Source organism: Leopardus geoffroyi, chromosome B4, assembly GCF_018350155.1.
Source record: "Leopardus geoffroyi isolate Oge1 chromosome B4, O.geoffroyi_Oge1_pat1.0, whole genome shotgun sequence".
Classification (NCBI taxonomy): Eukaryota; Metazoa; Chordata; class Mammalia; order Carnivora; family Felidae; genus Leopardus; species Leopardus geoffroyi.
This window is the reverse complement of record NC_059341.1, coordinates 78,860,839-78,918,909: the sequence shown is the minus strand read 5'-3', so window position 1 is coordinate 78,918,909 and position 58,071 is coordinate 78,860,839. Positions and strand designations below refer to the sequence as shown.

At 52.5% G+C, this 58,071-nt stretch overlaps 2 protein-coding genes across 10 annotated transcripts; both read right to left on the bottom strand.

Annotated features, from left to right (window-relative positions):
- Nucleotides 1-8,000: 8,000 nt before the first annotated feature.
- Nucleotides 8,001-23,943, bottom strand: ACVRL1 (activin A receptor like type 1). Of its 3 annotated transcripts, XM_045463008.1 has the most exons (11): nt 23,456-23,943; nt 22,755-22,938; nt 17,640-17,708; nt 16,829-17,080; nt 16,407-16,621; nt 16,044-16,143; nt 15,539-15,685; nt 14,996-15,271; nt 14,195-14,392; nt 11,538-11,668; nt 8,001-10,334 (listed from the first exon to the last, which is right to left on the bottom strand). In XM_045463008.1, exons 3-11 carry the CDS (start codon nt 17,701-17,703, stop codon nt 10,200-10,202), a joined length of 1,518 nt encoding a protein of 505 aa, XP_045318964.1. In that variant the 5' UTR covers nt 17,704-17,708; nt 22,755-22,938; nt 23,456-23,943; the 3' UTR covers nt 8,001-10,199. The 3 variants fall into 3 exon arrangements, with proteins under 3 accessions (XP_045318964.1, XP_045318963.1, XP_045318962.1); XM_045463007.1 differs by lacking the exons at nt 22,755-22,938; nt 23,456-23,943 and having other exon boundaries at nt 17,640-17,959; XM_045463006.1 differs by lacking the exons at nt 8,001-10,334; nt 11,538-11,668; nt 14,195-14,392; nt 23,456-23,943 and adding an exon at nt 14,399-14,859.
- A 10,125-nt stretch (nt 23,944-34,068) lies between these two features.
- ANKRD33 (ankyrin repeat domain 33) lies at nt 34,069-55,560 on the bottom strand. 7 transcript variants are annotated; one of them, XR_006708882.1, is made up of 7 exons: nt 55,498-55,560; nt 50,542-50,711; nt 37,943-38,195; nt 37,598-37,727; nt 37,272-37,412; nt 34,386-35,625; nt 34,069-34,148 (listed from the first exon to the last, which is right to left on the bottom strand). XR_006708882.1 is itself a non-coding variant. In XM_045464031.1 (5 exons), the coding sequence occupies exons 2-5, from the start codon at nt 38,105-38,107 to the stop codon at nt 34,895-34,897; spliced, it is 1,167 nt and encodes a 388-aa protein (XP_045319987.1). In that variant the 5' UTR covers nt 38,108-38,195; nt 38,379-38,703; the 3' UTR covers nt 34,381-34,894. The 7 variants fall into 7 exon arrangements, 1 of the variants encoding a protein (XP_045319987.1); XR_006708881.1 differs by lacking the exon at nt 55,498-55,560 and adding an exon at nt 54,892-54,991; XR_006708883.1 differs by lacking the exons at nt 50,542-50,711; nt 55,498-55,560 and adding an exon at nt 38,379-38,704 and having other exon boundaries at nt 37,961-38,195.
- Nucleotides 55,561-58,071: the final 2,511 nt, after the last annotated feature.

The following is a 58,071-nucleotide window of genomic DNA, read 5'->3' as shown; positions in this document are numbered from 1 at the left end:
GAGAGAGGAGAGAATCCCAAGCAGGCTCTGTACCATGAGCACAGACCCCGATCCCGACGTGGGGCTCAAACTCACAAAACCAGGAGATCGTGACCTGCGCAGAAACCAAGAGTCACTTAACCGAATGAGCCACCCAGGCGCCCCTCGTCTTTTTTTTTTTTAGGAGAGTTTATTTTAAAGTAATCTCTACACACAATGTGGGGCTTGAACTTACAACTCCAAGATCAAGAGTCGCATGCTCCACCAGCTGAGTCAGCCAGGCGCCCCAATATACCACATGTTCTTTATCCATTTGTCTGTCGATGGACAGCTGGGTTGCTTCATGGTCTTGGCTATCATGAATAATGCTGCAATGTACATGGGAGTGCAGAAATATCTTTGGGATCCTGATTTCAGTTCCTTTAGGTATATACCCAGAAGTCGGATTGCTGGATCATCTGGTGGTTCTCTTACTCATTCTAAATTTATATGAAAGGCATTGTGCTATGACTTTCATTCTCTTTTTGCCCGTCAGTTCTGTGTTTTCTAGATCTATCCATGTAGCAGGGTGCCTGGGGGCTCAGTTGAGCAGCCGACTCTTGATTTCAGCTCAGGTCATGATCTCATGGTTCGTGAGTTTGAGCCCTGCATTGGGCTCCATGCTATCACAGCATGGAGTCCGCTTGGGATTCTCTCTCTCTGCCCCTCCCATGCCCTCTCTCTCTCTCTCTCAAAATAAATAAATAAACTTGAAAAAAATTTTTAAAAGATCTATCCATGTTACTGTATGTATATTTGGTTCATTGGATGACATAATATTCTGAGATATTCATTTATAACATTTTACTTAGCCATTCCCCCAGGGATGGACACCAAGGTTGGCTCTAGCTCCCTGCTACCACAAACAACACTGGGTTGAACTCCCTCACGCGTGTCCCCTCTTGGACTTGTATGAGTACTTTACTGACGTATGGGTGCAGACATGGTATCACAAAGCCAAATGGGACAGACACACCCATTTTCAGTAATGCTAAAAAGGCTATACCAATTTACGTTTCTATAAGAATTACACAAGAGTTTCTATTTCCCCACATCGTTGCCAACACTGGGCATTATTCACTTTTTTAAATTTTGCCATTTTGATAGATGTCAGTTGTTGTGTCATTTAAGTATGCATTTCTTGCCTCACTAGTGAGTTTGAGTTGTATTGTTAGTCTTTTGGGCTTCTTTTTTGGCGAACTGACTCTTCACATCTTTGCCCACTTTTTATTGGGTCTTGCTGATTTCCAGGAATTTCTCACGTATTATAGACAATAATGCCTTAAAGTTTTAGGGATTGCAAATATCTCCTTTCAGTCCGCCATCTTTTTTTTTCAATTAGAGAGAGAGAGAGAGAGAGAGAGAGAGAGAGAGTGGGGGAGAAAGGCAGAGGGAGAGAGAGAGAGAATCTTAAGCAGGATCCATGCTCAGAGTAGAGACTGACTTGGGGCTTGATCCCACGAACCATGAGATCATGACCTGAGCCGAAATCAAGAGTCTGACACTCAACTGACTGAGCCACCCAGGTGCCCCTCATTAATTTTTGATGTCACCTTTATTAGGTATTAGTTCTTAGGTGTCTATGATTCTGTTTCTGAGCTCTTTATTGTGTTCCACTGGTCCATTTGTCTATCTGTCCACTTGTCTGGTCTTATTCTACTTCTCTTACTATGGCTTATCATCTGCTAGAGCAAGTCTATTCTCTTCTCACTTCATCAGAATTGACTTGGCCAGATTCACATATCCTTTGATCTAGGAATTTCACTTTTTCAAATTTATCCTACACATATACTTGAATGAAGCAAAATGATGTACACACCAGTTTACTCGCTGCAGCATTGTTTGTAACAGCCCCAAATTAGGAACAACCAAACCTCCAAATAGAGGGGACTGGGTCTGGAAAACAGTGTGGAGGTTCCTCAAAAAATTAAAACGAGATCTACCCTATGACCCAGCAACAGCACTGCTAGGAATTTACCCAAAAGACACAGGAGTGCTGATGCATAGGGGCACGTGTACCTCAACGTTTATAGCAGCACTTTCAACAATAGCCAAATTATGGGAAGAGCCCAAATGTCCATCAACGGATGGATGGATAAAGATGTGGTATATATATACAATGGGATACTACAAGGCAATGAGAAAGAACGAAATCATGCCATTTGCAGCAACGTGGATGGAACTGGAAGGTATCATGCTGAGTGAAGTAAGTCAGTCAGAGAAAGACAGATATCATATGTTTTCCCTCATATCTGGAAACTTAGCAGAAGACCATGGGGGAAGGGAGGGGAAAAAAATAGTTACAAACGGAGAGGGAGGGAGGCAAACCATAAGAGACTCTTAAATACAGAGAACAAAGGGTGGATGGGGGCAGGGGAGAGAGGAAAAGGGGTGATGGGCATTGAGGCGTGCACTTGTTGGGATGAGCACTGGGTATTGTATGTAAGCCAATTTGACAATAAATTATATTAAAACATTTTTAATAAATAAAATAAAAAAGAGAGAGGGGACTGGTTTAAATAAGGTGCATTTAAACAGCAGAATAGGGGCGCCTGGGTGGCTCAGTCGGTTGAGTGGCCGACTTCAGCTCAGGTCATGATCTCATGGTCCGTGAGTTCGAGCCCGCCTCGGGCTCTGTGCTGCCAGCTCAGAGCCTGGAGCCTATTTCAGATTCTGTGTCTCCCTCTCTCTGACCCTCCCCCATTCATGCTCTGTCTCAAAAATAAATAAACGTTAAAAAAAATTTTTTTAATAAAAAAATTAAACAGCAGAATAAAATGAATACAGAAAAGGAAAGAAAAAAGGAAAGAAGGAAAGAAAAAAGAAAAGAAAAGAAAAGAGAAAAGAAAAGAAAAGAGAAAAGAAAAGAAAAGAGAAAAGAAAAGAAAAGAAAAGAAAAGAAAAGAAAAGAAAAGAAAAGAAAAGAAAAGAAAAGAAAAGGAAGAAAAGGCAAGGAAGAAAAAGAAAGCTCTCTATCTGCCGATACGGAAAAATTTCCAAGATATATTATTAAGTGAAAAAAATAAGGTGTAGAATAGTGTATATAATATGCTACTTTTGGGGGCGCCTGGGTGGCTCAGTTTGTTAACAGTCCAACTCTTGATCTTGGCTCAGGTCATGATCTCACAGTTCATGGGTTCGAGCCCTGCATCAGGCTCCACGCTGACAGCACAGAGCCTGCTTGGGATTCTCTCTACCTCTCTCTCTGCCTCTCGCCCGCTCGTGCTTTCTCTCTCTCAAAATAAATAAACTTAAAAAAATATATGCTACTTTTGTATAAAAGGTATGGTGGGACAGGCTCCATATTAAATTCACATATATATATCTATATAGATATATATATGTAAATATTAAAAATATAGGGGCGCCTGGGTGGTGCAGTCAGTTGGGCGTTCCACTTCGGCTCAGGTCGTGATCTCGCAGTTTGTGAGTTCGAGCCCCACATCAGGCTCTGTGCTGACAGTTCAGAGCCTGGAACCTGCTTGGGATTTCGTGTCTCCCTCTCTCTCTGCCCCTCCCCGACTCATGCTCGCTCTCTCTCTCTCAAAAAAAAAAATAAACATTAAAAAAAATAAAGTACTCTTTGCTTAATTTAAAAATATATATATATTAAAAATACATACGTTACATATATAAACTCTGAAGGGACAGAAGCATAAAAACCTAAGACTGGTGATTTCTCTGGGGGTCAGGGAATGGGAGACAAGGATGGAAGGGAGATTTTTGGCACTTTTGGTTTTGAACCATGTGAACGTATAAACTATTCCAAAAGTCACCTAAAATAAGGGGGAAATTGATACAGCTTGTTAGGAATTTATATTCTTCCATACAAAATTAAGAATAAATTTGTTGAATTATTAAAAAGAAATCCAGCTGGAATCTTGACTAGGATGAAAACCGTTGCTCCTCGCTACTCTGCTCCTTCCTCAGGTATCAGAAGTGCAACGAAAGATATGAGGGACCGAAGCCAGGGGAAGACCCTGGTCAGGTGGGAACAAGGACCAGAAACGGTCCAGAATTCAGGAGAAAGTCACCAAGTGGCACGTGGCTGTGGTTTTCCTTTTAAACTCATTCAGAGAACCATCCATTCCACTCCTATGTTTGCCTGTTTTATTAAGGAATTACATCTCAGTCGGTTAAGCACCGACTTCGGCTCAAGTCATGATCTCGCGGTCCGTGAGTTCGAGCCCCGCATCGGGCTCTGTGCTGCCGGCTCAGAGCCTGGAGCCTGCTTCGGATTCTGTGTCTCCCTCTCTCTCTGCTCCTTCCCCGCTCAGGCTCCGTCTCTCTCTGTCTCTCAAAAATAAATACACGTAAAAAAAACAACAAAAAAACAAAAAAAAAACTAAAAAAAAAAAAAAAAAGGAATTACATCTCTGGGGAGGAAGAAAAGAGAAGTATTGAACAGAAGTCTTTAGAACACCTCTGTCCGTGAGCAACCCCTACTTGAAGCCTAAGTGGTGGATAAAAACCTCATCACCCACCTGGCGAAAGGTCATCTTAAGTGCGGGCAGGGGCGCTCGAGAAAAACTGCCTTGGTCCAGCTGAGTTTACAAATCCAGACCCAAAGAGGGCAGACTGGCATGCTTTGCAAGCTTGTTTGCTTTCATTTTTCTGAACATCAGTCCGGCTTCTTGTCCTGAAGGATCACAGATTCCAAATTGGTAGAGTCAAAATTAATGAGATTTCCCAGTAATGAGCCTAAGACTAAAATTATGGAAAATCCACTAATTATAGACTATGCAGCCACCTATAACCACTACTTGGAGCCAGGCCTCTGTGGGGAGGAGGGAGAGGAAGGTCACAGATGCAACCTGTGCCTGACCGTCTTTCCTTCCTGCTGCCCCTGCCCTTCTCCCTAGGCTAGGGGGCCTCACAGCACCCAGTGCTTCCTGCCTCTGAGCTCTGACCCTGCCCCCACCCCCACCAGGTCAAGCTAGGTCCTGCTTCTAAGGGCTCTGTAAGGCCAAATTCCTGGAAACTACAAAATAGGGCCCAGAGTGGAGGTGGGGGGCATGTTTTCCCCCTCAGTTCTGGGAAGACAGTGGGGGAGGGAGGCCAGGAGAAGGAATAAGGTAGAAAAGGCAGACGAAATGCCCATTATACCCAAGCCCGTCAATTTCCTTTTTTCATCTCTTTATCAGTGTTTGTGACTGAGCTTCTTATCAACAGGAAACGCCTGCCTAAGGGGACAGGGCAGGTCCAGGGGGACTGGACGCCAGGGATTGGGAATTCTGGGTAATGCACTGCTGCTGTCCAGCCTGACGGAACGGCCTCATGATTGCCAGCACCCAGTAAGGCTCTTGGCCTTGGCATCTGGTGAATCCTTAGGTCTACACAGTAAGACAGCACACCAGACCGGCCTTGAGGCCAAAGGTCTGCAGGAGGGTGGGGCTCCACCTCTAGCCCTCCATGACCAAGGACAAGTCACCAAACAGCTCAAGCCATGAAGTAAGAATTGCCCTTATCCCTAAAACCCACAAACCCCCTCCTTTCTAGCTGAGGAGAGGCCAAATGACCTACCAAGGTCACAGACGACTTAATGACAATCGCCCCAGTTGGCCCTTCTACTGTGTTTGCCTTCAGCCCTCAGAGGATGGCACCTGTGCTGGGCCTCCAGGCCTGGGACAATTAGGTACTTGGCACGACTTCTAGATGAAGGGAGGAGAGGGGCTCAAGCACTGATTAACCTCCTACTATGTGCCAGGGGCTTTAAAAACACAGATCCTCACTCCAGGCTACTGGTTTCCCAGACGGGGCTCCCAGGAGAGGGACAGACTGAGGGTCAGGTTTCACGGGACGCTAAGATCAAATCTTGGTGCTGAAAATAAACGCCCAAGAGGGATATCTGGGCCAAGCAAGGCTTTATGGGTGGCTCAGAGGAACAGGTTTATCTAGACGTCTTTCTTCAGACTGGCAGACGACTGAACCAAGAGTATGAGAACTGGCTGTTCCCCTGGTGAGGAGAGACAGGAAAGGTTTCTGTAGAACAGAGCTTGGGCCACCTTGCTGCCCACTTCCTGGCCCTCTTGCCTACCAGTTGCTCTTGAGAGGCCACACGCTGCTTTTGGAAATTCCAGCGTGCCTCTTGCCCTGTCCTTGTGTCTCCCTGGACAACCCCACTCTTCCCTCTCGCCTCACCACTTGCGCCTCCAGTTGGGATCTAGGTCACTAAGAGTGGGTGGGTGAGAAAGAACAGAGAAGAGACTCATCCAGACGTGACACCCTGCAGGGCAGCAGTGACAACACTTTAACCTGAAATCTGCCTGAAAATAGACTGTGTGTCTATGACATTATGCAAATTATATGCAAAGTCAAGAAGCCCTCTGTCTCTATTTCTAGCAAACTGAATGTGGCCCTGGTGTTAGCAGCTCCTTCCAAGAGTCGCCCACCTAGAGTGACGACGGCAGTTCGCATCAGTCCCCAACCTGGGAGACTGGACTCAGGACGGGCACCCCTCCACTCCAGCCCCAGGCCTGGGTCTTTTACACATGAGGACTGTTATGTCTTGGTCTGTTAATCTTGATGCAAGTGAGGAGTTGGAGAAGCACAGCACCCTCCTTGAAGGTGATGTGGGGTGGGCCTGAGAGAGATTGGTGACTGGGAGGAAAGGAGAATCGTCCTTGAAGGCCTGGGTGCCGCGAGGCCCTGGCAGGGGAAGAAGGTTGGTCCTCAGCCTCAAAGCCCATGCTCTAGAGACCACCTTCACCCCCCGACTTGGGCATGTTACAGGCACTCATCACCCCTAGGGAGGGTCCTTATTACACAGACAATCCTCTCCCTCTTCGCACAGGTAAGGACATTAGAGTTTGGGGTCCCCCAGGAAAGTAGAGCAAAACTGCAAAGAAGTCAATGGGTTTCTTTCTTCCACAGGCAGGCAGGTTCCTTAGGCTCTACATGGCACCTCCCAAGGGCACGGTGACCTCCCAAGGACTCTTCTACCCCTGGAGGGCAATGAGCCAATTCTCCTTTGTCCCACCCCAGCCATAGCCAACGACAGTGTGGCCATCAGGGTGGAGATGTAAGGACCAGGTCGGGTGGCCACAGGGAGGGGAAAGGCTGCCTTCGTGGGACACCAGGAACGCTCCAATTTCCACAAAGCTGGTCTGAGAGGTCCTCTGGGGAGGAGGGCACTGTCTGTTGTGGGGAGCTCCATGGACACAGGCACCGGGAGGCTGTAGCAGGCTCTAGGCATAAGGCCAACTGGGGGGCCGCAGGACATAGGGTCGGTCCTCTGTGATACAATCAGGGCACCCTTTCTGCGGTTCCCTAACAGGGCCTCTGATACAAAGGCACAGATTTTTCTGGGCTGAGAAGTCAGATGGACGAGTCCCTTCTCTACTTCTTGTAGTACCTTTCTCCCACATGGCACGTCCTTGCCCCCACTGTCCCGGGGTTGGGGGTGGTGGGAGGTGTTTTCCAAGCCCAGGACGCCAAGATGGGTCTCCAAGGATGGTGAGGTCCTTACCAGTCCAAGGGTGAGGGCCGACTCCCGGCAAGGTGGGGGCCCCACTTGGGGAGGGACTTGAGAACAGAGAAAAATCGAAGCAGACGGGTCCAAGCTGCCTCTGAGTGAAGACACAAAAGAGCGCCTTCCTAGGTTTTCGGGGGACAGTCCCTGCAGACTGAGACCCGGCGCAGCTCACGCACGTGCACGCCGGACGCGCAGAAGGCGGTCCTGCCCGGGGAAGGGCCCGCGGGTGCCTGCGCAGGGGCGGGGCGGGGCGGGACGGGCGGCGGCAGCCCGGCAGCCTTTGGCCAGCAGAGGGCGATGTGGCGAACGCCTCGATCTGTCTGCTCAGGGGCAGAACTGAGATTTGGGCCGCGGGCGGGCGTGGGGGGAATGATCCTGCGCGAACTTGTGACTTGTGCGTGAAGGGCAAAGACCGGGCATGATACTCAGGGACCCGCTCCTTCCCTGTCCCTTCTGGTTCCCTCTGCGACGAGCCACTGCAGAGGACTTAGCAAGACTCAGCAGGAGCTCGAGATTGGACCATGGTTTATTGAGGACCTACTGTGTGCTGAGCACGAGCTGAGTGCTCCCACAAGCAGGATCTCCAGGTAAGAGGCTGTAATTTGGGCCCTGGCACACCTTCCTGCACTCAGACGGAAGCACCGGGTGCTCTGCTCTCACCAAAGCCTCTTTCCATCCCTGACCACTGGCCGTTAAGCCGGCCCCTGTCACTCCACTTCCCACCTCAGACCTTCACCCCCTCAGGCATTTTCCAGCCTCTGGAGAGCTGCTGCCTTTGGAGTCCCAGGAGGAGCCTCTTTGCTCCCAAATCCAGCAGAGATAAAATCTGTCATGGGGAGGACTGACTCCTGGACTGAGCGGGTTCCAGTAACCAGAAGACGCAAAACTGCCGGGAAGTAAACTGCCCTGTGATCGATCATCTGAGAACCTAACAGGTCCCTCTCACTTTCTGTTTTCACCAGTTTCACTTCCTGGTTCTCCTTCGGGCCTTGCACAACTCAGGGAGCCAGGCCTGGGAAAATGCCACGGTGCACGCAAGCCGCCCCTGGGTGGGGGTGGGGGTGGGGTGGTGCTGGGTCATTTGCAGCGGAAGGGAAGGAAGCTGTGTTTTTGACACCTCCTGTGGAGAATGGTGGGTCCTTCCCTGCCCCAAGGGCTGAGAGGCCAGGTCTTCTGAGCTTGGGACTGTCCTCATCCCTAGCCTGAGCCCTCCCACCCCACAAACCTGAGGCTCTACCTCCCATCCACCAGCCCAGGCTTTGGGGTAACCTCTCCATCACATGGACATACACCCTTGACGTTGCCAAATGCTGAACATTCCACGTGTTTGTCCACAGCCATCAGGTTCTTCTTAGACACACACGGTCTGGGGCCTGGCCAAGACTGTGGGCCTGGGCCAGGGACCAGTGGAGAGCAGGAACCTGGGTGCTGGAGGCTTGCTGGCTGGAGCCAAATTTCTTCTGAGCCTCGGAGGCCCTGCAGGAAGCCGGCCCTCAGCCCTTCTCAGTCCTGGACAGAGAAGGCTAAGCCACAGTGGGGTGAGCGGCCGGCTTGCCTGCCCAAAGGCCCAGGGTTGCCTGGGCCCAAGCATGGTGGCTGGTTTGAGTTAAAGCAGGAACTGGAGCTTGCAGAATTAGTCTAGGAGGCCCTTCAGGCACTCCTGGCCTCAGATAAAATTCTTTTCAAATCCCCATCTGGAGGCAAATTGCCAGGGGCTGGGGGGCAAAAGGAGCAGAAGGGACTGATGAACTGAGCTCTGACACCGGCTGAAATTTCAAAGAAACCTCAGAGGACATCAGGACTGTGGGACAATGAAGGTCCTGGGACAGTGAAGGCCTCATTCTTGTCACATAGAGCAATTACCTAGGACCAGAACCTGAGTCTCCTGACTCCCAGCTGAGTCTTTCCCCAGCTGCGCTGGGCTTCTGAAAGCCAAGCTTTCAGTTAGTCTGAAAGTCCTGGGCCTCACCCGTCTGACCTGCTACCTCTGCACTGTCCTCTGACCCTGCCACACCTGCAGCAGGACTCCCTGGGTGGAACGCCCTAATAAGGCAGCTAGGATGGAGGTGGGGGAGGGGCCCAGGATCCGGGCCCCAGCTCTCCCAGATGGTTGGCGGCTGGTGCTCAGCTGGTGGGGTCTTGTCCCGGAGACAGAGGCCCCAGGCCTCATAGAGCTGAGATAGAAACCCACACAGAGAAAATGACAGGCCCTGGGTGTCTGTCGGGCTTGTGCCAGAGGCTGAGACCTGGCAGGGCAGGATGTCTACTGAAGGCTGGACAAGGCCCTGTGTCACCCGGGCAGGTCTGGTGGGGCAGTGGGGTTAACTGAGGGCAGGGGGTAAAGTGCAGGCCTAGGCTCTGGGCCCGGGGACTGGGATTCCCTGGCCTGGCCACCCTGGCTCTGGGGCCTCTTTTGCATCCTATCCTGGGGGTGGTAGGGGCTGCGCCCCAGGGCGTGAGGGTGGGGAGAGAGCCAGGCGTCAGGGAGCCTGCTGCTCTGCGCGGGCCAGACGGCGGGGGGATCGGGTTTCAGCCCAGCTGTATTTTTGGCTGGATGAGCCGGCAGGCGGGCACAGCGGCCCAGAGAGGGGCACCCTCCTCCCCAGCACACGTACTCACGCCACCTCTACCCAGACAGGGCACCCACCGTCTGCCACCCACCCCACACGCACTGCAGGTACAGGGGAGTCAGGCTTCAGGCCTGTGGCTAGCGAATGACTTTGGGCTTCTCGAGACCGTTGCTGAGTTTCTGTAGTGTCTTCTTGATCCGCAGAGCCGTGAGGCGGGCAGAAGGGTTGGGGTACCAGCACTCCCGCATCATCTGAGCCAGGCCTGAGAGGACCTGTGGGGGGAGGGGGGGCAGGGAGAGGCAGAGGGGAGGAATCAGAGACACAGATCAGGGAAGATGAAAAGGAGGTGGTGAAAAGGGGGTGGCGCCCAAACGGGGGACATTAAGCGGTACAGAAAGGACCGGATGGGGGAGATAAGAGCATCGAGGAAGGGCAGAGGAAAGACAGAGTGGTAAGAAAGGGAACGGAGGGCAGGAGAGGAGAAAGACGAAAGATGGAAGGGGAAGACAGTGGAGTGACGAAGGGTGGAAGGTGGCAGGCGGGACAGAAAGAGAGCTGTAACTCAGCCCTTCGGGGGCACTCAGGCCCCCTTCGGTGAAGAGTGTCTGGGGAACACCTTACCCCCACCCACCCCCCACCTCCGCCAAGATCCGAGGAAGGGGAGACATGCAAGCCTCGGAGCCTCCACGTGCCCCGTGCGGCTGGACTCCAGTGCGGAGGGAGGGACTCCCTGGCAGGGCCCCGTGGATACTGGAGAAGGGTCCAGGAGGAGCCTGTCCCAGGAAGCTGAGTGGTCTGAGACTGAACGAGCAGCACCTCTGCCTCAGAACTCAAGCTGGTTCCCGACAGGGTGTGTATGTGATGTGTGTGTGCACAGCACTGCCTATGCGTGGCTTTTTATGGATACGCATGTTGTGCAGAAACACGTGTCTATGTACATGTATGTATATACATGCATATTCATTCCTTCAATAAACATTTGTTGGGCGTTCTGAGCCAGGCACTGTGATAGATAGCTGGGATACAAGGCAGCGAAGGAGACATGTTCTTTGTCTTCACAGGGCCAACCGTCTGGCATATATGTGCATGCATATGTATCTGTGAGTATATGTTTATGTAGAAGCATGTGCATGCCTGTATGTGTTTACATACACATGTGCCTGTGTCTTATATATGTATGTGGAGTGTTTAGAGAAAAAAACGAAAACAAACAACAACAACAAAAACTCCACAGCAAGAAATGTGGCAGAGAGACTCTGCCTTTGCAGGCAAAATGGAGGGTTCTGAAAATCCAACATTTCAGGGGTCCACAGGCCACAGATGTGGGAGGTCAGAATACCCCCCGGACGGACCCTGGAATCCATCCTCCAGAATCAATCCAGGTGAACAGACACCTGAGGCACAAGTTCCCGGGGCCAGAAGTCCTAGCCGTGAGCCACCGCCCCGTGCCATCCCAGCCCCCGGGGAGGCCTCACCGGGTCTGCGGTCAGCCGGTTGGGGATGGTGGGGGTCTGCTGATCAACACACACCACCTTCTTCATGTCCTCAAAGCTGGGATCATTGGGCACCACGTCATAGAAGGGTGGCCGGTAGTCCTCCACGATGCCTGAGGATGGGGGGGGGGGTGGGACAGTCACTCGGCACCCCAAGAAGGCCCCACGCCACCCTGAGGAGAGGCTTGCCCATCTTCTGTTCCACGGTCTGGAAAACCAGGTGTCTGACCCATGCTACCCCTGAGAGGGATGCTATGACATAATCGATACGTGCACCAATAATGATAATTACTGCTAATTTTGCACTCGCCATGTGCCAGGCATTGTGCTATAAACACTTCAATGCTTCCTTTTGTTAGCCTTCACGACAACCCAACGCGATGGGTATTATCGTTACCCCTATTTTACAGATGAAGAAACCGATGCTCAGAGGCGTTGAGCCCCAGGTGACACAGCTAGTAAGGGTAGAGTCAAGATTTAAACTCACCTTGGGGCACCTGGGTGGCTCACTCAGTTAAGTGTCTGACATCGGCTCGGGTCGCGATCTCATGGTTTGTGAGTTCCAGCCCCCGAATCAGGCTTCACACAGACTGTGGAGCCTGCTTGAGACGGTCTCTCTATCCCTCTCGCTCTCTGCCCCTCCCCCGCTCATGTTTGCCCTCTCTCTCAAAATAAATACATAAACTATATAAAAGTATTTTAAAAAGAAAAAGACTTGAACTCGTCTCATTGGATTGCCAGACCAGACCTTGTTTCAGTCTTTCCGTGGCTGCCTCCTGCCCGGGGTCTGGGCACTGCTCCCAGGCCCCAACCATCACAGATGCCCGATAAAAACATTTACTGGGCACGTTCCCTGTGCCAGGCACGGTCCTAACTGCACTGCATTAAATCTTCACAACAACCCTCTGAGTAAGTCATGCTATTAGCTCCACTTTATGAACGATGTAATTGAGGCCAGAGAGGTTAAGACACTTGTCTGAGATCACACAGGCAGTGAGTGACCGAGCTAAGATTCGAGCCCAGGAAGTCTAACCAAAGCCTGTGCTCTTGACCTCCAAGCTATACTTAAGAGAGAGAAGCTGACCTGCTGCGGGGTGCGGAGGGACGTGGCACAAGGAGAAAGGGATCTTCACCCGGCTCCAAGTAACACCCACCCACTCTCAGACACGGCACAGGCCTCACTGACCCCTTGGTGGGCAGTACTACCTCTCCTCACTGTCCCTGAGGAGGAGCCTTCTGAAAATGATGCCTGTGGAGCTGCAGACAGCGCAGGCAGAAGAGGCCAGACCTAGACAAGGCGCCCCGGGCCCCCCTGCTTCCCAGCCTGAGGCCGCAACCTCAGGAGGGCCCGCGCCAGCTGTTCTCCCCGTGGCGGGCTTCCAGGCCAGCCCCTGCGCCTCTCGAGCCCTAATCAGTGCTGCGCAGAGGCCTGAGCGTGTCTAATGGGCCTTTAATCAGTGCCGGGGCTGACACCAGATTACAGTGTTTATAATGCGCCACGAATCTGTGTGGGGCTGACAGAGCTTCCCTCCGCCCCAGGAGCATGCGGTCAGCCTCCCTTGCGGCCCTGGCCGGTCCAGCCTTCTCGTCCTGCCTGCAGCCTGGCCCAGGGGGTCTCGGCTCCTTCCAGGTGCCCCCTTCCCCAACCCTAGTGTTCAGAGCCTACTCTGGGAGTGTACGTCTGAAGGGGCAGGAATCTGAGCCCCTCCAGAGTCTCCCAGAGGGACTGGCTCCACTCTGGCCTCTCTCTACCAGTCAGCGCTGAGGGTAAAAGAAGGCTGGCATGGGGCTGGCTCCTAGCGGATGCTCAGGAAATGAGAACGTCCCTGTCCCCAAGGAACGGAGCTCCAGTTATATCCTGAGGTTGGCCCCAACCTGTCAGGACCTCCAGCAATCCCTCCCCACAGACAGCCTCCACAAAGATTGACAAGCCTCTCCACCTGGTCCAGGGCTGCAGGGCACCAGCCACAGGTCTGCCCCAGCAAGGCTGAGGTCCCTCCAACTGTTCCTAGCCCCTCCAAAGGCGCCCATGTGTAATAACGAGGCAGCGTTTATTATTATTAGAGAAAGAGTACGTGAGCAGGGGGAGGGGCAGAGAGAGAGAGACTCCCAAGCAGGGCACAGAGCCCGGCTCGGGGCTTGAACTCATGAACCGTGAGATCATGACCTGAGCCGAAAACAAAAGTCGGGCGCCTAACCGACTGAGCCACCCGGGCGCCAATACTAGAAACTATTTTTATTCTCATCTCCAAATGAAATGGAGGCACAGAGAGGTTAAGTAACCTGCCCATGGTCATAATCAGGAACTGAACCCAGGCAGTCTGATTCCCAGCCCATGCCCTTAACCGCTAAGTGATACCACCTCCTGCCAACACACGATGATTAAAGAAGATCATCCGTGCATGTAGCAAGGCACGTGGCACATATTTAAGCTCAATAAAAGTTAGCTGCTATCACTTATCCAAGATTTCACAGCCAGACTCATAGATTTGCAGAGCCACACCTTAAACGGTCACTCAACTCGACCCTCATGCCACGGGGCACCAGCCATGGCAGGAAGCCCCTGTCTCCTGCCTGTCTGCTTGTCTATCCACCTGCCCCATCCCTCTTTCTCCACCCTGTGCGGGGTGGGCCCTCACCATTGACAATGGTCCGACGGGCGATCTCCCACAGCACCAGGCCAAAGGCCCAGATGTCTGTCCACTTGTAGGACTCGAAGCAGTCGGTGCGGATCTGCTCTTCCAGCACCTCGGGGGCCATGTACCGCTTGGTGCCCACTCGTGGGTTGTTTCCGATGTCCAGGTAATCACTACCCTGGGAGTGCATCACAGCCAGGCCTGTGGGTACCAGGCCTGTCACTCCTGCCGCTCGCCCAAGCCCACAGAGTGGCCCCGGAGGCTGGGGTGCGGGGGGCAAGGTGGGGATGGAGAGAGATGGTGAGACATAGAGTAGCAGGCGAATGGAGACCTGCCCTGCGGCGGGCTGGGAGACAGCAGCCTCCGGGAGAACCACCTGCCCCGGTTATATTCTGCTCGTGTAGCTCTCCTAGGTGCCCAAGGACCCAGAGAGACGTGAGTAGGCAAGGCAGGTGTAATTATGCCCATTTCACAGAGCAGAACCCCAAGGCCCGGTGAGGGGAGCCATGCAGTCAGTGAAGCCAGGATGAGAACCCAGGTTCTTGGAGCCCTGCCCCTTTCTCCCAACTCCTGGAGCCAGAGCGGTATGCCGGAAGGAGTCTGGGCTTGCAAAGCGTCAAGGCAGCTTGTGGGGCTCTCGCAGAGGTGAAATGAGACAACACACATGCCTGGAGGGATTAAAGCGCCCATCAGTAGTTGAGTCGTCGCCACACTCAGGAACAGGCAAAGGCAGAGAACCTAGTGAGGGGGAGAGTGCTCGAACCCCGCGCCCCGCGAAGGGCCCGCCCTACCCGGGCGGCTCACCCAGGTCGGCGATGCAGCACTGGAGGTTGCTCTTGACCAACACGTTGCGGCTTTTGAGGTCCCGGTGGGCGATGGCCGGTTTGCCCTGCGTGCCGAAGATCTCCACGTGCAAGTGTGCCAGGCCACAGGCGGCCGATACAGCCAGCCTCAGGGCCAGCTGGGGCTCCAGCGTCTGCCTCTGCAGAAAGTCATAGAGTGACCCATGCTCGTGGTAGTGCGTGATGAGCCACAGCTGCGTGCTCGAATTGCGGGAAGTCATGTCCGAGGCGATAAAGCCTGTGGGCAGAGGGTCGGGTGGCTCAGGCAAGGGGCTAGGGATAAGGGAGGCCAGACTGATCGGGTCAGGGCAAAGCTGGGGCTGGGGCTGGGGTGGAGGCAGGTCTGGCTTAGGTCAGAGAGGAAGCTGAGGTTAGCGGTTGAAGCTGAGGGCTGACAGGAGTCCTTCAGGACTAGGTCGGTTGTCCCGAGGCCCAGGGACTCCAGCCTGGAGTGGGGGGGGTGGGATGCTGAGAACCCCGGCCTGGCTTAGCATTCCCCGCTTGCCTAGAATGTTGTCGTGTCTGAGCAGCACTGTGTTGTAGATCTCTGTCTCCCGGAACCAGGACTGTTCATCCCTTGAAGAGAAGATCTTGATGGCCACGCTCTCACCATGCCACAGGCCGCGCCACACCTCGCCGTAGCGGCCCTTTCCTGATCCGATGGCCAGAGGGGTGGGAGAGGGTCACATCCTGGGCACACACAGCCCCTGGGCATGGGAATCCCCAGAAGAGCCCCCCATCTTCATTCTGCACTGACCCCAATTGCAAAACCTCTAATGTTTATGTTTAACTTAATCCGGGCCCACCCTCGTTAGCCTTGTTCCTGCCAGTACCTACAGAAGGATCTAGCCCTGACCCATCTCCAAGCCACTCCCTGCCCAGCAGAATTCCCATTTGGACCCAGGCCTGGTCCGGCCTCAGAGGTCCAGACTCAGAGGCCAAGAGCTTGCTCACTCCTGTGCGCTCATGGGAGCCCTCGGTCCAATCGCCCAGGCTCACCCACTGCTCACCTACACACTCCACCAGGGCCACCTGCCGTGCCACTGTCCTCTGCACCAGGAAGGGCAGTCCTGAGCCACTGCCCGTGGTGCAGTCACTGTCCAGGAGATCCTGGGGGTACAGAGAGGCCACTGAGAGGCTGCCCCCACCTGGCCCAGCCCATTTCTTCCTCCTTAAGCTGGGCCCCCGCTGCTGTGTCCCTACAGGCTCCTCCCTTGCCCAGCGGCATCTCCCCCCCACCCCCCACCCCGACTCAGATCTCTGAGTGTCTGTGACTGAGTCTTTCTTAGCTCCTGTCTGGCTCCTATCTGATTCTCTGGCTCCCGTCTACCCAACCCCCACCCCCGGGGTCCCAGGCACCCCCAGGCTTGTACCCCCAACATGCTGTCCCCCTGCTCCGACGCCTTCAGGATGAGGCTGGACTCGCCCAGATCGCTGTGCAGACCCCTCTGCTTCTCCCGCCTCCGCCGCCGGACATGCCACAGGCCCAGGGCAGCCAGGGCCACCAGGACCAATAAAGCCAGCACAGGGCCCAGGATCAGAGGCAGCTGGCCGTCTACTTTCGGCTGTTCTGGAGGAGTCTGAGTGGCTGGTGGAGGGGGCGGGGAGGACACTGAGGCCCAGCTTCCACCAAGCCAGATTCCCCCCCATTTTGGCCACTCTGTCAGGTATATCCCAGGGTCCTTCCCCCCACCCACCCCCCCCCGCCCTCCTGGCCAGAGCAGGAGCTGGAGGCAGGGCAGGGAGGACAGGGAATAAGAAGACAGGGAGGGGTTGCTGGGGTGGCCACACGTACCCTCCAGTGCCAGAGACACGTTGTGGTTGCACAGGGGGCTGTAGCAGCAGTAGTGGTTGACGAACTCGGTGGGACGCCCCTTGCATAGCTCCTCGTGCAGGCTCCCACAGCCCCGATGCTCCTGGGGTTGTCCGCCCTCCTCCCGCACCAGCACTACTATGCACCAGGCCCCCTGGCAGGTGGGCCCCCTGCAGGTTGGACTCTCACACGTGCAGGTCACCAGCGGGCCCCGGGAGGGCTTCACAGGGTCTCCTGCGAGATACAGCGGAGGCTCAGCCACTCTGGGCCCAACTCCTAGGCAGAGACTAACAGCCATGCCTGTCCCACTGCCCCTCCCTTCTGACCTCTCAAACACACCCGCTGAGACCTTGGTCCGTCAGTCCCATCCTTAGATTATCCTCCCCTCCAGAACCTGACCCCCCAGACACTAGGAGAACGAGGCTTCTGTCCCCTCCCTGATCCTAAGACCTTCCCTCCCAGTTCTAGGCCCAGCCCTGGCCCCCAGCCCCAACCCTGAGGGGTCTCCCAGGTGCCCCCTGCCAATGTCCTCACCCTCTGCACCCCCAGGTGGAGGTTCCCACCGTGGAGGCTGGTAGAGCACCAACCTGTGGGTTTGGATCAGGAGGACAGCAAAGAAGGGTTGGGGTAGCTGGGCATTTAGTCTAACTGAGCCTGCCTCCCACTCTCCAGCCAAGCTCCTAGGTGCCCCCCTCTCCCCAGCTCCTCAAATTCAGCCCCAGCAAGAGCTGAACCTAGCCAGACCTTTCTCTATCCAGGACCCTGTCCCCTACCTGCTTCCCTAAGTACTTACCCTGGGTCAAGCCCAAGGCCATCAGTAGCATCAGAAAGCCTCTCCTGAGGGAGTCCAAGGTCATGGTCCCTGGAGAAGAGAGGGGGTACAGCAACATCTATGAAATGTGATCCCCTTGGTGTTCTCAGCCACTAACTGTGGGTCCCTCCCACCTAGAGGAAATCACTGGGAGTTTTGGGGGGGGGCGCGGGGAGGCCTCCTCCCTACTCCCTGTGTCTGGCTTTGGGGCGGGGCCTGCAGGGGAAGTCCTGGTTCACTTCCCCATGGAAACCATCCTGTTAGGGGTAAAGGGTAGAGAGCCATATTTAAGTGACAGAGAGCTTGGGGGACTCCTAGCTATTTACCCCTACTCCTGAGTTCAGATGGGAGGGCACAGAGGGCACAGGGCCAGGGTGGAAGGAGAGTGTTTTTAGCAGTACCCCCCACTCCTGTCCTCTGCCTCTTACCCACCCCTTTCCTGGTGCCGCCATCCCCCTAGCCCTGGCTGCCTCAAACATAAACAGGCTCCTGTCTTCACTTCCTGCCATTCAGGGTCCCGCCAAACTGGGAACAGGAATCAAGATTGTTTAGATTGGGGTCTGGATAGAACAGGCAGGAGTCACGCACAGCAGGGAGGGAGCTCAGGGCTATTCTCAGGGCAGGCTGGGGTGGCTACAAGGTCTGGAGGAGCCACACGGGGCTGGGACACCCCGTGACAGAATTCTAGGGGGATACCTTGTGAACCACAAAACCCAGCTCCTTATTTTAGAGAAGATGGAAATTAGGCCTCAGACAGGGCAGGAGACTTGTCCAAGGTCAGACAGGACTCAGTGGCAGCACCAGGAGTGCGACCCAAGTGTCCAGACTCCCAGTCCAGTGCTTTCCCCACTCTGTCTCCCAATCCAGGCGACAGCCGAGGTCTGAGCCCTCAGGGCGGTAACCACCATACAAACTTGGACAGCGCTGGCTCAGGCCAGGTATGAGGAAACCTCTCTACAATTTCACCAGAGCATAAGATGCCCTCTCTGAGCCATTCCCTGTTCGCCTTCCTCCTCTCTCCTTGCTGTCCTGGGAAAGGGTGGGGGTAGGGCCATTGATGTGGGAGGGGAAGTGAAACATACTTAGACACTGAATGTTTGACCTTCCACGGCCAGTTAAGGTTGAACTTTTCCAGAAGTTTGGTAGAGAATGTTAAGGAAGTAATTCTGATTGGGGCGCCTGGGTGGCTCAGTCGGTTAAGTGTCCGACTTCAGCTCAGGTCATGATCTCGCAGTCCATGAGTTCAAGTCCCTCACTGGGCTCTGTGCTGACAGCTCGGAGCCTGAAGCCTGCTTCCGATTCTGTGTCTCCCCTCTCTCTCTCTCTCTCTCTGCCCCTCCCCCACTCACACTCTGTTTCTCTCACGCGCAAAAATGAATAAATGTTAAAAATATTAAAAAAAAAAAAAAAAAAAGGAAGTAATTCTGATCTATGATAGTCCCCAACTCAGGTCCCAAACCAACTTGTGCTTCAGAAGCCACCCCCTTCTTCATTTCTCAAAGGCTTAGAACTAGAAGAGAAGGATGGATGCTGCAGCAAGAAGGACTGAAGTCAGACAGCAAGAAGGACTTCCTGAGTGGTAGAGAGTGTGCAGGTGTGTGCCTGGGAATCCAGTCCCCAGGAGCAGCTACCACCAGGCTGGGGCGGGCGGGGGGTGGCGGGGGGGAGCTGGGGTGGAGGGGGTCTTTTGGCATAACACAGTGAGGCTGGTAGGGCTGGATGTATGGCCACATGGGCTTCGGAAGGGTCATAGTCTAAGAATGGTACCAAATGAAGATCCATGGTACTGAGGCTCCCAGGGCAGGATGGCTGGGGACGGGGGTGGCGGGGGGTGGTTCATGGGCCTCTCTGGCTGGTGGCAGCTCTAGCCTTCCTGCCTGGGCTTCCTCTGCCCCAGAGGCCCAGGGCTGGGGGAGGAAACGGAGCCCTGGGCTGCTGCAGCTGTGTCCCCAGCCTCTGCCTGACCTCCTGTCTCTTGCCCCTCCCGGCAGGCAGTGAGGACTCTGGCAAGCACTCGGCAGGGGGACCGGTGGCTGGAGAAGGACCCCCAGACAAGCTGAATTTGCCCACTGGGGCAGGGGTGGGAAGCCATCTGTGGAAGCCTTTGCTTGCCCAAAAAGCAGCTAAGGACAAGGTACGGGGCAGGAAGGAAAGGGTGGATAGCGATCAGGATAAAATCTCCTCTCCCGAAGCTTCCACTTCTCTGACAGTGCCCCACGGTACCCTCTTACCTACTTGATTACGCATCAGGACCCCCTGGAAGTGCACATTCTTTGGTCACACCCACACTCCAAATTCTGATTCAGTCCATCCCGGGACCAGCAAGAAACTTGCATTGTAAAACGTCTCCAGGTAATTCTGACCCGTTTGCATGGGTCTACCCCTTGACAAATGTGTCCTACACAGTGCTAAACCTGCTGTATGTGTTTTCATTTCTCTGTGCAGGGAGGGCCCTGCTGGGTGAGTGGGAGCAGGGTGCAGAGGACAGAGACTCTCAGTCCCACCAGGCACTCCCCCCCCACCAACTAGAGAAGGGACAGACTAGTGAAACCTCAAAGCCAGGGACTTGGAGACGCTGCAGAGGGAGGGTGGAGTGAGGGCTTTGTTCTCAAGCCTCCCAGGATCAACAATGGTACAGGGAGGGCCTGACAACATTTGCAGACTCCGCTTCTGGTCTTATCCTGGGAATGTAGTGGAGTAAAATTGTGACTCTCTAGCTTTGGTTTTGTTTTTTGTTTCTTTAACGCCTCCTTTTAATTTTTTCTTTTCTTTTATGTTAGAGACAGAGCACAAGCAGGGCAGAGGGGCAGAGGGAGAAAAAGAATCTTCAGCAGGCTCCACACTCAGCGTGGAGCGGGACACGGGGCTCGATTCCACAACCCTGGGAGCACAGCCTGAGCCGAAATCAAGAGTTGGACGCTCAACTGAATGAGCCACCCTGTGACTCTCTAGCTTTTAACTGGGCCCGGCACAAAGCTAAGTACAGAGAGTGCTGAGTCCTGCCAGTCCAAACTCAGAGTGACCCTGATTGCCCAGAGACCTGACTCTAGCACAGACAGACTCCTGGGGACTTGTAGTATCCCTTCACTTCTTTTTTTTTTTTTTTTTAATTTTTTTATTTTTGACAGAGAGAGAGAGCACAAAGGGAGGAGGGACAGAAAGAGAGGGAGACACAGGATCTGAAGTAGACTCCACGCTCTGAGCTGTCAGCACAGAGCCCGACATGGGGCTTGAACTCACGAACCATGAGATTGTGACCCCAGCCGAAGTCCGATGCCCAACCCACTAGGCCACCCAGGCGCCCCTCCCTTCACTTCGAAGCAAAACTTCCTGAAAGATCTCCTGCTGACAGAAGCATGATTGTTGGCCAGAAATCACAAATGCCAAACTAACTTCAAACATTAACTGCCCACTGTGAAATCTTTAATAATAAGAACTAACCTTCTCCGAGTGCTGCTAAGTACTCAACTTTGATGGTTAATCTAATTTAACCCTCACAATGATCCAGTGGGGAAACTGAGGTTCAGGGATGGATGTTAAGTTTCTTGCTCATCATCACCACGGGTATCCCGATCATCTTGAGGACAGGAACATATTGCACGCTGCTGTTGTTACCACTGGGTGCCCGATGAGGGTTTGTTTAGATGGGAAGACAGAAATCATCTGCTTGCTGCAGGCTTAGTCTTAAGTTGGAGAACCTCAGAAGGTGGTTATCGATCTGTTTCTCAGCGGCAGGACTGGCTCCGCACAGCGACAATTGTAACAGGGCTGGAAGAGCCTCACTCTGCGAATCAACAGGTCTTACCCACACAGCAGAGGGCTGAGCTACTCATACCAGGCTGCCCCTTACCGTACACAAAACTTTCATCTGCATCATTTCACTGGCCCTTCACCGCAGCGTGATGTAGCATCAAGCCTGGATTTTAGGGTCTCAGACAGAAAGCACAGGCAGCACAGTACAGCACCAGGGTCAGGATCAGGCAGACCTGGGTTCAAATCCTGCCTCTCCCACTTAGAACTACGAAGTTTGGGGCAAGCTACTTAAACTTTCTGAGGCTTAGGCTTCCCTACAAAAAAATGAAAATAACAAGTGTTCATTTCATAGGTATCATGTAGTAGAATTATTCAGCCGAGTACTAAGTGGCACACAGTGAGCATTTAACAAATGTTACCAAAAACCCAACAGCACCATTTACACCATCCACGGAGCTTTAGACAAGCGACTCAGGTCTGAACCTCTTTAGTTTTCAGTAGGATGGGCGTAATAAACCTCTTCTGCTAAACTGTGGCCAGGATTCCATGAGAAAAATATAGCTAAGCGTACATCTAAGAGCACCCAAATAAATGGTATCTATTTTTGACAACCCCATGAGATGAGAGGACAGGCACTAGGACAAATGGGACCATCAGGGATCAGAGAGGACAGACCCCGACTCAGCCAGAAACTGCCACTAATAGAGAAAGTGAGTGCTATAGTCCACTATGCCCCTGTCCTTCAAGAAGAAATGGGGGGGGGGGGCAGCCCAGAGATGCGCTTAACAGCACTGGCCTCCAGGGCAGACTGAAAGTCTGGGGTCCCAGCCTACAGGGAGAAAGGAAAACCCTCTGGCCTGGATCTCCAGGGAAGGCCATGGCATGGGAATTATCTGACCCTGCAGGGTTGGAGGTGAGGTCTGCAGGATGGAATTATCCTTAAGCAAGAACCGCAAAGGCTGGCCTGGGAAAAGTGGGCTTCAAGGGGAGGCTCAACACGGTTGCAAGTAGACACTCCCTCCCAGGTCAAGGCAGCTGCCTGGAGGCACACGCGACCCCTTCCCTGGGAAGCAGAGCAGGAATCCATCTGCCCCTTTTACGGATGAGGAGAGGAGACAGAGAAGTGACTGGCCCAGGGGCCAGAAGTTTTCTGATTCCCAGCCCAGGTTTGGCCCAGCCCGCTCCAGGGTCGTGGGCAGATGTGCGGGGAAGGCCAGGGGCAGCCTGCCCTAGTGGGGAGCTGGGACTGACCCTACGGCGACCTCTGTGAGGCGTCCTCTGGGATCCGCCCTGAGAAGGGCCCCTTCGGGCTCGGGGTCGGGCCGCCCGCGGACCTGGACTCACCTCTGGACCCGCCCTGCGGGCGGCGGGCCGGGCGCCTCCCCTCCCGGCGGCGGCGGCCGCGGTGGCACGGCGAGCGCTGGACGGCGGGCCCGGGTCGTGCGCGGCGGCCCCGGACGGCGCTGGGGCCCGGGCGAGGCTCGCTCGGCGCGGACGGCGCGGCGGCCTCCCGGGACTGGGAAAGGGGCTGGAGCAAAAAATGTTTCTTATTCCAGCGTCTTCCTGCCTGGCCCGGCTCCACCACTCCCTCCTAATAAACCGTTTCCTATTACCCAGCTAGCCGACGGGCCGCCCGCTTGCCCCTCGCTGGGGCCGCAGGACCCGGACCCTCCCCCGCGCGGCTCCCAGACCCCGAGGGCAACCGCCCGCCTCGGCCGCCTCGGCCGCCCCCGCCCCGAGATCGTGGCGGCGCCCCCGCCCCGAGATCGTGGCGGCGCCCCCGCCCCGAGCCTCCCACATCCGCCTCCCCGAGGGGGCGGGCCTTGGACTCGGGCCGCGGGGGGTCTCGCGGGGTGGCCAGACCAGGAGCCGCGGGGGGCCAGACTCGAGGCGGGAGGCACGGTCTGAGGGCCGGTAGCGGAGACGATGGACGGGGAGGCGCCCTCTCCCGCTCCGAGCCGCGGAGAGGGCGACCTGGAATCGGGACTGGAAGGGGGGCACCGAGGGAAGAACCGCGAGGAGAGGGGAAAGGGGAGGTAACTTACCTGTCCTTCACCCACCCTCGGCCCCTAGTCCTCGGCCTACTAGGCTCAGAGGAGCGAGGGCAGGGTTTGGGGCTGGCAGGGTCCGAAATATTTTGGCCCCTCCCTCTCCACCCTCGACCCCCCCCCCCCCCCCCCCCCCCGCCCTCGAGGACTCCCGACTCGGTCCGAATCCTTCAGCCTCCTCCCTCTGGCCCCTTCACCCCCTCTTGTTCACTCCCCTCTTCCGCAGCCTCTCTCCGCTCAGCACAGGGTAAAGAGGCCCAGCTCGGGCTGCTCTGGGTCAGCGGTGGGAAGAGTGAGGCCCTCCGGCCACAGCACAGCCCAGTGACAAGCCTCCCTCTCCCCACAATGCCAGGCCAGAATTGGAAGGAGAGGCTGGGAACTGCCTTCGACTGCCCCCTTCCAGGCAGGCCCCTCACCCCACCAAATGGAGATGGGGACTGGAGCCTATGTCGGGGCACTGATGGGACAAGGCAGACAAAGAGTTGCAGAGGGGAGCAGAATGGCTTCTCCCCCAGAGAGAAACTTGCTCTCTGTCCTGATTCCCTCGCATAGGCTCAGAGTACTGACGTCATCGCCTTGCTTTGCTCCAACCACTGTGAGCACTCTGAAGGCAGGACTTCATTTCTAGCCTCCTAGTTACCCACAGAGACCCTGCAGTCTGGGAATCCAGGCTAGCTGCGTACCTCTCCGTGCCTCACTCCCCCATCTGCTAAATGGGCACAGTCAACAGTGCCAGCCTCATAGGGTTGTTGTGAGAATGAAGGCAAATGATGCTTATATCAGTGCACAGCAAAAAATGCTGGCTGGCTGTGCCTGCCGCAGGGTGGACCCTCAGTGACAGTGTTCAATGAATAAATGAAAAGGCTGGGGAGACAGTAGCCTGGGGGCCAAGGTGGAAAGAGTAGGTATTGGAAGCAGAAGCGGATCTCTAAAGGTGCCTTCCTCTGTGAAGATTGTGTAAAATGGGCCAGGGACCCTCCTCCCCACCCCACCCCGGGGGCTCCCACCCCAGCCTTTGCTGGGAATAGAGGCTGGGAGAGACATCAGCTCAAGGCTCCAACGACATCGGTTGTTGACTGACCTCACTTCCTCTGCTGAAACCCTCGCCAGCCCCCACCCCACAGCTGCTTCACAACTTGTGAGCATTGTGAATTACAGAGCCAAGGCACACCCAGATTTCAGTGTCAGGACCGAGCTGAGTCCTGCAGCCAATAGGAAGTACTATGGGATTACGGTATCTGCTCTTTCAGATTATAGCGGCCACTTCGGAGTGTGGCCTCGTGTCCATCTATCATACCCACTCTCCCCGCCCCCCCCCCCCGCCCCGCCCCTGCCCTGCATTGGCTTCTGATAAACTTCTGCCAATCCCAGCCCCTGGATTTCTGTTCTGGGCGGTGGAAATGGGGGCTTCCCTGAGGGAAGCATTCGGTCTGAGACACTCATGAGACACTCAGCGGGGACGGAAACAGTGAGATGGCTAGGGCTGAGTCGCTGGTGAGAGCCGCTGGGGATGGGGGCGGGGCGGGGCGGGGGAGGGGGGTGTTATCTAGCAAGGGGTCAAGTTTGGAGGAGGACGGGTGCCCAGTGGGGCACTGGGGAACGGGCTGTCCATCTGTGCTAGAGTCCCCCAACCTCTCCAGAGCACTGAGCCCTCTGGCCCCTGCCTGGTGCTCACTAGAGCTTCTTGTGAACCCACCCATGCCACAGCACACAGAAAACCTGGGGAAGGCATCGGAGGAGGGACACAGAGTTGGAGAAAGCCCTGGAGAATCGGCCCAATGAGGAAAGGGAAAAGGAATTACAAACTGTGTCCAAGTCTACAAAATTAATTACTCAGAAGCACCAGCTGTTCCCCATATTCAGTGAGGACAGAACAAGAGGAAACAGGCTGAAAGGGCTGAGATCTGAATTTAGATATTTGGAAGGATTTCCCGATAGTGAAGCAGAGAGAGAGGCCTGGAGATCCTAGGAAGGGTATGTGGGGTGAATCTCAAGGAGATTCTCACCTGTGGAAGGCAGGTGACGTGGAGTCCAGCAGGCAGGCAGGAGATCGGACAACCTGCGCTTTCAGAACCATCTACGAGTGTTGAGTTCACGTATCGCTTTTGACATGAAGGCAGGGCCAACTTCATGGGTATTCAACCTGTGCAGATACATAGGACCCCACGCTTGGCTTAATGCTCTGCTGTCGCCATCTTGAAATTCTTAGTAATGTTTGAACAAAGGGCCCCCGCGCATTTTCATTTTGCACTGGGCCCCACAAATTATGTAGCCAGTTCTGCACCGGGAGGAGTAGGAAGAAAAAGCAAGGGGTGGGGGGAGGGGGAGGGGGAGAGCGGAATTAGCAGAGGGTGAGTTGGGCTTTGTTTCATTCAAATTGCAGAGTGGGAGAGCGAGAGGAGCCAACCTAGGGAATCTTTCTAATGTAAGAGACATGGAAACAGCAGAACAGGGTTACACTACCTGAGGAGGAAGAACTGTGGGTCTCCTTTAGGAGGGAAGAGGGGCAGATACCTGTGAAGTCTGTGCATCAATTCAACACGGAGAAGAGAGTCTGAGCTTTGCGGGCTGGATGAAGCCCGAGTTTTGCCTGGAATGGGAGGGAAAAGTGATCTCTCTAGGTCTCCTTCAGCTCTGAGCAGAAACACCATGTTGTCCTAAAAATAGCAGTAAACCGGGGACCTTCTCTGGGCCTCAGTTTCCTCCTCTGTACACTGAGGGGTTTAAACCGGGTACTTCCAAAGGTCCTGCCCAGTTTCATATTATCTTGTTTGGCTCTGAGATTCAGAAAATGGTCTGATCTAAGGCCCGGTCATTACAGCTCAGGTAAAAAACGCCATGTGGCTGGCGTTAAGGTTGGGGGAGGGGAGGGCAGCTAGGGCCTACCCACCCAGCACCTCAGGAAGAGGCTGGCAGACAGGGGCCAGATTGCCAGACTCAGAGGGACAGAGTCACCTTCCTTTTCCTTCCCACCTCCTCCAGGATGTCCCGTAGATGGGTTCATCCGCTCCTTGCCTATCCCTGAACCGTCAGGATGACTCATCTCAGGATGGAACCTCTTAAGAAAGGGTTGGCATGTCAGGGCAGCAGTCTGAAATCAGGCGGTGCCCGCACAATGCCTCAGGGGCAGTTGTCCTGCAGCCTGGGCTCTGCTGGGAAGCCGTTCCAGCACCACCTCCACCTCGGCAGGCCGGCAACCTCTGGACTGCCCCTCCCCACTTGCATCCTCAATGCTCTGACCCTTCCAGAAAACCGGCCCCACCACCGCGGGGAAAGAGTCCAGACTTGGACTTGGAGTCTGCACGCGAGCCTTTGTCTCCACAACCCAGGCAAGGCGCGGACTGTTCCTCCTCTTCCACAACGTTCTCAGCATAAAAGCAAACACTCTGCCAGGGTCCCCTACCAGCTCTAAAACCCACACAGATGTCCGGTTGTGCGCTAGAGGGAGGCCGAGCTGTGCGGGAGGAGAAAGAGCATGAACCGGAAGTCAGGAGATCAGAGGCTTGGCTGTGCCTCTGCTTCCCCACCTGCTCAAAGATGAGTAGGATGTGTTGCCTCGTCTACTGATAGGTACCTGAGGGCTTGTTATCCAGATGAATATATAGCCACTGCAGATGACTTTGAACTATGCGGCCACCATTCTGAAAAAAAAAGAAAAATTCAAAAAATTCCAAATAAGCATGGGGTGACATAAAGAAATGAGATCCTGGCAGAGGGACTTGATAACGAGAAGCAACTGTGCCCACCCCCGGCCCCTCTTGCTGGGGCTGACCCTCTTCCCAGAGTCTCCACTACTTCCTTCTCTGATGTTTACTGGGTAACTCTAAATGATACATTTGCACTGAGCTCTCTCCATCTTTCCTCAGTTTTATTGAGGTATAATTGACAAGTCAAATTGTAAGGTATTTAAAGTGTTTATCAAAATGATTTCATACACGTATACATTGTGCAAGGATTCTTCCCATCAAAATAACACATCAGGGGGCACCTGGGTGACTCAGCCAGTTGAGTGTCCGACTTGGGAGGCTCAGCGCACGATCTCGCTGTTCGTGGGTTCGAGCCCCGCGTTGGGCTCTGTGCTGGCAACTAGCTCAGAGCCTGGAGCCTGTCTTTGGATTCTCTCTTTCTCTCAAAAATAAATAAAACATTAAAAAAATTAAATAAAAATAAACATTCAAAAAATAATAACACATCCATTACCCCCTCATAGTTATCTCTTGTTGTTGTTGTTGTTGTTGTTGTTGTTGTTGTTGTTGTTTTGGTGAATAGAACTTCAGTTCCATACTCTCCACTAATTTTATGCAATACGGTATTATCAACTGTAGTCACCATATTGTATGTTAGGTCCTCAGACCTCATTCATCTTCTAGCTGAAAGTTGTACCCTTTTACCAACCTCTCCCAATGTCTCCCTCCCCTCATCCCCGGCAACCACTTTTCTACCTGTGGTTTCTATGAGTTTGTCTTTGTTTTTGGATTTCACACATAAGTGACACCGTGTGGTATTTGTCTTTCTGCTGTCTCTAAAGTCAAAAGCGTTGGGCATTTTTTTTTTAAGATTGTATTTTTAAGTAATCTCTACACCCACGGTGGGACTTGAACTCACAACCCTGAGATTAAGAGTCGCACCCTCTACCGGCGGAGCCAGGCAGGCATTATCTTAAAGCTTCAGAATTTAGGCCATTTAGATTCTTTTCTTTTTCTCACTCTTCTAACTATTGATCATTATGTTATTATTTTGTAAATTTAAATAATTCAACTTTAGTTCCTATTCTATCGGTATCAGATAGTGTCTTTTTTTTCCCTACATGGTATCTCTTTTTTCTTTTTTGTAAATTTTTTTTTTGGATTTTATTTTTTTTTGAGAGAGAGAGAGAGAGAGAGAGAGAGAGAACAAGCAGAGGAGGGGCAGAGAGAGCAGGAAACCCAGAATCTGAAGCAGGCTCCAGGCTCTGAGCTGTCAGCACAGAGCCCAATGCAGGGCTCGAACCCACGAACTGTGAAATCATGACCTCAGCCGAAGCTGGATGCTTCACTGACTGAGTCACCCAGACTCCCCCACATACAGTATCTCTTGACTCTTCACTAATTAAGACTCTTCATCCTTCCCTAAAGCTGCAATTTTGCTCCCATAAAGGAAGATACATCGTGCTGAGGTGAACATCTTATTATTGGGGGATGCCAGGTTGAAAGATCACTGGAGGTGTCCTGAAGGTCTGGCTGAGCATTTGGAATGGCAGCGGAGTTCCTAGAATCATCGAGACTTTTGCCCACCCTAAAGGAAAGCAGATCCCAAATTTGTGGGGTGAGGGTGGGCAGAGTTGCCCGGCAAGGGGATGGGGGCCTGGTAGGCTCTTGGGTGGTGCTGAGGGGACCCTTGTTGCCTGAGGAGAGAGTCTGAGGGGTTAAGGGGACCATCCCCAATGGGGAGGGCTTAGTATTTGAACAAGGAGGGGGTCCCCAGGATTTGAGAGCTGGTAATGGCCCCAGCTGGGAGAGATTGTTTGAAAGAGGGTCTGAGTGGCTGGGTGAGGCCGCAGGCCAGCGGGATTTCCTTCAGCTCCAGCCACGCGGGTGGGTGGGACCGGATTGCTGGAACTGGACACAGGAATCTGCCTTTGTTTCCAGCTGGAGGGGAAATACCATAAATCCTGCCCCTTTCCCACCCCTCTGGCATCCGTGCCCAGGCTCTGTCCTTGCAGGAGCAGACAGCCTAGTATGGAGGGCCCTCAGCAAGCCCGGATTCCAGGGCCCCCCATCCACAGGCCCCTGCCCCAAATTGCCCCACAGCAGGTCACGGGCATGGATGTAGGAAATAGTGGCTGGGAGGTATCCAAGGCTCGTCTCGGGTAAATAGCCACAAAGCAGGGTTTAGGTTTTGACCTGCTCACCTCTCTCCTTTACCTCAGAGGGACCGTGGCTTTTCAGTTAGGTCTAAGGGTGAACTCAGGGGCAAGGTTTTGTCCTGCCCCTCCCTGTCCCCCACCAACTCCCACTCCAAATAGTTGGACAGGCTACAACTAGGAGGATAGTCACATGGGCAAAGCACGGAGCTGGACGGCTGGAGAATGTAGAATGCTGGGGCACAGAGGGGCTAAGAGGGGGAGATGGGACCCCAGGAAGGGGGGACCCCATCTTGATTTTTCCCTTTGCCAGTGTGTCCGTGTGTTTGTGTGCCTGTGTGACAGGGTGTGTTTACGTGTGCTTGGTGGGGGGGTGGGGTAGGGGCCTGTGTGTACTTCTGTGCCTGCCAGCCTGCAGGTCCCTGTGGCACCTGGCTGACTGTGTGTTGGCACGTGACACCGCCTGTGTGACCGATCCACGTTGCAGAGTCCCTCTGACCCCAAGCCTTGCCGTCCAGTCCTCCCTCCAGATGTCATACCTTCCTTAACCATGAAAAGCCAAGTTCCCTCTGAGGAAGAGGAGAGAGGTGAGCAGGTCTGAAAGTCTGCTGACCAGGTGGGTTTCTCGGTGGGGCCAGCTGAAATCTGGGGGGAGAACGGTCCTTGGGGGTCAGGGTGAGGGACGGGTGAGGGATGGGGGAACGTATGGGGAGGGAAGCAGCAAGCCTGGTGCTTGGTGTGGTGGGAGATGCGTAGCTGTTTCCAACCATTTGCAACCATTGCGTTTCCCAGTTTGGAAAAAAAGGCACATCAATGAATGAGACCCCACCTGTCCCTCTGTCCTCCCTACATATATGTACTCCCTTGCCTTTTCCTGACCCAGCAGGGCTTCCCTGGGGCATGCCCTGGGATGACTGGGGACACTTGGCTCCTGGACCAGAACAGCTCCTAAGAGGGGGAAGGAGACGGTAAAGGGCCCTCTAAGCATCCCGGACCTTGGTGGAGTCTGAACGCAGTTCATTGCTACACACGTTTATTCAGCCTGTATGGGCTAGGCACAGAGCCAGGGAGTAGGGAGATGGGCTGAGGTTCTGTCCATGCAGGACTGAGGGAAGGGCATCCCCACAAGCCTGGCTGATACCCCAGTGTGTCCGGAAAGCCAACTTTCCAGTCCCTTCCGTAGGAGCCCCTATCGGGCAGGGTAAGGGTGGACCTGTGCACATGCTGGGAACAGGTGATCCAGCCATCAGTGCTATGGGGATGAAAAGTGGGCTGGGGGTACTCCGGGCCTGGGGGGTCTGAGAAGCTGGTCTGAGAAGGCTGTCTGGGCTGAGCAGGTGTTTCCACTTCAGGGCTCGCCAGAGTAGTATTCTAGAATCACGGGGGAGGCCATGGGGTTCCGAGGACATGTCCGCTGGCCTTCTCCATGGCGCTGCCCCCCTTGGCCTCACTCCTTGCCAATTGGCACAGTAACAAAACCTGTTGTTTACCGGGCACTGATGGTTGGCCGGGCCCTTCTCGGTGCCTGGCATGCCTCTCCCTGTTTAGGCTGCACGACAACCCTGGGAAGTACAGATTCTATATTGTCACCATTCGCTGTTACAAATGAGGAGCCGGAGGCTAGGAGCGCTCCCTGGTCACAGAGACGGTAGGAGTCAAGGCCGGGATTCAAGCCCTGGTGTTGGTCTTTGCAGGGCACTTTTGCCAGGGGCGTGTTCTGCACAGCCAGGGACCTTGTTCAGAGTTCCTTGGCCTCTGCTGACAGGGACTCCATTTGGAAGGCTCGGGAGCTGGGCTGGCGTGGGAAGAAGCTGGGATGTTAGCGGAGAGGTTGACTCGGGGCAGCACAGGCAGAGCGAGCCACGTGGGCTTCTTTCCTCCCCGGCAGCCTGAAAAGCTGTCAGAAGCAGTTAGAGGATTAGAGAGAAATGGCCTGGGAGGAGGACTGGCAGGGCGCAGGCCCGGGACTCCCAGCTGCCCCGAGATGGCCATCGATAGAGGGTGGGTGTCCGAGGTGGAGAGGCTCCCCCTGCTGGAAGATCGCTGCCCGCTCGTCGAGCTCCCCAGCATGCTAGACGGGAGAGAGAGCGACAGTGGGCTAGTTCTCTGGTTCTGAAGATGCCGTGGTCACCCCCACGCCCTAGTACAACTCAGGCTGGTTAGAAGTGGGAGGGAGAGGGGCGCCGGTCGGCTCAGTCGGTTAAGCAGCCGACTTTGGATTTCGGCTCAGGTCATGATCTCATAGTTCATGAGTTCGAGTCCCACGTGGGGGTTGTGGAGGTTAAATAGGATAATGGTGATGTTAAGGCCAGGACAGTGCCAAGTGCTGCATCAGCTCAGTGAGTTCTGCCAACGGCCCCATGGTGACATGTTATCATTACCTCCACTTGATGCGTGAGAGCCTCGAGGCTCGGAGAGGTTCAGTGACTTGCCCAAGGCCAGCTCCCAAGCCCAAGCATGTAACTAGCACGCTGTTCCAAACCTGCAGATGATAGTTTCGTTCCCTGTTTTCATTGGGAGGAAAGAACTCTAGCTCCCGGAGGCCCAGACACAGCTCAGCCAAACTTGGTTCCCGAAGGGCCCTTCCATAGCACCTCAAGTCTTGGTGGCACTTGGCAGTTTACAGCACCTTTTAACCCACATTATGTAATGGATCTTTCAAAAAAAACCCTGTCTTCCCCCCATTAGCAGATGAGAAAATGGAGACCAGGGGAACTTAAGTCCCTTATTCACACAGGTAGGACAGGACATGGTAAATTAGCCTTAAAGCCATTCCAGTGCCCTGTAGTCGCCTCCGGAACCCCCTGGGAGAGAGCACACACTATCTAACTCTAATGGTCGCTGTCGCCTCGGTGTGTGTGTGGTCTCCCCTATTCAAAGAGCAGATTTATTTTTTAATTTTCCAAGATTCAGTAATACATGGCTAAAAAGTCAAAACGTTCTGGGTAGAGTAATTCCAAGTAATTTATGTAGATACTCCACCCCCAGGAAGATGGGACCTTAACTCCCCGCTCCTTCAGTGTGGGCTTCATAGACTGACTCCCTTCCAAAGAGCACAGTATAGAAAGGGGGAGAAAAGAGTAGCATCTCAGGGAGAAACCTGACGAATATTACTTCAGTCAGGCGATCGAGGTTCCCTCAACCGTGATGAGTCATGTTCTCGGTATATAACCTTCACATGAAGTAATGAGAATGGCATGTCACCTCTGTGGTCTTCCTCCTGCAAACCTATAACCCCAGTCTCCTCATGACAGGAACAGTCCACAAAATACCCGATCAGTACTCCTCAAAATTGTCAAGGTCATCAGAAACAAGAAAAATCTGAGAAGGTGTCACAGTCGAGGGACGTCGGCAGAGACATGACAGCTAAATGTAATGCGGTCTCCTGGCTGGAATTCCGAACAGAAAAGGGACATTAGGAAAAAACTAAGGAAACCTGAATAAAGTTTAGACGTTTGTAATCATAATGTATTAATATTGGTTCATTAATTGTAACAAATGTACTACATTCATGGGAATCATAGAGGTCACCAAGTATGGGGTATATGGGAACTCTGTACCATCTTTACAACTCTTCTGTAAATCTAAAACTGTTCTAAAAAATAAAGCTCATTTTTTAAAAAGTCAAAAGTTTCAAAAAGGTATTCAGTGACAAGTGTCCCTTCTACCCTTGGTCAGTTGTTCAGTCATCTTCCTGAGCAAACTGCCATGTTTCTTCCCAGGGAGGTTCCAGTGAGGGAGTCTGGCTTCCACAACTAGATGGTTGGCTCCGAATCTTGAAAGAGAGGAAGAAAAAATACCCAGGGGTGCCTGGCTGGTTCATTCAGTGGAGCATGAGACTCTTGATCTCGGGGTTGTGAGTTTGAGCCCTATGTTGGGTGTGGAGAGTACTTAAAAAGAAAATCTTTAAAAAAAGGAAAACCTGAGGGGCACCTAGGTGGCTCAGTCAGTTGAGCGCCCGACTCTGGATTTTGGCTCAGGTCATGATCCTAGGGTGGCGGGATGGTGGTGCCCCCTGCCCGGCTCTGTGCTAAGAGTGCTGGGATTCTCTCTCTCTCTTTCTCTCTCTCTCTGCCCTTCTCCCACTCATGCTCTCTCTCTCTCAAATAAAAAATTAAAAACATTTTTAACTGATGAAAAACAATTTTAAATAAGGCACACATGAAAAATTACTAAGTGCCTTTCAAGATATTAAAACATTTTTTCTTAAATTTTTTAACATTTATTTATTTTTGAGACAGAGAGAGTCAGAGCATGAACGGGGGAGGGTCAGAGAGAGAGGGAGACACAGAATCCGAAACAGGCTCCAGGCTCTGAGCTGTCAGCACAGAGCCCCATGCGGGGCTTGAACTCACAGACTGAGAGATCATGACCTGAGCTGAAGTCAGACGCTTAACCGACTGAGCCACCCAGGCGCCCCAAAACAAACATTTTTTTTTAACGTTTATTTAGTTTTTTAGAGACAGAAAGCGAGCAGGGGAGGGGCAAAGAAAGAGGGAGACACAGAATCCAAAGAAGGCTCCAGGCTCTGAGATGTCAGCACAGAGCCCTCACGAACCAAACCCGTGATATCATGACCTGAGCTGAAGTCAGACACTTAACCGACTGAGCCACCCAGGCGCCCCTTTTCAAGATGTTTTAGATCACTGGCTAATAACCCCACCTATGGGTCATCCAGGGTAAGTAATTTTGTCTGACATAGTATTTACTGTTGATTAGGGCCCAGATTTTCTATAGGAAGTTAAGAGGTTAACCTGTAGAAGACTGCTAAGTAGCAATTTATTTTTGTCTGGCAGAAAAAAAAAAAGTTATGGTGTTATTGCCGGGTAAGAATTAACTTTTTTGTACCTAACTTTTCTTTTTTTTTTTTTTTTTTCAACGTTTATTTATTTTTGGGACAGAGAGAGACAGAGCATGAACGGGGGAGGGGCAGAGAGAGAGAGACACACAGAATCGGAAACAGGCTCCAGGCTCTGAGCCATCAGCCCAGAGCCTGACGCGGGGCTCGAACTCACGGACCGCGAGATCGTGACCTGAGCTGAAGTCGGACGCTTAACCGACTGCGCCACCCAGGCGCCCCTGTACCTAACTTTTCAATCTCATTCCGGGATTCGTATTTCCACTGTCAGTAATGGTTTTTCGTTTCCTCCTTTGATCCTTCATTCATCAAGTACTTAAATATATCTTGGTACTCCCTATATATTTGTATTGGTCAAGTTTATCTTGGTGCAGATTTTACATGGATGAGTAGTAGCATGCCATAAATGCTGTTCCACCCCTTGATGACTTTCACTTAATACCTCTTAGAGATAGTTTCATATCAGAACGTAAAGAGCTTCCTTACTCGTTTTACCACTGTATAAAATACATCATATGGATGTATACTTATCACAGCCATAAGCAATTTAGCTAGCCCCCTGCTGATGGACACTTAGGTTGTTTCCACTCTTAGTATCGCAAATAGCGCTGTGTGGACAACCTCCTAAGTAGATTAGAGTAGAATCATTTGTACAGATCTGGATGGGAGAGCAGAAGGGGCTCCAGAGGGCAAAGGAGCCTTAGGGAGGGACCTGATCACCTGCTCCCAGCCTGGCCTAGCCCATCTTTCCCTGACTTTGTGCCTGCCTGGCCTCCTCCTCCTGCTTCCTCCTCTCCATCCTGAGCTCCTGATATCTCCAGATAGGAAGGGCCAACCTTCGATTCTCTCCAGGCCTGGACTCTGGCTTGTGCTGTCTGGGCGATGAGGGTGCCTTGGACAGGCGGATCTTGGGGGCTTGGGGCCTGGGGCTGCTATCGTCCCTGGGCTGTAGCCACTGAGGGCACATACTCAACACGCCCTGAGGGCTCTGGTAGGGGATGAGGGCCCGGGGGCCAGAGGCTACCTGGGGGGGCTGGGGATCTGGGGGCGGGGGAGGGGCAGTGCCTAGCAGCTCTGGCACAGACTTGCTTCGGGTGCCCAGTGCAGGTGGGTGCTCAGGGCACAGGGTGTGGCAGGCAGTGGTGAGGAAGGGACTGGCCAGGCTGGTCGTGATGGTCACAAGGTGGTCCAGGACACCCCCCTCCTGAGGAAACTGGGCAAAGGGGAGGCGCAAGGTGGCCTGGAGTCGCTCTAGAAGAGATGGGGCAGCCTGGGCCTGGGCCTGGGCCTGGGCCACGAGCCCAGGCAGGGCTGGCCACTCGGGCTGGTAATGCTGGCTGAGCTGCTCTATCTGGGGGCGCCGCAGCAGCTTCCGGATCCTTTGCACGGTGTCGAAGCTGTCAGTCAGCACTGCCCACTCTAGGGCCGTCTTGCCCCGGACAGGATCCACCGCTGTCAGCTCAGCACCTGGGAGGGGGCACAGGAGTGGCGTGCGATGGGACAGGGATTGGCGAGTTGCAGAAGGGCAGACTCTTTAGCAGCAGGCCTGATTGGGGTCAGATGAAAAACCATAGAGTCCCACCCCATCGCAGCTGGAATCCGGGAGCCATCAGTGGCTATAGCCTAGGGACAGTACCAGTCCCGGATCCCAACTTCCCAGTAAAATGAAGGTGTTGGCTTTCTCTGGGATGCCTTCCATCTCTGACAAGGCAGGGTTCCAGAGACACGATGATGTGTAGTTGGGGCATGTGGCTGCGTCGGTCATGCAGGGACCCTGGGTGGCTCAGTCAGTTAAGCGTCCGGCTCTTGATTTTGGCTCAGGTCGCCATCTTGCGGTTCGTGGGATCGAGCCCCCAGTTGGGGCTCCATGCTGACAGTGCAGAGGCCGCTTGGGATTCTGTCTCTCCCTCTCTCTCTCTGCCCCTCCCCTGCTCATGCTCTCTCTCTCTCTCTCTCTCTCCCTGTCTCTCTCTCAAAATAAATAAATAAACTTAGACTAAGGAAGAAAACTGAAGTCCAGAGAGGGGAAAAGACTTCAGAGGGACCTGTTGGGGGTCTCCGAACCTGGAATAGAATAAGATCTCCTGGGGCGCCTGGGTGGCTCAGTCGGTTGGGCATCTGACATCAGCTCAGGTCATGATCTCATGGTTTGTGAGTTCGAGCCTCACATCGGGCTCTGTGCTGACAGCTCAGAGCCCGGATCCTGCTTTGGATTCTTTGTCTCTTTCTCTCTCTGCCCCTCCCCCACTTGTGCTCTGTCTCTCTCTGTGTCTCAAAAATAAATAAATGTAAAAAAAAAAAAATTAAAAAAAAAAAAAGACTAGAGATCTCCTGAGCCAATAAAGGGGTGGTGTGCAGGTTGCTCAGGACAGGGGGAGGCCCGAGCTGCACCTTCTGGGCAGGTGGAGTGGGGCCCTGCTGGTTCCCACTCCCCATTCTTCTGTTCATCAGCACACCCCTCGAATCCAGGTGGGGGGAGAGCAGTCAACTTGGGACAAAAGAGGGGTGTGGAGTTTCCTCCTTTCGCACCCCAGACACAGTTAGATGGCTTGGGGAAGGGATGAGCTGGAGGCAGGGGTCCCCCAGGGTGATACACAGAGGGCAGCCCCACCTCAGGAAGAGTGAAGGCCCAAGACCGCACGAACAGTGTGAACTTCACTCCAGAACAACCCCACGCAGCCACATGCCCCCACTACACATCATCGTGTCCCTGGAACCCTGCCTTGTCAGAGATGGAAGGCATCCCAGAGAAAGCCAAAACCTTCATTATACTGGTAAGGCCCAGAGAGGGAAGCCATCTGTCCCGGGTCACTCAGCTAGTGACAGAGCCCGGACCAGAACCCAAGTCTGGTTCCAGATAGCAGCCTTTCTTGTTTTTCCAGCTGGTCTAGGTTATCCTCCCTAGACCAACATTCACCATGGAAATAGAGCTATCCAAGAGCTAGACTTTGTTGATTGTGAGAAGCTCAAGCACACTCCCCTCCTCCAGGAAGTTGGCCTAGATTGATCCTCCATCTCCACTTCTCTCTGCGACTATACAGCTGACTTAGTATCAAGCTGGAGAGCTTGGGGAGGGACTGGAGGTCACAAATCCCGGTCCAGACCCCACACACCTGCCAGGAGGAGGGCCGCCACACATTCTGAACGGTTCCGAATGGCGGCCTTCATCAGTGCCGTTAGCCCCCGCTGGTCCCGGCGCTCCAGGTCCAGGCCTGGGTAGTAGTTGAGCAGGAGACTCACCAGAGGCACATGACCTGCGAGGCACCAAGGACAGAGCTTAGCTGTCCCGGAAAGAGAGTGATGACGTCCCAAACACACCCTCCACCAAGCACAACAGTGTCCATGGTGGGAGAACCTTATACAAAAAGTGTGGGGTTGTGGCTCCATCTGAAGTGGGGGGGGGGGGGGATGGTAGGAGGTAAGGTCAACAGTCTGTCACCTGCTTGGGCAGCCAGCATGAGGGCTGTGTCCCCTTCCTTATCCTGCTGGTTCACATCGAGGAAAGGGCAGCGGCTGAGCAAGGCCACAACATTCTCAAAACCGCGGTAGCAGGCGACCATAAGACCTGTCTGGGGGAGGGGCAGCTCAGCTCCTGCTCTCTTTTCTAGGATCTCCTTGGGGCCCCTGTGCCCTCTAAATCCACACCATTCCCAGAGATGTCCCAGCCTCCAGGAAGACGCACCCTGGCTCCCTCCCTCCCTCCCAAGGATGCAGGCACTGAATGAGTGGTGCTGGGGACTCAGAGTTGCACCAGCTGCCCTGGGGAGCACCTGGGGTGGCTCACCCTCCCATTGCCATCCACCTGGACGGCCTCCTCCGGGGAGACCCCACCATCCAATGCGGCTTGGAGCTGGACAGGATCATTGCGGACACAGGCCCAGTACAAGGCCCCCAGCCTGCAGCCTGGGGCAGGGGTCTCGCTGCCAGGGCAGGACGATGCCTCCGACATGTCCGGCCCTCCCCGGCACAACGGCCGCTCTTCCTCTTCCAGCCCGGGGGGCAAGAAGACCCGTCGCTCCGCCTCACGCGGGTGCCATCTAGAACACAGAATGGAGGGGAGCAGTGTCTCCCTGTATCCCAGGGTGGGGTCCCAGCACCCCACCCACCTTGTGAGAAGACAAGTTGTGGGCCGGGGCCCTAAGAGGGCAGCAGCGTTCGCTGGGAGGATCCCAGAGAGAGTCAAGGAGAGGGGTGGTCTTCCCTTTCCCGCAAGACCTTACCTGTCGGCGTGTGGAGGTTCCCCGGGAGGCAGCCATTGCCAGGGGCTCACAGCATCCCGCAGACTCCCGGGAGCATACTCCCCGGGTCTCCGGGCCGGCCCGACGGGGACTCTCTGTCCCCAGAAAGCAGCGCAGGTAACAGATGGCTGGACTTACGGAACGAGCTGCTGCAAACACCCCGGGGCTGAGCTGGATCAAGCTGGGTTAGTAGGGGATGGGGGGTCGGGAGGGGCGGGTGCTCTCCTCCCCCAGCGACCCGGACCCGCCCTGGAGCCGGCCCCGAGTGGGCGGGGCCCGAGTCACGGTGGCTCCTCCCCCAGCTCCTCCTGCACCAAAAGCACACCCTTCGGAGGCTGGGGCGGGGGGAGAGGGGTCGCGAGGTGTCCCCCACCCAACCCCGGAAAGCCCGAAGTCCCTTTCCCTTCCGCCAAGCGGGGGTGCTGGAAGGAGAGGGTGCAGGGCAGATGTCTCCCTGAATAGGGGCTGGGACTGGGGGAGGTGGGGCTCCGGGGGTCCCCCGGACCTATTCTTTTGAGGTTCTGGGGAAATTAAAACATAAAGAATTGCCTAATTAGGAGTACATAAATTATGATGGGGGCTCCTGGGTGGCTCAGTCAGTTAAACATCCTACTCGTGATTTGGGCTCAGGTCATGATCTCACAGTTTGTGAGATCCAACCTCCTTCCAGCTCCAGGCTGACAGGATGGAGCCTGCTTGGGGTTCTCTCTCTTTGCCCCTCCTCTGCTCGCTCTCTCTCAAAGGAAAGAAATAAACTTAAAAAAAAAAAAAAAAAAAAAGAAACCATGACATAGTAAGTTTCATGGACTAGTTTTGGTATGGTAAATTAAATACAAAATATTTAAATTGCATTAATATTAGATAATTGAATGAAATTAGTTATAATTATGTATCAATAATTATTAAATCATTCTTTAAACTAATACTAAATATTAAATTTAATCGGTCAGTTTTGGACCTCAGTTGTAGAAAATTGAGCCAACCATATTCCTCTGTTTATATCACTCCCACCATCAGCATGTACAAGATTTTTTTTTTAGATTTTAGTTTATTTGAGGGGTGCCTGGGTAGCTCAGGCTGGTGGGCGTCCGACTTTGGCTCAGGCCATGATCTCACAGTCTGTGAGTTCAAGCCCCGCGTGGGGCTCTGTGCTGGGCTCCGTGCTGTCAGTGCGGAGCCTGAAGCCTGCTTCGGGTTCTGTGTCTCCCTCTCTCTCTGCCCCTCCCCCACTCAAGCTCTGTCTCTCTCTATCAAAAAATGAATAAATGTTAAAAAAAATTAAATTTTAGTTTATTTGGTTTTTCTTTTTCATCCCTGATGCCTACAGTCGATTCTTCTCATCCTTCCGTTTACCAACTGGTACTTATATATCCTTGAAAATGTACATTGCATTAGAAAAAAGTAGTGTTGGGGGCTCCTGTGTGACTCAGTCTGTTAAGCGTCTGACTTCGGCTGGGTCATGATCTCACAGTTCGTGAGCTCGAGCCGGTGTGGGGCTCTGTGCTGACAGCTCAGAGCCTGGAGCCTGCTTTGGATTCTGTGTCTCCCTCTCTCTGCCCCTCCCCCACTCATGCTCTGTCTGTCTGTCTCTCTCAAAAATAAACATTAAACAAATTTTTTTTAAAAAGTAGTGTTGGGGGGCGCCTGGGTGGCTCAGTCGGTTGAGCGTCCGACTTCAGCTCAGGTCACGATCTCGTGGTTCACAAGTTCGAGCCCCGCATCGGGCTCTGGGCTGACAGCTCAGAGCCTGGAGCCTGCTTCAGATTCTGTGTCTCCCTCTCTCTCTGCCCCTCCCCCACTCATGCTCTGTCTGTCTGTCTCTCTCAAAAATAAACATTAAACAAATTTTTTTTAAAAAGTAGTGTTGGGGGGCGCCTGGGTGGCTCAGTCGGTTGAGCGTCCGACTTCAGCTCAGGTCACGATCTCATGGTTCACAAGTTCGAGCCCCGCATCGGGCTCTGGGCTGACAGCTCAGAGCCTGGAGCCTGCTTCAGATTCTGTGTCTCCCTCTCTCTCTGCCCCTCCCCCACTCATGCTCTGTCTCTCTCCCTCTGTCAAAAATAAATAAAACATTAAAAAAAATTTTTTTTTAAAAAGTAGTGTTGGGGGGCGCCTGGGTGGCTCAGTCGGCTGAGCGTCCAACTTCAGCTCAGGTCATGATCTCGTGGTCCGTGAGTTCGAGCCCCGCGTCAGGCTCTGTGCTGACAGCTCAGAGCCTGGAGCCTGCTTCAGATTCTGTGTCTCCCTTTCTCTCTGCTCCTAACCCACTCGCACTCTCTCTCTCTCTCTCACACACACACAAATAAATAAACATTTAAAAAAAATTTTTTTTTTAAGTAGTGTTGGGGCGCTTGGGTGGCTCAGTCAGCTGAGTGTCAGACTCTTGATTTCCCCTCAGGTCATGATCCCAGGATCCTGGGACCCAGCCCTGTGTCTGAGCTGAGCACGGAGCCTGCTTGGGATTCTCTCCATCTCTCCCTCTGCCCCTCTCCCACGATCGTGTCCTCTCTCTCTCTCTGTAAAATAAAAAATAAAAAAGGTAGTGCTGATGTATGAATGTTTTAACCAACACCTTAGAACTGTGTGACAGAGCTCATTCTGTTTCTTTTTTTTCACCCCACGCTGTCTTTGAGATCCACCCCTCCTTGCTTTCTGTGCTGTGTGCTAGTTAGGAATGTCTTGGGTTGTAAGTGACCAAAAGCTGGCCTCCGGGTGTCGTGGGCACCAACATCGATTCCAAACTCCCTTTTAGAGTTTCTCCTGAACTACCGAAGGGAAAAAACCTAAAACGACACTTCCTCGATTCCCTCACGTTAGGAATCTGTGATTTAGTTTCTGCTCTTGTGCAAGACATAAATTTGGAACAGAGCTAAATACCATGGGACATCTGTTTTGCTGTCACAGATCAGGACAGATGCAGTAGGGCTCTGGTGAGCAGCTTCCTGATTCATCGGCTTCCTGTAGCAGTGACTGCTGCTTCCCGATCACCGGCAGAGGTCATGTGCTTGTTGAAGCTGGGAGTTGTTTCTGAACCTAGAACGTGTTTCTCCATCCCTTTATGTTGCCAGCAGCCAGATTTATTTCTGTTGTCTACGGCTGAGCCCTAACTGACACAAATGGCTTAACTAAATAGGGGTTTATTCTTCACACAAGATTAAGAAGTTCAGGGATAAGCTGTTGGTGTTGATATAAACTAATGATGGCAGGGGCCTTCTCTGGGAGTCTCTTGACTTTTCCTCATGGTCACAAGATGGCTGTGTACTTCCAGCCACGACAGTAAAATGTGGTGAACGCACACCATGGAATTCTATGCAGCAGCTAAAAGAAATCTAGTAGATTATGTGTTAGACATCACTCATCAGATGGCACAATCCCCATCTCTCACCCCCGTCTCTCTAATCACTTTTTAGTTAAATGTGACCACGTAACACAGTTTTGGCCGGCAAAATACAAGCAGCGGTCTGATGGGTGATGCTCCTGGGAAAATCTTTGCTCTCTTGCTAAAAGATACGGGGCATACTTTTTACCTCGGTCTTTCTCCCCTCTTCTTCCCGCTGCATAAAATTGCACCGTTGTGGGGAGCCTGGGTGGCTCAGTCCGTTGAGTGTCCGACTTCAGCTCAGGTCATGATCTCACGGCTTGTTGGTCTGAGCCCTGCGTCGGGCTTTGCGCTGACAGCGCGGAGCCTGCGTCAGATTCTCTGTTCCCTCCCCGCTCCCACTCTCTCTCTCAAAAATAAATAAACATTTAAAAAAATTGTTTGTAATTCCACAGTGTGCATCCATCAGATTTGACTTCTCTGTTCTTCCAGTGTTGAACACCCAGTTGCCTCCAACTTCCTGCCACTACAAATAACGCTGCATGGGGCACCTGGGTGGCTCAGTCGGTTAAGCGGCCGACTTCAGCTGGGGTCGTGATCTTGCAGTCCGTGAGTTCAAGCCTCGCGTCAGGCTCTGTGCTGACAGCTCAGAGCCTGGAGCCTGTTTCAGATTCTGTGTCTCCCTCTCTCTGACCCTCCCCCGTTCATGCTCTGTCTCTCTCTGTCTCAAAAATAAATAAAGGTTAAAAAAAAAAAAAACAAAAAACAAATAACGCTGCATGAACATCCCGGAACGCATCTAGTAGGCCTGTGAGAGAGTGTCTCTGAGACTGCTAGGTCACAGGGCACATATATGCTTAATGACCAGGTATTGTCAGATTGCGCCCTATTTCTGAAGTGTGCCCACCAGCGATGCAGAAAAGCCTCCCTACATCCTTGGCCACGCTCGAAATTATCCAGCCTTCTAATTTTTGTCAATCGGATGGTACAGAACTAGAAGGTAGTATCACAATTTTACACCGGATTTTTCTGGTTATCGACAAGGTGAGCATCTTTCCAAATACCTGAGAGCCATGCTTGTGTCCCCTGCTGCAAACCGCCTGTTCCTAGCCTTTGTCCGATACTCTGTTGAGTTTTCTTATCTTTTTCTTATTGCTGTTTCAGGAATTCCTTTTAATATTCTAGATAATAAACCCATTTTTAAATGGTTTCTTTTTTAAGTGTATTTATTTATTTATTTTGAGAGAAAGAGAGGGAACGAGTGGGGGAAGGGCAGGGAGAGGAGAGAAACAATCCCAGGTAGGCTCCACGAGCCCAATGAGGGGATGGATCCCACGACCCTGGGATCATGACCTGAGCCCAAATCAAGGGTTAGACACTCAATCGACTGAGCCATCCAGACGCCTCCACTGTCAAATGGGTTTTTAAGTGTCCCGACTGTACCATATACAGTTCTGTACCACACACATCTTTGGAAAGTCATCAAAATTTCTCCTTATGCTTTGTGCCGTTGGGTCTTGTTTAAGAACTTTCCACTCCAAGATCACAAAGATCTTCATTTCTTTTATTAATCTTGCAGTTTTATTCGTTTTTACTTTCCTGTTTTGGGGGGATAGAGAGAGTGCGTGGGCATGAGGGCACAAGTGGGGGAGGGTCAGAGAGTGAGCGGGAGAGAGAGAACCTTAAGCAGGTTCCAGGCTCAGCATGGAGCACCCTACTTGGAGAATGATCTCATAACCCTGAGATCATGACCTGAGCTGAAACCAAGAGTCAGACGCTCAACCGACTGAGCCACCTAGGTGCCCCTGCAATCTTTTTTTAAAATTTTTTTAATGTTTATTTATTTATTTATTTATTTTAAAAAATGTTTAATGTTTATTTATTTTTGAGAGAGAGAGAGAGAGTGACAGAGCACAAGCAGGGGAGGGGCAGAGAGAGAGGGAGACCCAGAATCCAAAACAGACTCCAGGCTCTGAGCTGTCAGCACAGAGCCCGACGTGGGGCTTGAACTCAGGAACCGTGAGATCATGACCTGAGCCAAAGCTGGACACTTAACTGACTGAGCCACCCAGGTGCGCCTGCTATTTTGTTTTTAATAGTTAGTCTTTAATCCATCTGAATTTATTCTCATATACAGTGTGAAGAAGGGATCTGTTATGAATTGTGTGCCCGCTAAAATTCGTATGTGGAAACCCTAACCCTCGATGTAACTGTATTTGAAGACAGGGCCTTTGTGGACATCCTTAAAATTAAATGGGGGGGGGGGGAACCCTACCCCTCCCCCGCTTGTACTCTGTCTCTGAAAAATAAATAAATGTAAAAAAAAATTTTTTTTAATTAAATGAGGTCATGGATTGGGGTCCAAATCCAATAGGGTTGCTGTCTTTTCAAGAAAAGGAAGAGACACCAAAGGTCCCTCCTGTTCTCTCTGTTCCTTTTTTCTTTTTATAATTAATTAATTAATTTTGAGAGGGGCGGGGGGTGGGGTGCAGAGAGAGAGAAAGAATCCCAAGCAGGCTCTGCAGTGACAGCACATGACCCCTACGCAGGGCTTGAATTCACGAACCATGAGATCATGACCTGAGCCGAATTTGGATGCTTAACTGACTGAGCCCCCCAGGCGCCCCTCTCTGTCCCTTTCTTTCTCTCTCCCCACTGCCCCTGTCCCGTGTGAGATAGTGGAAAGGCCAAGTGAGGGCACAGTGAGAAATCTATGGTATATAAGCCAAGGAGAGGGTTCTCACCAGAAGCCAACCCTGTTGGCACTTTGGTCTTGGACGTCCAGCCTCCAGAACCGTGAGGAGATACATGTCTGTTGTTTAAGCCATCCAGTCTGTGCTAATTGTTGGGGCAGCACAAGCAGCCTAATGTACAATCCAGCTTCGTTTCTCTCCAGTTAGTGAGATGACCCCATCTATGAGACAGTTCTCTCTCCCTTGATGTCTAGTGTCACCTCTATGGTATACGAACTGCGAATTCTCTTTAATGTTTCATGCTGTGTTTGAGTTTTCTGACGTCACCTTTTTAGACTGCTCTTCAGCGAAGGCCACCTTGATTGTATTACTCTAGCTTTGGGGTCTGTCTGACTGCCTGACAGTGGGGTTCTCCATGTTCAAGTTTCTTTTTCAAAACCGATTTTTATTCTTTCATATAAACTTGCAAACAAGTTTGCTTTCCTTTAAAGCTTGCCTTTTTGCTCTAGCTGCCTTTAAAATCTTCTCTTTGTCTGTGGTGTTCTAAAGTTTTACTCTTGGGGCACCTGGGTGGCTCGGTCGCTTAAGCATCCGATTCTTGGTTTTGGCTCAGGTCATGATCTCACGGTTCGCGGTCTGAGGCCCACCTTGGGCTCTGTGCTGACAGCATGGAGCCTGCTTGGGATTCTCTCTCTCTCCCCCCCTCTCTTCCCCTCCCTGACTCACGCTCCAGCTCAAGCGCGTGCATACGTGCACTCTCTCTCTCTCTCTCTCTCTCAAAATAAATAAACTTAAAAAAATTTTTTTAAATAAAGTTTTACTCTTACGTGTAGGCATGAATTTCTTATTGTTTATCTTTCTTCAGATGTTGTATCTATCCTGCTTTTGGATCTGTAAATTGTCCTTCATCAATGCTGGAAAATTCTGAAAATCTCCCATTAAACTCACCTTGGCTCTGTCAAAGATAGACTGTGGATATTGTGGGGTGGCTGGCTGGCTCAGTCGAAAGAGCATGAGCCCCTTGATCTCCAGGTTGTGAGTTCAAGCCCCATGTTGGGTATAGAGATTACTTGAATAAATAAAACTTAAGGGGTGCCTGGGTGACTCAGTCGTTTGAGCATCCGACTTTGGCCCAGGTCATGAACCCACATTTCATGGGTTCGAGCCCCGCATCAGGCTACGTGCTGACAGCTCAGGGCCTGAAGCTTGCTTCGGATTCTGTGTCTCCCTCACTCTCTGCCCCTCCCCCACTCTGTCTCTCTGTCTCCCCAAAATAAACATTAAAATAAAGAAATACATACATAAATAAAATAAAACTTAAAAAAAAGAAAAAGACTGGAAATTAAAGCTCAAGTTTGCCTAATTCAACAAATATTTTCAAAAATGTTTTTTAATTTATTTTCAACAGTGAGAGAGAGAGAGACAGAGCATGAGCAGGGGAGGGGCAGAGAGAGAGAAGGAGACACAGAGTCCAAAGCAGGCTCCAGGCTCCAAGCTGTCAGCATAGAACCCGACATGGGGCTTGCACTCGTGAACCCCAAGATCATGACCTCAACTGAAGTGGACCGCTTAACCAACTGAGCCACCCAGGCGCCCCCAACAAATATTTTCAGACTAAAGTAGATTCCATGTTTTGTTTCCTTGTCTGGGTTCCTGCCTTCCCTTAGATTTTAACCTAATAAATTCTTGCTATCTGGCCAGCTCTTCTAAGCTTTTAAAATAACTTGTATTTGTATTTTAACTAGCATTTTTAAAATAAATTTTTAAGTTTGTTTGTTTGTTTATTTATGTATTCATTTATTTAGAGAGCACAAGCGGGGGAGGGGGCAGAGAGAAGGAAAGACAGAATCCCAATCAGGCTCCATGCCACCTGCACAGAGCCCGATGCGGGACACGAACTCACGAACCTTGAGATCATGACCTAAGCGGAGATCAAGAGCTTAACTGACTACACCAGCAGGCAGCCCTTAACTGGCATTTTTGCTGTTTTACTTGGGAATATCAGTCCAGAGTCTAGGCAGTCATGCTATTGGAAACAAAATTTCCTCTAATCCTAATTAATTAAAAAACAATCTAATAGGAATATGGGCAAAAGACGTAATTAATTCATAGAAGAAATACAAACGGCCAATAAACATTTGTAAAGATGCTAAATCTCACAAGTAAGCAGGAAAAGGCAAATTAAAACAATAATGAAATATTACTTTGGGTCCACAGCTTAGCAAAAATTAAACATTAATAATATTAAGTGCTTACACTGTCGGGGGGAATGTAAATTAGTGAAGTATTTTTGGAAAGCATTTTGACAGCATCTTTCAAAATAACAAATGTACATACACATGAACCCAGAAATTTTGCGTTTAGAAATCTTTCCAAAACAGTACTTGCGTATGTGAACAAAGATATACTGTATATACTTTGCAGCATTGTTTCTAATTGTAAAAAATAATTTTTCTAACTTAAAATGTTCATTAGTAGAGGAAGGGCTTGAAAAAATATGAGATATATCACATGAGATTATGTATGCCTCCATTAAAAAATAATTAGATCCATATGGACTACTCTGAAAATATCCCTGAGACATGTTGTTAATTGAAGAGGAAAAAAAAAAGTGTGTGTGTGTGTGTGTGTGTGTGTGTGTGTGTGTGCGTGAGATTGGCTACTTACATGTATGCAAATGCATACAGAGGCCTGGAACAGTAGTTGTAAATATTGGCTGTACCCTGTACTCACTTAGTCACTTTAAAAACAATAGTATGAGGGGCGGGTGCCTGGGTGGCTCAGTCAGTGAAGCGTCCAGCTTTGGCTCAGGTTGTGATCTTGAAGTTAGTGAGTTCCAGCCCGGCATCGGGCTCTCTGCTGTCAGCACAGAGCCTGCCTCGGATCCTCTGTCCCCCCCTCTCTCTGTACCTCCCCCACTTGTGCTCTCTCTCTCAAAAACAAATAATTAAATAATTAACAAACAAACAAACAAACATTAAAAAAATAGTGATGCCTGGCACCCACTCCGGAGATTCTGAGGTAATTAGTCTGAGCACAACTTGGGTGATGGGATTCTAAAATCTCCCCATGTGGGGTGCCTGGGTGGCTCAGTTGGAAGAACATGTGACTCTTGGACTCAGGGTTATGAGTTTGAGTCCCATGTTGGGTATAGAGAGTACTTAAAATAAATAAATACATTTTTAAATTAAAATAAAAAAGGGGCGCCTGAGTGGCTCAGTCAGCTGAGCGTCTGGCTTCAGCTCAGGTCGTGATCTCATGGTTTGTGAGGTCGAGCCCCAAAGCGGCCTCTGTGCTGTCCGTGCGAAACCTGCTTTGGATCTTCTGTCTCCCTCTCTCTGCCTCTTCCCTGCTTGTGCTCTCTTTCTCTCAAAAATAAACATTAAAATAAAAATTGAAATAAAAAATAAAATCTCTCCATGTGATTCTAACATGTAGCCAAGTCCCAGGACTCTTGTAAATGACCTGTGTTAAAGCATCGCCGGGGTGCCTGGGAGGCTCACTCGGTTAAGCCTCCGACTTCGGCTCAGGTTGTGATCTCACAGTTTGTGAGCTCCATGGGGCTCTGCTGACAGCGAAGATCCTGTGTCTCCCCCTCTCTCTGCCCCTCCCCCACTCGCGCTCTTTCTCTCTCCCTCTCTCAAAAATAAATAAACATTGAGAAAAAAAATTTTTTAGAGCATTGCCAGTGGTTAATTTGAGGGAGGAGAATAGGAATGAGGTGAAAGGAAACCCCATGTTTTCCTTTTTCAACTTCTATGATGTTTGAATCTCCCACCAAGATAATTACTACTTCAGGGCGCCTGGGTGGCTCAGTCAGTTGAGCATCCAACTTTGGCTCGGTCATGATCTCACACTTTGTGGGTTCGAGTCCTGCACTGGGCTGTGCGCTGACAGCTCAGAGCCTGGAGCCTGCTTCAGATTCTGTGTTTTCCTCGCTCTCTGCCCCTCCCCTGCTTGTGCTCTTTCTCTCAAAAATAAATAAACATTAAAAAAAAAAACATTATTACTTCATAACAAAAGGGGAAAAAGAATCACAAAGATTTCCCTGATTATTTCCTCCTTTTCCTCCCCAACTGCCTATATGTATGTATATATATTTTAAAGTAATCTCTACACCAAACCTGGGGCTCGAACTCCTGCCCCCAAGATCCAGAATCATGTTCCACAGCCTGAGCCAACCAGGCACCCCCCCCCAATCTCTCTTGTACACAGAGTTCATCGCTTCTCAGTGTTGCCTCTAAACGGCACCCATTCATTCATTCATTCATTCATTCGATAACTATTAACTGAAACCTGCTTTGTGTCAGACACGTACTTTGGCTCTTCATACGAGTTATCATTAATCTTGTTCTTGGCTGTTTCCCTCACCTTGGTCGTCCTTGTCTCCTGTATCTAGCACAGTGTTAGCCACTCAGGAAATGCAAGTTCCCTAACAGTCTCTCCTCTGGCCTAAAGAGCCTCCCCCTCCCCACCTCCAGTGCTGTTCAGCAATGACTGTAAAGGCATAGGAGACTTTAATCTGTGCTGAGAGGCTCCAAGGACATGTAACTAGGTAAAAGGGAACTTCATTTCACATTTTGCTTTTCCAATTATTTTCCTCCAAGCCTAGAAAAGCTACCTCTGGTTCAGCACAGAGCACCCCCAGCCTCGGCAAGGGCCTTGTTCTGCAAGGCCACTCTCAGCCAGCAGGTGGCAGCCCTGGGCAGGAATTAGGGGAACATCCTCAACCTAGCGTTGAGGTTATAGCATAGGGTCCTGGGGTTGGGTGTAGGGGCAAGGTCTTGGCAGGGCAGGTGCACAGGAGGAGGGAGACGGGGTCCCATTTTGGGTCCCAAAGCATGGTAGACAGGGGATTTATTTCTGTAGATCAGCTTTAGCCAACCTGATTGGATACCCAGAAGGTTTGTGAGGTTTCTTTTACCTTCTGCCTGCAGCAAAGCTGTTCCATGGTGCCCTGTCCAAGCTTCTGTCCTCAGGAGGACTGTATGCTTGTCCCTTCCTAACCCCCTTTCCAGTTCCCCAGGCTGGGTGTTGACCCTCCTTGTGCATGTCTTTGCTGTTAGGGATGATTGTGGTAGAGGGGGACTGGAGGTTGCTGGTTAATGTGTAGAATATGATGACATCCTGGGTGTTACAGGTACATTTCAGTCAGGGCCTCAGTGTGGCAGTGTCGAGGATTAACCATGAGGGAACAGTACAGGCTATCAGGTTATCTTCCTTCTGATCTCTTAGCTGCTGGGGTCTTCTGATGGGGGTACACTAGCACACACTTTTCTTGCCACTCCAACTTCCTTCCCTTCAGTCTTGATCTCCTCACTGCCTTCTGTCTGTCCATCTCCTTTCTGCCTGCCTGACTTCACCTCTTCTCCATCTTTTCCGTTTTGATCTTTCTCATCTCATCGTCTGGATCTTTCCATCGCCTATCCTTCTAACACTCTCTTAAGCCCTGATCACATACATTGTCTGGAGCAGTGGCTTGAGTCTCTATCTGGTCCCTAACCATCATGCCATATCTCCAATTATCTAATCCTTTGGGCCGGGGTTTGCAGGAGTCTTGGCTTGTGGAATTCAATCAGAAGGGAAGGGGAAGATTTGGGGAAAGTGTAGTGGCACATCTATAGAGAAAGAGCTCAGCAAACTCTCGAGTCAAGTTTGGAGCACAGGCCAGTCACTGGGAGGGAACCAAATGTACTGTCATCTCAACCTCTGGCTTTCTTCCAGGGTCTTTTTCCAGCACAAGCTCCCTATTCCCACCCTACAGGCGTGGTGGCAGGTATAGTGGGGGCCGGTAGTCAGTAGGGAAATGGCCTACCCCAGCTTAGGAACTAGACACGGGATAGGACCCAACATGGTGGGATAGAGAATGGAGGAGATGACCTCTGACCCCAGCTCTGGCCCCTTCTGGGGGTCCCGTGTGACCTGCCATAGGTCATGCCCCCTCCTCCCTTACCATATCTACATCACAAAACCCACAGCTCATAACTCAATGCCAGCCAGGGAAGTCTGGGATTGATTTAGGGTCCCTTCTGACCAGTTCACCACCACTGGACTATGGCCCCTGGGGTGGAGGTGGGGATGAGGGTCATGGGTGAAGTTCAGGCAGGGGGTCCTGACAACCACTACATCATACCTGTTGCACTCTTAGTGGATGTGTTGGGGGGAAGGGTCCAAGCACAGGAGTTCAAGGTTCTCACTGACCAGCCCCTTCCTGGCTCAGCTCAGGGCCATGCTGAGGGAGCAGTGGCCATGGCCTAGTAAGGATTCAGGGACAGTGTCCTCAGGATTCAGAGCCAAGGCATCCTACAAAACAGAGATTCTTGTTACCCACCAAGAGGGCACTCCGATGGGTCCTAAGTGCCCCACCCCCAATCTCAGTTACGCTGAGTTACTCAAAGCCAGGTCTCCCCACCAGGAATGCCATAGCCCAAGGCCCACCACATTCTACATTTATATTTCTCCTGGTGCATTTCTTATTGTTCGTTTCCCTTCATCCACCTTTCCATTCTGGAGATACCACTGAAGAATTTCCTCTACTTGGAATATTTCAAACGTTTTTGACCATCACCCACAGTAAAATACATCTACCTCTGGCCCCAGGACACATGAACATCCACAGAACTAAAAGCAAAAGTTTTACGTAACATTGTACATGATGTTTTCTACTCTATTCCATTTTGTTGTTTAAAAATGATTTCACAGGGGGGTGGTGCCTGGGTGACTCAGTCAGTCAGTTAAGCGCCTGACTCTTGATTTCTCTCTTGATTTTGGCTCAAGTCATGATCTCTTGGTTTGTGAGATCAAGCCCCACGTTGGGCTCTCGCAGCGAAGAGCCTGCTTGGGATTCTCTCTCTCTGCCCCTCCTCCCCCCCCCCCCCCAAGTACTCTTTCTCTCTCAAAATAAATAAATAAACTTAAAAAAATGATTTCACTGGGGCGCCTGAGTGGCTCAGTCAGTTGAGCATTCGACTCTTGGTTTCAGCTCAGGGCATGATCTTGGGGTTCATGGGTTCGAGCCCCCCATGGGGTTCTGCGCTGAGAGTGAGGAGCCTGCTTGGAATTCTGTCTGTCCCCTGCTGTCTCTCAAAATAAACAAACTTAAAAAAATGATTTCACAAACAACTAAGGGGCTGGCACTTACAGTTTATAAGTAACCTCTTATATTTTGACATCTTCACAAGCAGTAAAGCCCATTTTATAAAGAGAAAAATCCCCATTATCTTCATAAAAGCCAGTGAGAAGGTAAGGCAGGGTTTTTCATCAACCCATTTTATAGATGAGAAACACAGACACTGAGCGGGTTAGTGGGCCTGCTTGAGATCCCCCCTCTCCGCACCCCCCCCCCCGCCCCGTAATTTTCTGAGATGGGATTCCAAGCCAGGTCGTCCAGGTGCTGGTTTGCAGTTCCCTGTGCCCCCAAAGCTTCTCTCCCTCCCTCTCATCGCCAACCCTCCCAATTGACTTCATTGTCTCTTTCCAGTTTGAAGGCCATCCCCTTCCAGGAACATGAGGGACAGAGCAGCTGAGTAATTCTGTTTTCTTGTCATCTGTTAACACTGCACCATCTGCCAGCTCTACCCTGGGCTCCTACCGTCTCCGTGAGATGCCGGACGGCAGGGGAAGTGGGGGGGGGGGGCGGTAAGGCTGCTGCCGTCCTGGAGTCTGGACCTCCGGGGCCCCCCTTCACCAGGGAACTCCGAATACCCACACAAGGCTCATTTTTCTGCTCAGCCCCAACAGCAGCGGGCTAGAATTACAGGGATAAGCAAGGGAGCGGAGCGGGATGGGAGGAAGGACTTCCTGACGTCACAGGCATAAAACAATAGGATCCACCCCTCCCCCACTCTCAGGGTCTTGTCTTCAGCCCTCCACACCTCCACGGTGGAGACGGTGATGCTTCAGAGCTGTGAGGGTGACCTGATCCCAAGCAGCAGAAGCCCTGCAAGCCACTCGGGGTGAGGGCAAAGCAAGTCCATCTCACAGGGAGCCCAGGAAGATTTATGGGGCCTCGGGTGTGGCTGGCTGTTACTCAGCCTCTGACTTTTTAATTCCCCAGTCTCCTCACCCACCCCGCCTCCTCCCCAAGAGGGCCTTTGTGCGGGACAATGAGGAATCTATAAATTCCGGGGGACAGGGATGTGGGGGAGGGGAGCACTGGTCATTTCAGCTCAGCATCGACAGCAAAGGGTGGCCTCCATGGACCCGCCACGTCTCATCAGATCCGCACTAGAGCCCAGAGAGAAGGGTGGGCCACGCCTTACCACGGTCTTTTACGGATAAAGAAACTGAGGCTCCGAGGCAAAAGGTATCTCTAGTCCCTTCTTCATTTATTCCACCTTTCACTCATGTATTTATTCTCCTCTCTTACTCTTCCCCGGGGCCTTCCCTCACTCGGGCATTCACTCAACAAACACACGTGTTCACTCAACGAAAACCCACTGAGTACAAACTCGGTACCAGGGCAAGTCCAGAAGACACAACAACTGGTAAACCCTGGCCCACCCTGAAGGGGCACGCAGCAGTGGACTGTGACTCAAGAAGGGCCAAAGTATGGCTCCAACCCCCAGCTTCTCAGGCTGGCAGCCTGCACCCGTGTCCTATTCCTTTCCAGCAACCACCCTCTGTGGCTGATGAAGTGCTTTCATGAGCGTTTTTAAATTTAATCCCAGTGCTGGCTCTGGCAGTTAGGTAGTATGTAAGCCTTCCCCAGTCTTTTGCTAATGTGGCCCCACGAGGATAAGTGGTAGCCCAAGATCACTCCTCTGGTGGGGGGCAGAATACCAGGACCCAGGCCCTTGCCACTGCACCACGGCTGTGGCTATACTCCTGGGTGCTGTGGGGATCCAGAGCACGGGCCTGGGCTGTGGCCCTACACTTCCTCTTCTACCCACTTGCCCAAACTAGCCGTGTGTCCCCCACCCCCACCCCCCATGCTGATCCTTCCCTAACGTTCTGTCCTCCTGTTCCATTCTGCCTTCCTGCTCCACTTATTAAATGCCCCGGGTGCACCTGTGTATTTATTTACTCAACTCACCCATCTGTTGTACAATAATAACCAACTCAGTGCTTATGACGCATGCATGTGTTTGCAGACTGACCACACATTCTTGTGTGTGTCCTAGTATGTCTCTGCTGAGGATATTAGTATCTACTTTGTTGTACAAATTAAATTAGTTAAGCTATGTAAAGCACTTAGAATAATGCCTGGCACATCGTAAATGCTCAATGAGTCTTGGCTGCTAAGTTTACTGATACTGGAAACCACAGGCCTGCCCTAATCTATGAGGCATTTAGGTGAAACATAGGTGAATACAGGGATTTGCCGCTGGCTTCTCCCAGGGAGGGGCCCCCTTCCTTCGAAGTGACCAAATGGATTAGTATCCAGTTTATTCCCCAGGGACTCCTGCATTCCTTAAATGCGTGGTGAAGTACGTTCAGCACCTCCTAGGTCTGTGCCAGGCATTGTGCTAGCAGAGAATAAGAAAGACACCTGCTGTCATTCTGGTAAGTGAAACAAACCACAAACCAAGTGAATAAAGAAGATAATTACAGAAAGCAGTTAAGTCCTGAAGAAATAGATACAGTTAAGTGACACAGTACACCCGGCAGTTGGGTGTGGGGCTGCTGTAGCATTGTGGTCAGGATTGATGGGGAGCTGACAACCCTGTGAAGGATCTGGGCAGAATGTTCCAGGCAAAGGGAACAGCAAGACCGAAGCCAGAGGTGGGGAAAAGCTTGTCAAGTTCAAGGAATAAAAAAGGCAGCCAGTGTGAGTGGCATCTGGGCAGAGGGGAGAGTGAACTAGGAGAGGTCAGAATAGGTAGGGGGCAGTGTTAAGAAATTAGGGCTTTCCTCCAAGGGAAGCTACGCAAGGTTGTTAAACAGGGAGTGACATGCTTTTTTTTTTTTTTTTTTTTTTTCTGATTGGTATTTTTAACGTCCCCCTGGAAGCTGTGTGAATTGACGGTCAGGGTCCAAGAGAGCAGACAGAAGACTTTGCAGTTGTGCAAGGAGGTGATAGGGGCTGAGACACAGGAGGTGGGGAGCTGGGACTGATCCAAGATACATCTTAGAGACAGAAGGGACAAAATTTGCTAGTGGACTGGACAACAGGGGAACGATGGGCGAGGAACTCAGGAAGAAAGAACCAGGGAAGCTCAATTGGTAGAGTCATCTCTGTCCTGAGCCACGAGTGTCCTCCAGCTCTCTTTGGCCCTGCCCCAGAGCCCCAGAAGCCTACTCTAGCCATTTACTCTCTCCCCTGTCTACAGTCAGCAGTCCTAAAACAGGGGCAGTCCAGACCCGCTCATCGGGACCCTTTGTAAGAAAAAGCCCCTTGCCTTCCTCCAGAAAGAGCAGCACCTGCCAAGACCCAAGGCTTGGACTTCAGACCCCTTTTAACCTCTCCACCCGGCCCTCGTTTAGATCACAACCCGCACAACCTTACAGCTCCCCTCTCCCCAGCCTGGACCACTGGCCCAACCTGAAAATCCTAGGAGCTTTGAGACCTGCGGGCGCTGGGCTTGTCGGGACACGGGCCTGCAAGCATTCTGGGGCCGGGAACGGGAAGGTGGGGCTTGGCTTTCCATAAGGGAATCTCCCAGCCGGTTCCCCGGGGGAAGGAAGTCCCCTCCCGGGCCGGCGCCCCGGCCCCGCCCCGCCCCGCCCCCCGCCGGCTAGCTGGCCGCGGAGGCGGCCGCCCCTCCCGCCCTGGAAAGCGCTCGCAGCCGGTCTTCCGGCCTCGGGCTACGGGCGGGGGAGGGTCCGAGCCGTAATTGCTGCCATCTGCTCCCTCCCCTCCCCCACCCCCGCCTGGGGGAGGGGCCGGGGCGCGCACCGCACGCCCCTCTGACGCCCGGCCCCCGAGGGGCGGGGGCTTCGGGTGCCTCGCGAACCCTCCTAGGGGCGAGTGCTGCGGGGTGGGGGTGGGCATGGGGAGCGCGCCCGCAGCCTTTCGTGGGGAGGGGCCGAGGGGTCCCGAGCTGAAGGCACAGCGCTTTACCAGACACCGAAAACCAGCGTTCGGGTTCTGCCCCTCGCGGGGTCGGGACTCCAAAGGGTCCTGGGGGGCCCGCCCGCCTCTACTCACACGCGCGACGTCCGCACCGGTCTGTGGTTAAGGCCGGCGTTGGGACATTGACGCATCGATCTCTGTCTGAACAGGACGGATGTGACTGTGGGCGGGGAGGGGGAACCCAAGGCCGGGGCCTGGAGCCCGCGGGCGGGTGAGCCAGGGCGGCTGGAGACAGAACTTGGCCCTCAGACACCAGGGGCCGGACTGAAAATCCTCCCAGTTACTACCCACTCCCCACTCGGAGGAGCTTGAGTCCGTTACTTCGAGCCTCAGAGCCCTCAGAGTCCATCTCCTTGTCCGTAAAAACGGGATCCCCAGGTCCTACCTCTCAGGTGATTCCAAGGAGGGCGAGTTGCTAGTTCTGGGGAGATGGGGGTGGGTGGGTATCGGGCCTTGTGTCTGGCCTGGCGGAGTCCCTGGGGCAGTGGGAGTGGGCCCTATGGAAGGTGCTTGGCAGCTGAGAGCCTTGAGGAGGCAGGCAGAGGGAGGGTGGGCTAGGGACAGGAAGCCAGGGAAGAGATCTTGGGAGCAGCCTCGCTGGTTTCAAGCCCATCTCTGGTGACTTCTCTGCAACGTCAGCCTCAGGAGGTGAGGATATTGTCTGGCCTCTTTATCCAGCACTGATGATAGCTCTGGGGGCATTGGGGGTGCTCACAGGGCAGAGGAGAGTACCCTACTGCCCGGGTGCTGGGACCCACTTGCCTGAACACATCTTCACACACACCCAGGGGTCTACATAATCCCCCAAGTGCAGAAGCCCACGTGATCCCCAGCGAGGCCTCCCTCCTTCTTGCCAGGGCCACAAGACCTCACCTTACATCACACAATGTCTGCTGCCTTCCCCTCCTACAACCTTGCCAACTCTAACAAACCTGTGTTTGTCCCAAGAGCCGCTTCCAGAGGGGCTGAGCCACAGCCCCCCCCCCCCCAACCATTCCCACCACCAACCTGAGGGCCCATTCCTCCACACAGGTGAGCCCCCAGGGATGCCAGGCCGTCTACTCCCAGCCGCTGGAGAGGCTCTCACTTACAGGGAGGGGAGGCAGCTTGAGACATTTGGGAATCACAACAACCATCAGACAACCCAGGGGACTGCCCCCGGGGAGGGGTCCAGAAGATGCTAGGAGTCAGTGGCTTCTGCGGTGGGGCTTCAAGGAGAAACAGAAGTTCACCGGGGGTAGAAGAGGAGATGTGGTGTTCCAGGCAGAAGGAACAGCATGTGCAAAGGCTTGGGAGTGTGAAAATCTGACGGGTGTGGGGACGAGTGAGAAGTTTGATGTGCCTGGACCAAGAGTATTGGAGGGGAGCTGACAGGGATGGGAGGGACAGGGTGTGAAGGGTGGATGAAGTGACATATCACTAGGCCAAGGGACTTAGACTTGGGTTTGTTGTAGCAAGCTACAGTGTCTGCGCAGAAAGAGACAGACAAGAACATAAATGGCTAGAAGGAGTGAAGCTGACAGGAAGTGAGATAAAAAGGTCAGTGCCAGCCCAGTGATAAAAAGGCCATTCACCCATGGGGACTGGGGCACATGCAAGCCCCAGGGATCCCTTCTGAAGGGCACAATTGTTACTCGGCCCCAGCCAGTTATTGTCATACTGGCGTGTGAGCTTAGTGTGGTCAGATATTTTCAAGAAAAGAAATGCAGATGTTTATGTGTTGCCTGCAGGTTTTTCAATGTTGACAACCTTAAAACGGTGTGTGTGTGTGTGTGTGTGTGTGTGTGTCCAAAACACACCTAACACAGATGTATGTGCAACCGCTGCAGAGTTGCTGGGAAGCTGTTGGAAGTTTTGTAAGGAGGGAAATGATCTGAATAGCAGGCCTGGGTTTTAGGATGCCCACTCGGGGGCAGTATGGAGGAGTGGCCTGGTAGGGGGGACAGTTGCAAGTGTCTGGACCAAAGGGGCTGAGGCCTGAACAAAGACAGCTGACCTGGAGAAGAGGGAGGGCTCCCAGACACAGTGTAGGGGTCTTCGGGGATTAGCCCTTCCTGGGGGCGTTAAGGGTTTAAGTCTCCTATCCCTTTGTCCCCTTTAAGAGATTGCAAAAACATCATCTAGTGGGTGGGGAGGCCTATTGGGAGTGGGATGCCCCTGAAAATCCTGCAAGTTGCACCGTGGCAGGCCACCCCCAAGGAGGGAAAGACAGGGTAAGACATTCCAAGCAGCCCGAAGAGGGAGGGGCCGTGTTGGGGGAGGGGCTCAGGAATCCGCCTGGCCTTCAGGAAGACCCCAGCCAGCCCTAATGGGAACCACACGTGGGGTGAGCTGGAATCCCGGATTGCCTGTGACGTTTGGCTTTGGAATTGGACACTTGGCTCAGGTCACTCCTGACCCGCTCAAGTCTGAGGCCTCCCAGCCCAGCTCCCCTCCTAATTGCTGCCAGACACATTCGGCCCTGTACCCAGCTCTGGGGCCGGCCTGGGTCCCCCATCTCTCACTAGAAGAGCACCTACATTCTGAGGCAGTAGAGGGTTTTCAGACATGAATTCTAAAACGCTTGATGCTCTCAGAATAGCAGGACAAGAAGTCCTTTCCAGTATCTCCCCCAACAAGATCCCCTGAACTTCACACAGCTCCCAGAGC

Coding starts and splice junctions, on each gene's coding strand:
- ACVRL1 (XM_045463007.1), bottom strand. CDS start 17,736: ATGTTGCTGTACCCCCTCTCTTCTCCAGGGACCATGACCTTGGACTCC. Junction 16,144..16,406: donor AGGGGGACAGCATGTTGGGG/GTACAAGCCTGG, acceptor CTGTACCCCCAG/GATCTCCTGGACAGTGACTG. Junction 10,335..11,537: donor ACCGGCTGACCGCAGACCCG/GTGAGGCCTCCC, acceptor CTCCCCCCACAG/GTCCTCTCAGGCCTGGCTCA.
- ANKRD33 (XM_045464031.1), bottom strand. CDS start 38,107: ATGTCGGAGGCATCGTCCTGCCCTGGCAGCGAGACCCCTGCCCCAGGC. Junction 37,413..37,597: donor CATGCTGGCTGCCCAAGCAG/GTGACAGACTGT, acceptor GGTGCCTCGCAG/GTCATGTGCCTCTGGTGAGT. Junction 35,626..37,271: donor GGCGGCCCTCCTCCTGGCAG/GTGTGTGGGGTC, acceptor GCCCCCTCCCAG/GTGCTGAGCTGACAGCGGTG.